A 72,089-nucleotide genomic window follows, 5' to 3' on the forward strand; every position below is an offset into this window, starting at 1 on the left:
TAAGCCTGCGAGCTACATTAAATGGCTCCTCTAGCCGAGACCTGGAAGTTGCTGGAAATAGTGTGGAGCCTCTTGAACCCTCTGTTTATCCTCCCTCTCTTTGCATCTGTCTGCCTCAGGCTGAGAATTCTTGTTGCAGAACCGTCACTGGTAGCCGATGCTGGCTCCTTTGCTGCATTGACCTCGGAGATGGGCACCATTATTCCCACTCCAGGCATTGTCCTATAAATCCGGCACAGGAACCCTCTATCCACAGCCTGTTCTCCTCCCCTACCTCGTGTCCTGCTGCTTTGCATGCAAATCTCGCTGATATGGTCCGGCACCGCATGAGGAGTCGCAGCGGAGGCACCCGTGGTGGCAGCACTCGCCCTACAGCTGCGCCGAGCCCTGTTCTAGACTCTTCCTCTCATTCTCATGAGATCTCGCCTCCTCCCAGGTCTCTGCCCAGATACTACCCCCATACGCGCAGTGGTCGGGGTCACGAGCAAGCCTCCATGGCCGCGCACAGTGACATCAGGCTCCACACTGCTATTTCTCCTCTGCTTTCTAGCTCTGTCCCTCACTCGACCCAGTTCAGGTTCCAGAGTAGCCTGAACAGGCCCATCATTACTGCGAATGTAACCATAGTTTTCTCCGAGGACAATGAGCAGAACAGTGCTCAGGCAAGAAATTCGGAAGCGCCTTCACAGGAGGAGAGAATTCAAGGAGAGGGTCGTGGTTGCAAGGGCGTTAGTCATGGCCGTCTGCATGGGGAAGGTGTTCAAGCTGGCGACATTCAGCATGAAGGTGGAAGAGCAGCAGGAGCTTCAATCAAGATGGAGTTTGATGGTAGTTCAAGCGGTACCCATCATGCAAGGGAGCCTCCAGGTGGCGTGGAGAAGGGTGACGTGGAGAAGGAGGAAGAAGACTGGGACCAGTATGTCTGCCCCATCATCGAGGAGCCACCAGACCAGGTTGACCACAATTGACGCCGCGTGGCATAGGAGGCCACCTAAGCGACAAATCAGCTGTTGACGGGTTTGGTCAATTCACGTGTTGTTTTTTCTGTCTATATGAACGATAAGTGGTTTTGTCATTTTGTTGTAGCTTCAGGTGGTGTTGTGCTGAATCCTCCTCTGGTTTTTTGCCTTAAACATGAATACTGGTCCTATGTACTGTTTTCCCTTTGGTTATGGTTTTGGGTTATATGTTTGGTCTCTCGCCATGTCAAACTGGTTTCCCCAAATCTGGGGTAGTTTAGACCTTTATGATGAACTTCAGTGACAACTGTTGAGGCAGGGCCTCGTTGTAAATAGTTTTGGTTTTTTAATAGAATTAGCTTTATGGAGAAAAAAAAAATATCAATCATGGTCAACCATGGTCTATCATAGCCAACCATGCTCAATCATAGTCAACCATGTTTATTTTAGTGTTTACAATATTTATCTTAGGTTTTATATACCTTGTGTTTATAATATTAATCCCTATGGTCCAACATCACATTGTGACAACCATGGTCAACCTTCATCCAACATTGAATTCTGACACAAATTGTCTCAATATGAAAATCAACCATCTCAAACCATCGTCAATGATGGTCAACCATGGTCCATATTCATAGGTTTTATTGATATAAGGGTTCATATTCCTAGGGTTTAATATTATTCCTTTAGGTTTATTATCAATCATGGTCAACTATGGTAAACCATAGTCAACCATGGTTAATCATGGTCAATCATGGTCAACCATGGCCAACCATTGTCTACCATGTTTTATAAATTCAATCATGGTCAACCATGGTCCAACATCGCACTGTGACAATATTGTCTCAATATGAGAATCAAACATGGTCGACCATGGACCGATGTCGCATTGTGGCAAAGATTCTCTCGATTTGAAAATCAATCATGGTCAAGCATGGTCTACCCTAGTCCAATGCCACATTATGAAAAGGATTGTCTCAATATGAAAATCAACCATGTTTATTTTAGTGTTTATAATATTTATCTTAGGGTTTATATACCTTGGCTTTATAATATTAGTCCCTTTGGTTTAATATTATTCAACGAAGGTCAACCATGTTTTATAAAATCAATTGTGTTGAACCTTGGTTAATCAGGGTCAACCATTGGCCAACATCACATTGTAAAAAAGATTGTTTCAATATGAAAATTGATCATTATCTCAACAATGGTCGAACGTCAAATCATGACAAATATTGTCTCAATATGATAATCATGGTCAGCTATGGTCAATCATGGTCAACCTTGTTCAAGCATGGTCAACCATGTTTTATAAAGTCAAACATGGTCAATCATGCTCAACCATGGTCGAACGTCACGTTGTGGCAAAAATTGTCTCAATACGAAAATCAACCATGGTTAAGCATGGTCAATTTTGGTCCATTGTTGCATTGTGAAAAGGATTGTCTCTATATGAAAATCAACCATAGTCAACCATGTTTATTTTAGTGTTTCTAATATTTATCTTAGGGTTTATATACCTTGGGTTTATAATATTAGCCCCTTGAGTTTAATGTTATTCCCTTGGGTTCATAATCCCTTTAATCCCTTGGGTTTATAGTAATAATCACTTTGGTTTATTATTCCCTTTGGTTTATAATATCTATCAAGGTCAACCATGGTAAATATTATCCAACCATGGTCAACCATGGTTAAATGTGACATTTCGACAAAGATTGCCTCAATATGAAAATCAACCTTGCTCAACCATGGTCACATTGTGTCAAAGATTGTCTCATGGTCCAATGTCACATTGTGACAATCATGGTCAACCTTGGTCCAACGTCACATTCTAATGCATATTGTCTCAATATGAAAATCAACCATCGTGAACCATCGTCAATCATGGTCAACTATGGTCCAATGTCGCATTGTGAGAAATATTCTCTCGATTTGGAAATTGATCAGGGTTAAGCACAGTAAACCATGGTACAACGTCACATTGTGACAAGGATTGTCTCAATAAGAAAATCAACCATGGTCAACCATATTTATTTTAGTGTTTATAATATTTATTTTAGGGTTTATATACCTTGGCTTTATAATATTAGTCCCTTTGGTTTAATATTATTCAAAGAAAGTTAACCATGTTTTAGAAAATCAATTGTGGTCAACCATGGTTAATCAAGGTCAATCACAGACCAACGTTGCATTGTGACAATGATTGCTTCAATATGAAAATCAATCATTGTCTCAAGCATGGTCCAACGTCGCATTATGACAGAGATTGCCTTAATATGATAATTATGGTCAGCGATTTCAATCATGGTCAACCCTGGTCAAGCATTGTCAAACATGTTTTATAAAGTCATCCATGGTCAATCATGCTCAACCATGGTTGATTGTTGCATTGTGACAAAAATTTTCTTAATATGAAAACCAATGATGGTTAAGCATGGTCAACCATGGTCCAGCATCGCATTGTTTCAAGGATTGTCTCTATGAAAATAAACCATGGTCAACCATGTTTATTTTAGTGTCTACAATATTTATCTTACGGTTTATATACCTTAGGTTTATAATATTAGTCCCTTAGGCTTAATAATATTCCCTTGGGTTAATAATCCCTTGGCGTTTTAGTATTAATCCCTTGGGTTTAGTATTCCCTTGGGTTTATAATTTCAATCATGATCAACCATGGTCAACCATGTTTACTTTAGTGTTTATAATATTTATCTTAGGGTTTATATACCTTTGGTTTATACTATTAGTCCCTATGGTCTAACGTCACATTGTGACAACCATGGTCAACCTTGGTCCAATGTCACATTCTCACATAGATTGTCTCAACATGAAAATCAGCCATTGTGAACCATTGTCAATCGTGGTCAACCATGGTCAACGAGGGTCCAATGTCACATTGTGAGAAAGATTCTCTTGATTTGATAATCAATGATGGTCAATCATGGTTAACCATGGTCCAACATCACATTGTGACAAGGATTGTCTCAATATGAAAATCAACCATGGTCAACCATGTTTATTTTAGTGTATAATATTTATCTTATGGTTTATATACCTTAGCCTTATAATATTAGTCTCTTTGGTTTAATATTATTCAATGAAGGTCAACCATGTTTTATAAAATCAATTGTGGTCAACCATTGGCCAATGTTGCATAGTGACAAAGATTGTTTCAATATGAAAATCAATCATTGTCTCAACCATGGTCCAATGTCACATTATGATAAAGATAGTCTCAACATGATAATCATGGTCAACAATGGTCCATCATGGTCAACCATGGTCAACCATGTTTTATAAAGTCAAACATGGTCACCCATGGTCAATCATGCTCAACCATGGTCGAACATCAAATTGTGACAAAAATTTCTTTGATATGAAAATCAACCATGGTCAACCATGTTTATTTTAGTGTTTACAATATTTATATTAGGGTGTATATACCTTGGGTTTATAATATTAGTCCCTTGGGTTTAATAATATTCCCTTGGGTTCATAATCTATTGGGGTTTTAATATTAATTCCTTGGGTTTATTATTCCCTTAGGTTCATAATAACAATCCCTTGGGTTTATAATATCAATCATAGCTAACCATGGTAAATCATAGCCAACCATGGTGAATCATGTTCAACTATTTTTATTTTAGTGTTTACAATATTTATCTTAGGGTTTATATACCCTCGGGTTATAATATTAGCCCCTTGGGCTTAATATTATTCTCTTGGGTTCATAATCCCTTGGGGTTTTAGTATTAATCCCTTGGGTTTATTATTCCCTTTGGCTTATAATATTGATCCCTTGGGTTTATTATTCCGTTTGGTTTATAATATCTATCATGGTCAATCATAACCAACCATGGTCAACCATGATCAAATATTGCATTTCAACAAAGATTGTCTCAATATGAAAACCAACCATGGTCAACCATGGTCAATAACCATAGTGACATTGTGTCAAAGATTGTCTCATGGTCCAATTTCACATTGTGACAACCATGGTCAAATTTGGTCCAACGTCACATCTGATACAAATTGTCTCAATATGAAAATCAACCATCGTGAATCATCATCAATCATGGTCAACCATGCTCAATCATAACCAACCATGGTCAATGATGGTCAACCATGATTATTTTGATGTTTAATTTTTAATAATTAATAAATTCTTTATTTATATTTAATTATTAATAATGAATGAATTAACTATTTAATAATTAAATGAATTATTTGTTATTCAAATAATTAATAATATTTATATTAATAAATATAGTTAACAATATTAATAGAAATATTTAATATATTAATTTAATATTAATATATTAACAATATTAATATTAATATTAATATATTAATTTAGCATATTAGATTTATAATATATCATATATTAAGTTGATGTCTACGGCTTATATCAACCACATTTATTAATGTGGTTGTACTAATTTAAAAAACATAAAAAAATTGGAAAACTTTCTAACTAGTTCATTTGATCATACATTAAATGAAAAAAAATTCGATTATTAAATCTCCACCATTTATAATTATTAAATCTCCACCTTTTATAATTTAAAATTTTAAAATTCACCGAACCCAATTTAAATGGGGAACACACCTTCAAAATAAAAATAAAAAACATAACCGTGTTACTATATTTCTACATGCAAATGATTGAATTAATATTTAGTCAAAGAGTCTAAGATTGTTGAGTCCCTAAATTCAAGGTATTATTATTCTTTTTATTGGATAATTGAACGGAGAGATCCTTAAATCAAGATATTATTGTTCTCCAATCAAAACTGTTATGTGAACTTTTCGATGTGAACGACTTGTATTTTCATTTTTCAATGGTAGTATTTTTTATTTTATTTTGAAAGAAGAAATGACATGTTTTTGTTGGGATAATTTTCTAATTCAATTTCCATTATCAAAATTTGTAATTTTAATAATATTTAAAAACTTTATTAATTTTAAATAAGCAAAATACTAAAATATATTATTATTAAATAAAATTATTATAATAGTTTTATCTAAATTTTGTTTATATGGGAAAATTTGTCTCTAAAGTAAAATAGGGTTAAATGATTTTATGATTGTTAATAATTTTTAAAATTATAAAATTTATTGATTTTTATAGTTTAAATTTGATTTAATAATTAGTATGTGATTTTAAAATATTTGAAAATATTTTAGATTTTCTATTGTAATGTGCTAGAACGAAGATAACAATACATAATTATTAATAAATGGTATAAGAGTTGAAAGAAGAGCCAAATTATGGACTAAAAAAGAGAAACTATTGTTTTGGTGAAGAAAAATGTAGTGTTTGGTTGAGCTGTGAAGCAGTTGAAAGTAGTACATGGACAATTCGCTTGTACATAAGGATGAAAACTTAAGAGAAACATTATAAAAAATTAGATCACTATGTTGGTAGTCAGTTGCTAGTAAACGACATAAGTGTTGTTGGAACTTACATTGGATATGGAATTTTTTGTTTAATATATATATATTGGTATATGACTCTAAGGCTTGGTTTGACATGCGAGTAAAGTCCAAGTTATAGGAGAGATTATTTTTGCTAATTAGTGGTGGTGGAATGGTGGCATAAGTGTTGGGACTTATTTTGGATTTGGAATCTTTTATTTATGTTACATGTTTATAGGCATACCATTGTAAGACTTAGGTAGACATGCTAGGAAATTCAAAGCTATAAGAGAGGCATACAGTTCTTTATATTTGATCCCAAGAACTTTTCAACTAAAATTAACTTGAATATAAAAAAATTGTTAGATTAATTATGACAATTTAGGAATCTAGTATTGAGAATATAATATTCATATACTTAAAAATCTTTAAAATACTTGAGCATTCTTCATTGTAATGTGTTAAGCTCCCTAAAATGTTAACTAATTTGATTACTTATAAAACAAAGATACCTTAAAGTCAAGGGTAATAATAGGTTATACTTGGATATTTTTCATTGTAATGTGCCAAACTTCCTGAAGTGTTGATAATTCGATATTTTTCATTGTAATGTGCAAAACTTCCTGAAGTGTTGACTGGTTTGATTACCTTTAAGTCCAAGATAATAATAAATATATTATTAATTAATTTTTAACGAAAAAGAACAGATAGCAAAGTTGTTTAGACAGTTAAATATAACCAATTGTTTACACAGATAAATTTAGCCAACTGTTTGATCTTGAAATTCCTATCAAGGAGGCAACACACCACTGATACCTGAGTCCTGAAAAATGGACACTCAATAAATAAGTATGAACTTCAAATGTACGAATGCCAGGAATAGAATAAATAAAACCATAATTGCAAGGAGTAAAGGAATAACATAAATACTAACCATTTTGAGGGGAGGAAATAGTTTAATGCAAACCAAACAAAAATAGATAATAGATAGACTTGTAAAACAACACAGCGGGGAATAACTAAACTTCAGAGTAACCTTTTTCTTATGACCGGTCGGTCCGACTCGATGTCGACCTAAGAGTCGGTGAGATAGTGAACCTGGCCATACTAGCTTTAACAGTAGTCACCGCGTCTCTGTAGCAGATCTTCTGGCCATCATAATCAAGGTTCCTTGAATTCAAGGTGTTATTACTGTTTTCTAATCAAATTTAAGCCTGAAAAGCGACATGCATACTCTGTATCGTATGAGTTCTTTTTTATTGAGCGAGTTAGCATGTCAATCATCGTGTTAAAAGGGAAAAGGGGAAAGGGAAGTAAGCCATCATAGTCACTTTTCACTGAAGAGGTTGCAAAGTGCAAGAGGATAAAACGTACGAATTATTTTGCTAGGTTCAAGGGTTTACTCCCACCCAAATAAAAATAGGTAAACCAGGGAAACAATACAACGTGACCTAACTGGAATACAGAGCAATCTTCACGTTCTTACCGGTCGTTCCGAATTCGATGGCGTTGTTGTAGGAGAGTCCATTTAGGTTAGTGGCCTTTAAAAAGTTAGCCATGGCGTTCTCGTAAAGCACAGCCCATCTTATCGAAGTATCACGGTGTTTCTTTGCCAGTAGAGTGAAATGGATGCCAAATACGTTATTGCCATCTTTCTCTGCGTTCTCGTATCATTTGTTCATGGTTTCCATGCAAGTGATCTGCCAACTCCAGTCGAGGGTCTTTCATGGACATTTTACGAGGAAAGCTGCCCCAACTTGAAGTCAATAGTGAAATCCATTCTTGATGAGGTGCTGAAACAAAATATTACTCAAGCACCAGGGTTGCTTAGACTCCTTTTCCACGACTGCTTCGTGCAGGTGATCTCTACTTTTTTATTCCAATAATGTTTAATTGAATCAGGATTCAGCAACTTTTGAGTTTTTTCAGCATAGATATATGGTTCCGCAGATCAGTAGGAAGTTGGAATTAGTCTCAGAGTTGTGATTAGAGTTAGAAGTAGGAATGAGGGTCAGATGACAAGTAGCAATTTTCTATAATTATATAAATGGGAATGTAATTTCTTTAATTGTAAACATCTGAGAGCTATATATGAATGTATTGGATTGTTTTATGCAGATGAGTAAAGAAGACTAGAACAAAGAATTTTAGGCATTAAGATTTTAAATGTTTTAGAAATTAAAATTTTAGAGGTTTTTGGGTTCAATGTTTGTATTGATTGTGTTTTTCTAATTATATTTTTCTATCAATAATTTTTTCACCTCTCTCTAGTTTCTCTCTCGTTTTTCTTTGTTTAGGTATTAAGATTTTAGATGTTTTCGGGTTCAATGTTTATATTGATTGTGTTTTTCTAACTATATTTTTTCCTCAATTTTTTCACACCTTTCTCTAGTTTTTGCTTGTTTTTCTTGAATATTTTTCACGGGATAATCCGGTTTCTCTGCGTAAAAATATTCATTCAAATCATTCAATTCCTTTCTTCTAAGAGAAATCATTCAAATCATGTATATTTACAGTGTTTAATCTTCTGGCAGGGTTGCGACGCCTCAATCTTGCTAAACGGAACGTCTAGTGAACCGAGCGAGCAGGAAGCTACTCCAAATCTCACACTCAGAGCAGCGGCGTTTGAGATCATCAACGAAATCAAAGAAGCTGTAGAAGCCAACTGCAGCGGAGTAGTTTCTTGCGCCGATATCTTGGCTCTAACAGCTTCCTACGCAGTATTTGTGGTGCGTATTTAAACTCGAAACGACATTAAACCTCTTGTGTATTTGATAAGCCAAACTGGATAATGATCATGGTCTCTATTCTTATTGGGAAAGATTCATTTTACCCTTCATCGTACCAAGAAAAGCCAAGTACTCTTTCAATTTGTTTTATTGAACTGAGAGTGGTTAAGTATTATTATAGTTTGCTGCAACAACCGGAAACGTAAGGTGATCTGACACGGAACGTACCATGATGTCTACAATTTCCCAAATTAGTTTTTTGGAGTTTGAGTGGTAGAGAGTGCAGATTCTTCTTCCTTATCCACCGATTTAATTTATGCAAAGAAACATGTTGGATGAGATTTGAAGCGTAAGGGCTTCACTCCAAAGAACTTCTCAATCATTACTTAATAAGTTTAGGTGAAGGGGTCTCGTATCGATAGGTCGATAAGACATTGCATAATGTTTTTAATCTCTCTAATATAATTTCCTTTTTTATATTTTTTTAATATGGGTTAAGAGTACAGTTTCTTCTCCTTTCCATCCTTCTTTAATTATTGCAAAATGACATATTAACTGAGATTAGAAGAAGAGAAGGGGCCCCCATTACGAATGACCTTTCAACCATTCCTAAATCATAAGTCAGAATGCCAACTGATCATAATTTTGTCTTTTTGTTGGCAAAAATAGGCCGGAGGACCGGAATTTTTAGTACCACTGGGCCGCAGAGACAGTCTAACCTTTGCTAGTCAAACCGTCACTGATGACAATATACCAAGTCCGACTTCAAATGTGACTGTATTGATGACCCTCTTCACTGAAAAGGGTTTCGAGAGTTTCACTGATCTTGTGGCGCTGTCAGGTCAGTTTTTTTATGCTTAGGCAAATGATTTAAAGTTTAAACAAAGTTATAACTTGAGTACATTTTCTTCATTCTCTTCCTATGGAAATGCTTAATGTATACGTTGACATTCAGGAGCTCACACCTTCGGTATCGGTCACTGCTCGGCATTCGTGGACAGGCTCTATCCAACGCAGGATCCCACCCTCAACGCTACATTCGCAAAGGAACTTGAGCAGACATGTCCCACAAACTCCACCGTCAACACCACACACCTAGACATTCTCACTCCATATGTATTCGACGAAAAGTATTACGTTGATCTGCAGAACGGAGAAGGACTCTTTACATCAGATGAGAGTCTCTACAACGATAAGCGCACGCAACATATTGTTAACGGTTTTGCGCTTAACCAGTCCTACTTCTTTGAACACTTTGCCCTCAGTATGCTTAAGATGGTTCAGCTCGATGTGCTCACTGGAAGCGAAGGAGAGATTCGTCAAAACTGCGCAGTTCCCAATACTAATACCTCCTCTTCATCATACTCCATCCTAGATATTCCAGTCACATCTCGTCGTCCTCCTCTTCATGCTACGAATGTGTAATGTTTAGCCATAGAATCCCCAGTAGTACTAATCGTCCTCCTCTTCAGAATCCTCAGTAGTAATAATCGTCCTCCTCTTCATGCTATGAATGTGTGATGGTTTAGCAGTAGAATCCTTAGTAGTAATAAAGGTGCAGCACTGACTCCTCTGTCAATAATTCTGTCATTTTGACAAATGTGCAATGCCTGATATGTTTTCTGGGCATTCAATTCTGTCGAATCGAGAGCTGAGAATTTGTGGCAGATGGTGTCCTGCATGTGGGCTGTAAGTAAAGCAGGTGTTCACTGATGTGTCGCCGTTTAAATGCAATTTCGTATAATGGTGTCATTTTAAACGTTTGGATTTTCTACACCAAGAGAGTCTAAATGTTTGGACTTTTTAATAATTTCAATGGATTTTGGTTATCAAAATTGGTTATAGTTACAATTTGCAGATATTTATTATTTATCTTGTAAAACATATTTCACCATCCTCACAAGTTTCCACAATTTAATAGATAATAAATTTTGTAATTTTTAATGGATTTATTATTATTATTATTATTATTTTTAATTGAAATGAGAGTTTATGAAGATATGGTAATTTCTATTGAATATAATTATTTCATATGAATCAATTATATAATATGTTTTTGGAGACATTGAGCTAGCTAAGACTTTTTGGAAAATGGATTTACTATTTTGGGAAGCTTTTGAAATTATTGGATTATGCAGATTACACACATTGAATTTATAATTTTAAGAAATTCCTACCAAAATTTAGGTAAAATTCACTAAAAATAGATGACCAAAAAAATTACAGTTTAAATGAACTTCATAGTTAAGAGGTCACATGTTCAATAACAAAGGGAGGTAAAGTTTGTGCTTGTTGATAAATTAATATTCATGCTCTTGGAGTAAGAGGTTACAAGTTCAATACTAAAGGGAGGTAGACTTTGCACACTCTTACAAATTAATTAAGCCTATAAGAGTCTTCTTATTAGAATACATTTTAATCATTTTCTTAATTACATATTTCAATCAAATCATTGAAAATGAAAAACGTTAACATGTAGGAGTCTCCTTATTAAAATATAATTTAATCATTTTCTTGATTACATATTTCAATTAAATAATTGAAAATGAAAAATCTTAACATATTCTGGTCATCACCACTACATCAATAGATGAAATAAAAAGAGATAAAATCCTTGCATATATAAGTAAAAAATTTAAAACCGAATTATGATTAAAATTTTTCTAAACCATAAATAATTGCTAACGTTTAAATTGTGGCTTTATATAATCTATTTTAAAACTTGGCTTCAATCTTAAAAGACCAATGAGTTAGGAAACGTGGATACTCCAGCCACATGTCCCCATTGCCCTACAACAATAAAATTGATATAACTTTTTCCACTGTATAAATTTATAATATAAGATTTTAAGTCTATAATATAATGTTTTTAACTTTAGCGTTTTTAGGTTTATAATAATATAAATGATTGATTATGTGGTTCTATTTCACTAGTTTCAATTTTTAAGTTTTTAAGTAATATTATCATATTATAGTTGATAATGGTATATGTTTGAATTTACTTAAGGTTGAATTGTAATATAAAGTTGTTAGGTTATTATTTTTAAGCTTTTATAATATAATATTATATTGATATAATTTAATTTTTTTTAAGGTTTGTAATATAAGGTTATATTAGTTTATAATTTATTTTTTTAAGTTTTATAATAATAATAATAATAGGTTTAAATATTAAATTTTCGTATAAGGTTTAATATTAGATTTAGATTAATATTAGGTTTAATAAAATATTTAATAATATTAAATTTAGGTTTAATAATTATAATACAATTTTCAGGTTTAAATATGGATAATATTATTAATATTAACACTTGTATCAAAATTATATAATATTAATATTAACATAATATTAATACTTGTATCAAAATTATATAATATTAATATTAATTATTAATTATTATTAAGAAAAATGTTGATAACATTAATATTAATATTATTAGTAATTATTAGTTTAGATCCATCTTAATTTCAGGTCTACCAAGTGTTGAGAGATCAAATCTATTTTCATTTTGAAAGTGGTTTGCATCTGAGGAGATTTGATCTCTTTATGGGCTTGGTAGATCCAGAGTTAAGATGGATCTACAATGGTTTACTTTCCCCCTTTAAATAGGCTATATTCCACATGAATACCATGGGTTCTCATATCATGGGTGAATACCATGAAGTTATTTTCATTTTTTATTTTTTATTTTTTTTAATTTTACGGAGTAAAAACGTTTTGAGGTTATTAATTTTAGTTTTTGTTTTTATGTAATTTGACTAGTTAAAATGGTTACAGGACATGAGAGGATGATACATTACAACATCTCTTCCATGATGGCCTAGAGAATGCTTCTATGAGAAATAATAATGTTGCATTAATAATATTATGTTTATTGCCATCTCATCCACCGAGGTTCAACTTCCTGAAGACATGGCCCATCATAGTAAGGATGGAAGGATATGCATCTCCTTGGACTCTGACTCCTGTTCCAATGGTCTCCAAACCTCTCAGTCCTATGATAAACTTTGAGTTATGATATATGTGGCTTGTGAGATGTTGCATATATTTGGGGAGGTTGCTAGTTCCTTGTAAAAAAAAATTTTAATAATATTAAATTTAAGTTTAATAATAATATAATAATATTAATTTAGGTTTATAATAATATTACTTCAACATAGTAATGATTAATAACATTAATATTGACTATTATTAATAATATTTTAGCATTAAATCTCATTAATGTTAATATTAACATGTATATAATATTAATAACAACTACATGACGCTAATATTAATTATTAGTCATATTTTCTTTATTAAAAATATTGATAAGATTAAGTTTAATATTAATAATGTTCGTAATAATAATAATTATTATAATAATAATGTTGTATAATTACTTTATTATATTAATTATAACATAAATATATTATTAATGTAGTAGTAATATTCTTGGTAAAAATTCATTTTTATATTGATAACAATAACAACAACAACAACAACAACAACACTAATATTAATACATATTAATAATAATAATCACAAAAACAATAACATTCACATTATCATTAAAAACATCCTAATAATAATCTGTTTCCAATACACGTTTTAATTACTTCCCGTACAGTTTTTAATGGTTTCCAATCTGTCTCAAATTGAGTTTTTAATGGTTTCCAATCTGTCTCAAATTGATACTATTTTTCGATTTCAAAACCTATTGCAAAGTTTTAACCATGAAGGCTTATACTAGATGGCCAAGGTTAACCATTGTTAAACCATGGTTAACCATCAACAATCACCATTACAATGAAAACTATACTCAAATCATTGTCAATACTAGTAAACCATTTCAAATTATCGTGAACAATAATAAAACCATATTTACACCATGGTCAAGTATAATCAATATTATTCAGCTATGGTTGAATATAGTCAAACCATGGTCGACCATATTCATACAATCGTTAAGCATAGCCATTCATAGTGAATACATAGTCAATGATGTCTAAACACGTTGAACATGGACAAATACAGTCAACTATGCTCAATCATAGTAAAAAAAAATATTAAACATAGCCATGTTCACCCATGCTTTAACCATGCTCACCCATAGTCAATGTTTAAACCTAAAAACTATATAAATATATTCAACGTTGCAATGTGACAAACATTGTTGCAATGTTACATTGGATTGCAATTTATCCAACATCGCAATGTGACCTTACAAAATTAGTCAACCACATCAGTAAATGTTGTTGACTATGTTGGACTATGTAAGACATTCAACACTCTTCAAGCTAGGTAAAATATAATCACCTATTAATATTGATAGTCAAACATAGTAGACCACATTAGTCATAGTGAAAAAAAATCAACCTTTATAGTCAATGTTTAAATAGTTGACCATGATCAAACTTGGTAAACCCTACATTTACCATATTTAGCAGTAGTCAACCTTATTCACTCATAGTTTTCTTCACTCAACATAACTCAACCATATTCAATTACAGTCAACCATGGTTGAATAAAGTCAAACATTGTCAACCTTAGTCAGCGAAGGTCATCCTTGGACAGTCACAATCATCCATGATCAACCATTATGGTTAACCAAGATCTCTATGGTTGGGATGGTCGAGTAGGTCAACTAGTCTCTATGGTTAAGAATAATGGTCAATCAATTTATCCATGGCCAACCATGATCAACCATGGTCAACCATGGTTTATCATGTTCAAGCATCTTCAACCATGCTCGACCATGTTCAACCATGGTAAGCCATGATCAACCATGGTTGAATATAGTTAGCGATGGTCCACCATGATCAACCATGGTTAAATTTTGTCAACCATGATCAAGGTCTCTTTGGTTGAATTTAGTCCACCGTGATCAACAGTGATGAACCATGGTTGAAAATGGTTAGCCATTGCCAACCATGGTAGACCATGACTCACCATGGTCAACCATGGTTAATTAATGTCAATTATCATCAACCAAGTTCAACCATGATAAACCATGGTCAACCATGATTAACCATGGTCGACCATGGTCATAATGGTCAATCAATGTCTATATGGTCAACCATGGTCACCCATGATCAACCATAGTCAACCATGATCAAGGTCTTTATGGTTGAATTTGTTCAACCATGATCAACCATGGCCAACCATGTTGAACTATGGTTAAATATCCTTGATCATGACCAAACATGGTTAATCAATGTCAATCATCATCAACCATGATTAACCATTAATGTAACTATTTCTATAACATTAACATTAACATTAATATAAGATTGACCATGGTAAACCTTGTTAACCTTGGTCAACCATGTTCAACCACGGTCAATCATGATCAATCATGGTTAACCGTAGTTAATGACGGTCAATCATGATCAACTACAGTCGAATTTTGTCAGCCATGATCAAGGTCTTTCTCGTTGAATTTGGTCAACCATGATCGACCATGGTCAACCATGTTGAACCATGGTTGAATTCAACCAATCATAGTTGAATATGGTCAACCATGGTTGATTATGGTCAACCATGATTAACCAGGTTGAATATCATAAACCATGATCAAGGTCTCTATGGTTGAATATGGTCAATAATGGTAACTCTGTTCAACCATGGGCAACCATATTTAGAATGGTTGAACATGGTCAACCAAGGTTTCTATGCTTGAATATGGTCAACAATAATGGTTAATCAAGATCTGTATGGTTGAATATGGTCAATAATAGTCAACCTTCTTCAATGCTCAACTCTATTGACCTTCTCAACCATTAATCTAACCATTTTTGTAAGATTAATGTAACCTTAACATTAACATTAATATAAGCTTGACCATGGCCAACCTCGATCAACCTCACCAACTATCGTCAATGATGGTCAATAAATCCACCCCACACATATCAATTATAACTAGCACAACCACAATTACTAATATGGTTGATATCCGACGGTATTTTCCACTTTTTATATGCCGATTGATATATGTAAATGTTATCGATTAAAATATATCAACCATATTAATAAATATAATTGTGATATAAATATAATTGTGATAATATTTATTGAATACTAAAGTCATAAATTATTGTTAATATTAACTTTTCAAAACCATAAATAATTGTGAGTATTGATTGCTCGCTGTCCAAAGATTTTAAAGTATTTTATTCTCTAACAATACTGAGACCATTTATACCATAGCCTTGCTGAGTCTTATTATTGTTAATATTGACTTCATAGCTGTCATCAAATTTCACGGTATTTTAGTCTATAAAATAATTGGCACCATTTATGCCATAGCCATCAAATTCGTCTTCGAGTGATTAAAAATCATACCATATTTAAACTACGGTCCTGCAAACATCGTACTATTAAACTTTATCGTATAGATGTGGCGTGGAGCAAGATTTTGAGGTATCTTTAAAGAGATTACGCCGTATCTGGCGATAGTGATGAAGGTCATCATTTTGGTATGTTTTGTGGTCCAGTTAACTCATCAGTTCTGAGTACGCAATGTGCTGTAAAGGTTTTATTTATTAATTTATATATAGTTTAAATAAGCTAAATAGCATTAATTTATATGGCCCAAGGTAAATAGCAAAGTTTTTTCCATTACTTTTATGGTCGAAACAAAGGTAAATAGTATTAATTTATATAGCGCAAACAACGAACATACCGGCAATTCTGCTTGTATCTGTATAAGGACAGCAAATTTATACATTTAAATGGCAAATAGATGTAAAAATCGAAATTAATTTTGTTTGTGACCATAGAGCGAGTCTTATAATAACATGGACGTGTTTCAAAAATCTGGGGTGATGATCAGGAAAGGTATCTCACTGACATAAACTTCACGACCATTTCGGCCCGTTTTCAGAAACACAAGTTAAAGAGCAGCAATCCTGCATGTACCTGTATAAGGCCAGAAAATGTAAATCACGCAATTATAGAGCAAGTACAGGCATGTGACGATGCTTAATAAAGGTATTTCATTTTCTTTTTTTAATAAAATGTAGTTCACTTACATAAACTCCGATAATTTCGGCCTTGTTTGAAATTAATATAACATTGCCTCAGAAAGAAATTGATGTCATGATTGTAAATGAATTATTAAAGTCGTTTGAAAGTAATCGATAGATAATCGTAGGAATGAATTATTAATAAATGGTTCGAAGGTTGGTAAGTTACTGAAGAAAGCAATTGATACACATAATTTTATAAATGAATTATTAAAGTTGTTTCAAAGTGATTGACAATTTTAGAAATGAATGATTAATAAATAGTTTAAATGTTGATAATTATAAAAAATAGTTATAAATGTCTTCGTTTTCATTTTATATATTTATTTATTTTTATGACAAATAGATCAGATGGTGAGACGGATTTCTCTTTTTGTCTGCTTTTATATCAAAGTGTAGGTAAGCAGGTGGCACGAGTACTGCGCAACTAATGCTGAAGATATATGCATTGTTCTCTTTTTGTCTGCTTTTATATCAAAGTGCAGATAAGGAGGTGGCACAAGTACTGCGCAACTAATGCTAAAGATATATGCATTGTTTTCAAGTGCTTGGATCTTGTTTTAAAGAATTTCAAATAAAATTTTTATTAGAAAACTAATTATATATATAATTAATTTTAAAGTTATCATTAAGGGAGATATCAAATTGGTGAATAAGATTTTTTTGTTTGTAAGATAAGGGACCCCATTTTTGGGTAGTAATTTGACTTTTAAATTTAATAAAACATATATAATCAATCTCTCGGATTTTGAACTTATAATTTTTTAGAAGTAAAAACATACTCTTAAGTATTAAAATTTTAATTTATCAAAAAAATAAATTAATATATTCGATATTAATAAATTATAAATAATATATTTCATATTAGTGAACTAAATATGTTTTAATTTAGTATATTTCATATCAGCCAACAATAAACTAATATTCGGTCATTCAGTGCGGATAGGAAACTCATGATTTGTAACACATAAGTTTCATATGAGGGGTTGTAAAATGTGTTAGGAAATATGAAAGGAATTTAATTAGCAATTGTACCAGATGTTACAAAGGAAACGTCAAGGTAGTAGCATAGAAAAGAGTAGCATTAAACTATTGCTCTTCCATGATATTGCTCTTCCATTATTATAGTGAAAGTGTCACCAAATGTTTCCAAAGGGTGTAAGTAGAATTTTGGATCTTAGTTAAAGAGGGGGTCTCAAAAATTGCATCATTGACATGACATGAGTATGGACATTATCTTTTAGGTTATTTAGTGTAGTTGCCAAAGAATGCACTGTAGACATAGCAAAGATGTCTATCCCTAGAAATTATTGACCAGAAGACCTTGATTTGGTGTTTTGGTTAAACATACATATGTATTTTCACTCGTAAGACTTGTGTTTGAAGTATTTTCTTGCTTGAATGGTTGGAATTTATCTAGACTCTATTTGAATATGCCAACTTTATTTGAGATTCAAGATTTCTTGCAATTGATATAGCTCTCTTACGTCATTCAAATCCATTTACATTGTTCCCCAAATTGAAACTCTAGCAAACATTTGTATCATTATGTTTTTAAGCATTCTGTGGATAGGATCATATGGCGTGCATCAAATTATTTTGGATAGATTATAAGAAGATCAAGTTGAGGTCAAAATATGCATCTTTTGAGAATATTTTGACTTCAAGGATGTTGAAAATCAATGAAACAATTATTTTATATAATAAAATTAATGATTTTCATTTTCCAAAATATCAAACAATATCCCATTTCTATCTTTGCGGAATTCTCTATATGGAAGGGTATAAATGTAAAATCATATGTTTGGAATCTTAATTTCCATGTTGGGTGTAACTATCTCTTGATTGATTAGAATTTATAATGAAATTAGAAAAATATACAACAATCACTATATATAGTAAATGATTGCAATAATATATGTGGAAGAAGGGTATAAATGTAAAATCATATGATTGAAATATTCATTTCCATATTGGGTGTAACTATCTCGACATTTATAATGAAATTTAAAAAAAAGTACAACAATCACTATTTATATTAAATGATTTTCAATTTCCAAAATATCAAACATCTCATATTACTCTATAATAGTGAATAGAATATTTATGCAATAAATTTATAAAATTATAATTACAATTAATAGTGTATTCATGCAATAAATTTATAGAATTATGATTACAGTGTTCTAACCATTAAAATCCAAAAAAATATTCATTGTACTCCATAAAAGACCATAAAACATCATCTTTAAATATTATGAGACAATTTATGTTGGAAATATTATAAAATCTCTCAATTTGGGATAATGTAAGTGATTTCTCGTTATCTTCTAGCTTTGAATGGCATTTTGTTTACTAATTTTGATCTTCAATGATTTTTTGTAATGATTCTTAATGAATAGAATATATATGCAATAAATATATAAAATTATGATAACAATTAATAGAATATTCTTGCAATAGATTTATTGATTGGTGTTTATAATGAAATTGAGAAAATGTGCTATAATCACTATATATAATAAAATTAATGATTTTCATTTTCCACAATATCAAACAATATCTCATTTCCATCTTGGGTAGAATTCTTTATGTGAAAGAAGGGTATAAATGTAAAATTATATGATTGGAATCATAATTTCCATATTGAGTGTAACTATCTCTTGATTGATTCGCATTTATAATGAAATTCAAAAAAATGTACAACAATCACTATATATAGTAAATAATTTTCACTTTCCAAAATATAAAAAATTTCAGATTACTCCGTAACAATGAATAGAATATTTATGAAATAAATTTATAAAATTATGATTACAATTAATACAATATTCTTATAATAAATTTATAGAATTATAATTACACTGTTACAATTTTTTATATGTTACAATTCTTCTCGAACCGATGTTTCTTTTGCAACATTTGGTGCAATTGATAGTTGTAGATAACATAAATATATCTAATTATAATGATGCTAACACTTAATTGACAATTATTCACAAAAAAATGTTTTCATATAATTTAAATATTTATTGTTTTAATTATAAGTAATTATCTTTTCACAGATGTATAAAATCATATTATATTTGACTATTCATTATATTTCTTCTAACTAAACTATGATACAATACTTATTATTTTTCAAAATCAATAAAAATATTAAACAAAATTTGAGAGATAGTATAACATTTAGATTAGATATTATTAAAATATCATGGTAAAAATGATTAGTCTCAAGATTTAATTGTTAATCAAGCTCTCTACTAGGAAGGTAGATGTTGAAATTGTTTAGGAGAATGTTTATGATGACATCTTCATTTCCATATTGGATGTAACTATCAATTTATAATGAAATTCAAAAACTGTGGAATATTCACTATATATAATAAAATTAATGATTTCATTTTCCAAAATATCAAACAATATCCCATTTACATGTTGGGTGCAATTATCTATGTGGAAGAAGGTTATAAATGTAAGCTCATACCATTGGAATCTTCATTTCCATATTGGGTGTAATTACTATCTCTTGATTGATTAGCATTTATAATGAAATTCATGAAAATGTATAATAATCACTATATATAGTAAATGATTTTCACTTTCCAAAATATCAAACATATCCGACTACTCTATAATAATGAGTAGAATATTTATGCAATAAATTTATAAAATTATTTTTACAATTAATAGAATATTTTTGCAATAAATTTATAGAATTATGATTATAGTGTTCTAACCATTAAAATCCAAAACAACATTCATTTTACACCATAAAAGACCATTTTTAAAGATTAAGAAGTAATCTAAATTGGAAAGCTTATACAATCTGTCAATTTGGCATAATGTAAGTGGTTTCTCTTTATCTTTTAGTTTTGAGTAGCATTTTGTTTACTAATTTAATTGATGATTATTCATATGGGCTTGTTTTTTATATAATTGAAATATTTTTTGTTTGAATTATAAGTATTGATCTTTTGATAAGTTGTACCTAATCATATTATATTGACTATTCATTATATTTCTTCTAACTAAATTACGACACAATACTTGTTATTTTTCAAAATCAATAAAAATATTAGACAGAAATTGAAACATACTAGTATAACATTTGGATTAGATATTATTAAAATCTCATGGTAAAAGTGATTAGTCTAGAGCTTTAATTTTAATCAAATTATATATTGGGTAGGGAGATGTTGAAATTTTTTAGGAAAATGGTTGCAATGGTTAATTTCCATATTGGGTGTAACTATCTTTTGATTGATTAACATTTATAATGAAATTCAGAGAAAAGGTACAACAATCATTATATATATAGTAAATGATTGCAATTATCTATGTGGAAGAAGGGTATAAATGTAAAATCATATGATTGAAATCTTCATTTATGTATTGGGTGTAACTATCTCTTGATTGATTGACATTTATAATGAAATTCACAAAAATGTACAACAATCACTATTTATAGTAAATGGTTTTCACTTTCCAAAATATCAAACATCTGATATTAGTCCCTTTTTTTTTTCGATAGGTTGGGTGTAACTATCTCTTGATTGATTGACATTTATAATGAAATTCACAAAAATGTACAACAATCACTATTTATAGTAAATGGTTTTCACTTTCCAAAATATCAAACATCTGATATTAGTCCCTTTTTTTTTTGGATAGGTAAGCACCCACGGGGATTTGAACCAGTGACCTATCGCAAGGAGTGCCTTAATAGTGCACCCATTCACCGTCAATCCAAAGACCCGTGGGCAATATTAGTCTATAATAATGAATAGAATATTTATACAATAACTTTTTAAGATTATGATTACAATTAATAGAATATTCTTGTAATAAATTTATAGAATTATGATTTCATTGTTCTAACCATTAAAATTCAAAATAATATTCATTTTACACCATAAAAGACCATATTTAAAGATTAAGAGACAATCTATATTGGAAAGCTTATAGAATCTCTCAATTTATCATAATGTAAGGATTTCTCCTTATCTTCTAGCTTTGAATGGAATTTTGTTTACTAATTTTTATCTTCAATGATTTTTTATATGCAACTATTCTTAATGAATAGAATATTTATGCAATAAATTTATAAAATTATGATGACAATTAATAGAATATTCTTGCAACAAATATATTGATTGACATTTATAACGAAATTCAGAAAATGTACAACAATCACTATATATAATAAAATTAATGATTTTCATTTTCCAAAATATCAAGCAATATCCTATTTACATCTTTGGTGGAATTCCCTATGATTTATTGGCATTGAAGATCATATGATTGGAATCATCATTTCCATATTGGGTGTCACTATCTCTTGATTGATTAACATTTAAAATGAAATTCAAAAAGAAAAAATACAACATCACTATATATAGTAAATGGTTTTCACTTTCGAAAATATCAAACATCTCCGATTACTCTAAAATAATGAATAGAATATTTATACAAAAAATTTATAAAATTATGATTACAATTAATAGAAAATTCTTGCAATAAATTTGTAGAATTATAATTACATAGTATAACATTTAGATTAGATATTATTAAAATCTCATGGTAAAATTGATTAGTCTAGAGTTTTAATTGTTAGTCAAGTTGTCTCATATGGTTATTGGGTAGGTTGATGTTGAAATTGTTTAAGAAAATGGTTGTAATGATTAAGGTTAATCTTAGTTACAAATAGAGGGGTTAAAAAATAACCATATGATGAAATCTTCATTTTCACATTTAAAAGTGATATTCATGTGTATTTAGATTTCACTCGTAAGCATCTTTTAAGATCCTCAAGCTACATGTATGATCCGATTGTTCCTAATTTTATATTCTTCTGTAATTTTTTTGAGTAATTAGATAATAATAAAAATTATAAAAAAGGACTCTCTGATTTTCGATTTTACGTGTCTATTATTCACCCCGCAATAAGGGAGGGTAATACAAGATTCAAACCCAAGATCTCCGGTTCGGTGAGACTTCGTATCGCAACAGGGGGGGTAATACAAGATTCAAACCCAAGATCTCCGGTTCAGTGAGACTTCATTCCCACTTGAGCTACCCGAGGAAGACTATAAAAACGTTATATTACTCCTTATAAAAATGTTATTAAATAATTGAAGAATTTATTTTTAATGTCAAATTCTTGGACTTCTTCTTTGGTTCTCATTTATTAAGCCGAGATGTTCATTCGACATCCCAATGTGAAGGCTATGTGTAAGTATGCATGTCCATCTTAATTGAGCTGAGAGGTTCATTCTACATCCCACTGTGAAGGCCATGTGTAAGCATTTGTGTCCATCCTAAAATAAAAATAAAATATTTTCTAAATAGAAAAACAATGTCCATTATAATAAAAAAGAAATAAAAAACATGCTATGCATATTTAATTAGTTGTTCATATGGCCTAATATAATTTCATGTAAAGCAATTAGAAGTAAAAAAAGAATATGTGAATTAGATGTTTAAACCTTATACTTTTCAAAAATATTTTAACACCTGATATCAACTTCATATATATATATATATATATATATATATAAATGTTAAAAGAAAACATTTAAATGTTGTATAGAATTAAATATCAATGTGGGTTAAGAATAAAATATTTAATATGAATTAAAATTAACGTATACTTAAAAATATAGGAATAACAACATAAACTAGTTTAATGTGCACTTATAAAATGACTCAATGCATATGTTATGTAATCTCTAAAAAATTTGAGAATACAATTTAAAAAATAAAAAATTACACATTGTTTTTCATACTTCAAATTAAGTTTGCACTTGAAAATTTTTGATGACTCTCTATTCATGTTAGATCTGTGGTTAAAATGAATCTATATTGGTAAATAGTGTTAAAATAATTATTTATCTTCCTATATTTTTTATTGTATATGTTGATATCTTTTTAAAATTCCTAATATATTTAACATTTATAAAAAATTAACAAATATTTTAAATTAAAACTAAAACATAGTTTAAAACCCAGGGGAATCTTCATGAAAGATTCATACCTGTGAGTGTCACTGCTGAGACAAATATCATGAGTAACAACAGCAGAAGGCGAGGCAAAGAGATTCATTACTGTACTCTTTGCCATGTGAGTGTTGTGATGTTGAGGATTCCCGATGGCTTCAATGGAGCTAGCTAAAATTTTACCAATTGGGTAGATGATTTTAATAGTATAATTGTGGAAGATGTCACAAAATCTGATGGTATCTCAAAATTGTTTAGCAAAAAATAATTAGTTTGATTATTTGTTAAAAATATCTATTAAATATTTTAACTATTATTTTTTTTATAATTATTAATATTATTATCTAAAACTCTTTCATCATCTAACATTCCATCCAATAATACAAACTAATACGCAATGGCGGCCAGGGAAATTGTTCTCAAAAACAAACTGAAGTTACGACGTAATTAAAAATTTTAGCTTGCTTAAAGGGACATAATATTGTTAAAGAAGATGCTCGTGGTCGCTGCTATTCTCAGGAGGTTGTTCTCTTTTATTCGCAATCTCTATAATAGTTAACCCTTGTAAACTTTTCACTAACCAAGCCCTTTAACATATTTAAAAGAGATATAACTATATCATAGAGAAGGTGCATAATTAGTTCTTGAGAATCATAACGCATTCAAATTCATTTGCTTAGTACTAATAATAAATAAAATAAAAACCACTAAATGACAAATCTGTATAAAAATTTGCAAATTGAATAGCATACAATTTCACAGCATTTCATTTTTTTCTTACAAACATTATTGACCAAAGCATTCATACCCCACCAATCTCCAACATCTTATTAAACAAATTGTGCCCAACCACATGTAGGTCCTAACTACTCCAACTGCTCCGAAACCATTTTATTTTAACTTTAAAGAATATTTCTTTTAAGTCGTCGTTATCACGTCATTTCAAACACAAGCTCGCAATGTCAGCCGCATAATAGATTTTCCTAGCTCAACTCACACATATTAAACACCAGTTTATCATTGATCATTTTAGTTGTTGGAACTTGGAAGAGACGGGCGCACAGTACTTTAGTCCATAGGTTGCCATGGATAAAGCTATGCGCGCGGACTAGGTGGTTGTAATGGTTGTCACGTCTAGACAATGGAGAAACCCCACACAACAAAAGTTGAGACATAGACCAGCTAGGGTTTATGCGGATATTCCATTGGCTTCTTAAGTTGAATATGGACTTCATGTACTGAACGCGTGACCGCGATACCATACCAACACTCGGCTATAATAATTCTGGATACGTTGAATATGGACTCCATGCAGTGAACGCGTGACCGCGATACCATACCAGCGCTTACCTATAATAATTCTCGATACGTTGGTTTTTTTTCCTAAGTTGAATCTTTCCTTGACATAATTTTTTTAGGTTATTTTATCTTCACGTTTGAAAAGGAAAAATGCAATATATGTACCGATATTTTCTTCTTTTTCTTTTTTTTTTTAATTTTCAAATGTAGTATTGTTTTATAAATTTTTTTGTAATTTTCTCAGAAACTAACCCATAATGACATCAATTGGCAATGGTTTTTTTAAGACCCTAAGTAAAAATAACGGAAAAACGATAGTTTTTTTTTTAATCTTTTTGAAATTCCATCAAATATGAATATATATTATCATTTCGAAACTTCAAAATTATAAATATTTTTCTTTTAACGGTCTTAAAAATGAAAAGTTCAAAAAATAAATGAACCAATACAATAAAATAATAATTATTTCATATGAACATCATTAAAGTGTTTCTCCGTGGATGGTCACAATTATAACTAATCACGAGTAATAAAAATATGCTTCATCCTAATTTGAAAATGTCTTCATGGTGATAAGCTACAATTATAACTAATAAGGAGTAATAAAAATATGCTTCATCCTTATTTGAAAATGTCTTCATGATGATAAGCTTTATTTATGAGCAAAAGATGAAATTAGTGATGTGTGATTCGCATGTGATAGGGAATTGTTTGTCTAGATTCCAAGCTACAAAGGACTTGGCCACTCAAAGTTGGTCTAAGTATCTAAGTTACCAGAAAACAAGAAATTACCGAGCTACAAAGGATTTGGCCATTCAAAGCCGGTCTAAGTGTCTAAATTACCAGAAAACAAGAAATTCCGTAACCCAGTGTTAAAATGCTATTATTTCCCTCCCATATATCATGTGGATTGATGTTTATGGAATAAAATCGTACTCACACCCCTCGTGGCCTACAATGCAATGACCAAATGCTCATCCCAAATCAAAGCCATAATCAAAGGAAATATTAGATGATTTTACTGTGCATAGATGCGATTAACAAAAATTGCAGAGGAACCACTTACTTGGATCACTTTCAGAGATGAGAGCTGCAGAATTGAAATAGCAGGAAGCCCCCTGATGCTCCCAGTAACTGTTAAACGCAATGGAGGCATGGGAGGCCAGATTTTCTCGCAAGAAGCACTCTGGATTAGGCTATATTTTAGTGCAGTCTACTCCTCCATAACCACGTACCCAATCTATTGCGCTCTGCAACATGTCATGAAGTGACTATGGATATGTTATACACCACTTTGCCACAGCTCCCTCTGCTCAACACTCAATATACCCAAATACTAATACATTATTCCAGTGGGGGAAATGACTGTGTAACTAATACAAGACATTTGCCTTCCTTCCTGAATTGACAGGTAACATCCATAGATTCTTTGGGGAAAAACAAGAGAATTCATGTCCACAGAAAAGACAAACTGAATATAATTCAAAACATATGGGAATCAAATTATTCATTCAATGCCGAAGAAGAGACGAAATTCAAAGATTCAGAGTTGTGAGGGTTGCTGCTAAAACACATATCATGAGTACCAGCAGCAGAGGGCGAGCCCAGAGACTCATTGCTGTACTCTTTTCCATGTGAGTGATGTGATGTTGACGATTCCCGTACATTCAGTGCTGAAGAAGAGAAATGTATTCTTGGACATAGTCAGTTCATTAATTATGCGTGAGTCTTATATTAGGATTTAGTTCCTACATTTTAAGAGTTTGTTCTAACTCTCCTATCTCATATTTACTTGTAAACTATATATTCCTGATGCTTAATGAGAAAAGTGTAGAGCATTCTGCCAAAGGCACTCTCCAGGTGAAGAGCTTTATCTGGGCTACTCAGTTTAATGAATATATCTTCTGTCTTCCATTTTTAACATAGTATCAGAGCTTTAATGTGGAGTGAGTCAAAGCCTGAGCTCTTTGGTGATTGAGAGTGCCTAAGTGGATGTATTGTGGCCCTGAGTTCTTTGGTGATTGAGAGTGCCTAAGTGGATGTATTGTGGCCCTGAGTGATATGAAGGAGGCCTGGTAGCGAAGAGGCAAAGTGTTGATGTATAGCATGAGGATTTTTTTATTTGAGGATAATTGTTGCAGCGCTTGGATTTATACAAGGAATTCGCGCTGCCCTAGCTTTGGAGTAGCGCGGTATTTCGCTTAAAAAAACGCGCTTATTAGTGTTTACTCTGAACGTTTCCCGTCAGCGTGCCCAATAAGCGCGGACCTGACACCAGGATTGCGCGTTGCGGCTGTTGAGCCGGTAGATCGCGTGAGATCGGGAGAGATCGGATTGCTTGAAAGGACCAATCTACATATTGACTGCCGAGCAGTTGAGTAGGCGGTGCAACGTGGTCGAGCCGGCGGAGTTGGTAAGTGTTGAGGCAAATCTGCTGGTTTCGTGGCTCCCATCTGCATCAGGAGACTGGTGGATCCTTGAGTTTAAGCCGGAGACATTGAGTCGTGGTCTATGGGGGAAACAGTGAAGTGTGGTGCCCTCGTTACAACTCCAACGTCGTTTGTTCAACACCACTACTACCATTATATTGGCCACTCTTTGTTTAAATTGCAGATGCTCCACCATTGTTGATAGAAAACCACACCGTGCAGTAGGAGATCTGCAGGCACTGTTGCAGTTCAAAGTCGACATTAGCGATGATCCCTCTGGTCGTTTACTGTCATGGAAGGGCGCCAAATGTTGCTAGTGGTCGGGGGTATCGTACAATAGACAAACCGGACACGTCGTGGGGCTTTTGCTGCCGAGGCTCATACTTAGTAATTCAACATATGCATATATGAAGGGCATAGTCTCGGAGTCATTGGGAGATCTTGATTTTCTTGAAATATTGGAACTGTCGGGCCTGCAAGGGCTAGCTAGATCCATTCTATCAGTGCTTGGCAATCTCACGAATTGTGAGCTGTTGGATTGAGTGGTGGTGCCTTCGCGTGTGAGGTGTGGGAGGTATTAGATTCTTGTGCACGGAGTGATCAAATTGATCAAATATTTGTTTACGCGTGGAGCCAGTTGAGAAAGCAGCGTGAGGAGGGCAGAGTTGGTGGAATAAAAAAAATGGATACCTGTGGGGAGGAGCGACTGCAAGTATTTCTGGTTTCCGTTAATACCCGTCTTTGAAATTGTTTCTTCTCCTTTGAATATTTTTAAACGGGTTGTAATATCTTTGAGAGGGAAAGTGTTTGGGGCGCATTTAAAAATGGGGTCGTTAATTTTGAAGAGGGTTTCTATATCCTTAAAAAGGATTTATTTTTTGAGCATCCATTGGAAGGAATTGTTTTTATAGAGAGAACACCCATTTCTTTTTGAGATCGCTCCTGGAGATACATCCGTTTTTAATTGATCGAGGTCCATTTTGTTTTTGAGGTAGCACTATCAAGATGAATAACTAGATGGCATAAACATATACTAGATGGCATAAACATATATGAACGAGAGTAATAAGCTCGACGGATCCAATTAGTCTAATTGAAAATTTAAGTTGCAGACCTTGCTTGAGGGGAAAATCACATGGGCAATTGCAAGCAGTGATGTGATGAGTTGAATCGACCATAGCTACAGGCGGAACAACAAAAACAATCGAGGACTGGGAAGAGAGGAAGAACAAAGAAAAAGTGTTGTTAAAATTGTAAGTGAAATATTGCATTATCCCTCACATCCGAGAATGTAAATCAACAAACGACATTTGGATAACTCTCAAGGACCCCTACGAGATCAAAAACACAAATCGCCTGTTGTTTCTAAAAAGAAAGATTCTCTCAATTAAAATGGAGGAGAATGAATCATTGGCTGTGTTCATCTCTCAAATCAAGGATTTAAAAGCTAAGTTGGGTGACATAGGGGACACAATGTCAAACACTGATCTTGTCACAATTACCATGAATGGTATGACTGGTATGACTGATTACTATCAAAAGTTTATCACATGTTTGAATGCCAGAGAGAAAGCCCCCAAATTTGAAGAATTGACAGGGACCCTGATGCAAGAGGAAGAAAGGTGGATGACTCTGAAACCCCAGAGTTCAGATCTTGCTTTAATGGTGAAGAATAAGCCCTTTAGAGGGAAGGCAAGTGCAGGACAAAAAGGTGGAAGTACACCAAAAGGAAAACCACCTCAAGGTATGTCTTCAAATAGAAGTGATCAGGGACCTAAACGTTTTTATTGCGGTAGAGTTGGTCACATTGCTAAAAATTGCCATAAGAAGAAGCTTGATGAAGGTCGACATAGACATGAGAAGTATGCAGGGAACTTTTCCGATGAAGATCAAAATAAGAATCTTATATTGTTTGTATCTCATTCTGCATTCTCTGCTGAGGATGATGAAGGAGAAACTTGGTTTGTGGATTGAGGATCTTCCACTCACATGACAAGTAACAGACATTGGTTTGAAAATTTCAAAGAAACCAGGAGTGGTGCTAATATCTACCTTGGTGATGATAGAGGGTACCAAATCAGAGGGTATGGTAATGTTCTTATCGTCTTTCCCGATGGAAATGTTAGGAATATTCAAAATGTAATGTATGTACCGTGAATAAAAAAGAATCTGATCTATGTTTCTATGATAACAGACCAGAATATTAAGGTAGAATTTTTTAAGTCTTATTATGTTATTAAAGATCTGCTAGATCATATGAAGCCAATTGCATAAGGTATTCTAGTAGGAGGATTGTATAAGCTGAATGTCAGAAGCCGACTACACTAAGCCTTGACTTCAAGAGTTATGACTGCAAAAGACTTATGGCATCAAAGATTTGGTCATATCAATTTCAATGACCCGCTGCTACTTCAAAAATGAGGTATGGTCGATGGTCTTCCTGTATTAAATAATGTTCATGTTGGTTGTGAAGCGTGTGCTCTTAGGAATATGCGCATAGATGATTTTCCTTTAAATTTAGATAGAAAGAAGAGAGATATAATATATCTTGTGCACACTGATTTATGTGGGCCAATGAAAATGAGGGCATTAGGAGGTGCCTATTATTTCTTATTATTTTTTGATAATTGCATGAGATTTACTTGGGTATATTTTATGAAAAAGAAGAGTCATACTTTTGAATATTTTAAGGAGTTTATAAGCATGATTGAAAAACAGACAAGGAAATTCATCAAAATTATCTTCTCAGATTAAGGGGGAGAATACAAGAATGGTGGTTTCATGAAATATTACAAGGACCATGGGATAGTTCAGTAGTTCATAGTACCCCACACTCCTCAACAAAATGGGGTTGCAGAGAGGAAGAGCAGATTCCTTGTGGAGTGTGCTCGAAGCATGTTAGAAGATAAGAACCTGTCTAATGACTCTTGGGTAGAAGCAATAAATACTACAGTATATTTGAAGAATAGGAGCGCAACAAAAAGCCTTGATTTTAAAACTTCATTCGAAGATTTATTAGGTTTTAAACCTACATTTAATCATTTAAGAGTCTTTTCCTCCAAAGCTTTTGCTCATGTTCCAAAAGAGGATAGAAAGAAACTGGATTCAAAGGCTATTAAATGCATTTTTATTGGGTAATGCACAAAGTTTCAAGCTTATAAATTGTTTAATCCCTCTACTCATAAAGTGTTTGCACGTAGAGATGTAGTATTCCATGAGAAATTTGATGATGGAAACCCTGATAGAAGCAATGAAGAATGGCACATGATTTTTCTAGTGGAAGATGGAAGTGATGAAAGGGACAACCATGAGCAACAGCAGCAACACCAACAACAAAAAAAGGAAGAAGTGGATGGTAAAAATGCAGGTAGTAGACCAGGTCTACCAAGCGATCATCAAAATAGATTTTAAGCCAGTTCACCATTCAGGAGATCAGGTAGGCAAATTCAGTTTTCAGCAAGATATAGGGATCATGCTCTTATAACTAGTATGTTAAATGTTGTTGATCCCTCTAATTATAAAGAAGCAAGTCAATATAGTGAATGGAGGGCAGCCATGGAAGAGGAATATGAGCCAATGCTTAAAAACAAAACCTGGGATCTAGTTGAACTACCCAAAGGAAAACAACCCATAGGTTTCAAATGGTTATACAAGCCTAAATCTAAAGTAGATTTGAACATAGGCAAACATAACCCTAGGATGGTTGCAAAGGGGTAGTCACATAAAGAAGGCATAGAATATGAGGAAACCTTTGCCCCTGTAGCTAATTTAAACAAAATTAGAATGTCACTTGCTTTAGCTACCAAACATCATTGGATGATACACCAACTAGAAGTGAAATTTGCATTCTTAAATCGGGAATTAAAAGAAGAAGTGTATTTAATGCAACCTGAAGGGTTTGTTAAATAGGGGAAGGAACAATTCGTCTGTGGATTGAAGAAAGCATTGTATGGACTAAAACAAGCACCCAGGTCATGGTATGATAAAAAGTGATCCATTTTTCCTACAACATAGTTATAAAAGAAGCAAGAATGACCCTAATTTGTATACCATGTTTGATGACAAGAGGAAAATTGTTTTGATTTCTTTATATGTAGATGATCTTATCATTATAGGAAATGTTGATGAACTCATTAAAGAAATCAAAGAGAAGATGTCATAAGTTTTTGAGATGAAAGACCTTGGAGAGTTACACTATTGTTTGGGTCTTGAAGTCTGGAGGGATTCTTGCCAGACTTTTCTGTCTCAAGGAAAGTATGTCAGAAGCTTATTGAAAAAGTTCAGAATGGATCAGTGCAAAGCCGCCTCAGTGCCTTTACAACAGAATACTAAACATGTGAACAATGATGGTTCTAAGGAGGTTGATGCAACACTGTATAGACAGCTGGTTGGGATTCTAATTTACTTGACTACAACTAGGCTGGATTTAGCTTTTGCAGTCATTGTATTGAGCCAATTCATGCCAAAGCCTCTTGAGAATCATTGGGTTACAATAAAAGGCGTCTTAAGGTATCTTCATGGAACCATAGACTTTGGTATTAAATATAATGATTCATTTGATGTTAGATTACAGGTTTCTTAGACTCAGATTGGGCCGAAAATCTAGATGACTGACGATCCATAACAAGTTATGGATTGAGCATTGGGTCTGGGGTCATTACATGGAACCACAAGAAGCAGAACATTGTATCCTTGTCTTCAGCAGAAGTAGAGTATCAAGCAATGTGTGAAGCAACGTGTGAGCCAGTTTGGTTGAGGAGACTTCTCCATGATGTTGGAGAAGAAAAAAAGATGCAACAATTATCAAATGTGCCAACCAGAGCTCAATCAAACTTGCAAATAATCCAGTGTTTCATAAAAACACAAAGAATATTGATACACAGTTTCACTTTGTTAGAGATAAGGTTCAGTCAAAGGAAATCCATATTGAATATTGTAGTACTTGTTACAATGCTGCAGATATTTTTACCAAGCCTCTTGGAAGAATTAAATTTGAGTTATTTAGGGAGATTTTAGGAGTACTAATGAACCCTTTTTCCATTAAGGGGGAGTGTTAAAGTTAATAGAGAAATGTATTCTTGGAGAGAGTGAGTTCAATAGTTATGCGTGAGCCTTAGATTAGGATTTAGTTCCTACATTTTAGGAGTTTGTTCTAACTCTCCTATTTGCTTGTAAAATATATATTCTTTATGCTTAACGAGAAAGGTGTAGAGCGTTCTTCTAGAGGTAGTCTCCAAGTGAAGCTCCTCACTTGAGAGCTCCTCAGTTTGATGAATATATCTTTTTTCTTCCATTTTTAACAAAGAAAATCAAAGATTCAGACCTGTGAAAGTTGTTGTTGAGACAAATATCATGAGTACCAGCAGCGGAGGGTGAGGCCATAAACTAATTTTTGTATTATTTACCATGTGAGTGATGTGATGTCGACGATTCCCAATGGCTTCCATGGAGCTAGCTACAATTTTACTAATTGGGTAGATGTTTTTAATAGTATAATTGTGGAAGATATCACAAAATCTAATGGTATCAAGAAATGGTTCAACAAGAAATAATTGTTTGATTATTTGTTGAAAGTGATTATTACTTGTTTTAACTATTAGTTTTTTCTTAACTATTAACTCTTAATCTGGTGATATAAAAATCTTCAATCATCTAACATTCTATGTAATTGTGTAGACTGGTATAGAGTAGTAGCTCGGGGAGTTATGCTCAGAAAGAAACACCTTACGCCATATATTTGTTTGGCATCTCTAATACAAAATGGAATATGGTTCAAAATAAAATATTTAAAAAATAACTTTGGTGATATAGATGAGAATATAGTAAGTATTAATTAGGTTATTAACGTTATTTTAAATGACATGTTACACAAATTTTAAATATTTATCATTTGTCTTATAGTAAAATGGAAAGCATTTTTATTTCATGATTTGAAAAGTCTCTAATGTGAGAATAAATAAGATGGAGTAAAAATTTGAATAACACTTTTGGAGATTGATCATTGAAATAAAAAAATCATACAAAGTAAAGGGATGGTAATGTTGGCGAAAGTTTAATGTAAACTACGTTAAGGTGGGGCATCACCACGGATAAATACACGTGTGAAGAAGAATAATTCATAACGATATTTGGGTAAATTTTAATCATTATGCTGAGGAAAAACTCCTCTCTTGATGCCTCCATTAAGAAAAGATTAATTCCTAACAATGCCATTATCCCTAGAATTTATGGAGTGCCTAAAATCCATAAATCTGGTATTCCATTAAGACCTATAGTAAACACTATAGGATCTCCCACTTACTGGTTAGCTAAATATCTAGCAAGCAAACTTAGACCTTTATCCGGTAACACTCCCTCTTACATCAAAGATTCCGCTTCCTTCATAGATTGGATCAAAAACCTAGAATTTAATGACAAGGACCTAATGGTTAGCTTTGACGTGGTGTCTCTCTACACTATGATTCCAGTAGATGAAGCATTAGAAGTCTTGAAGAAAATTACAGACCTTGAAACAGTGGAACTTATAAGCATTTGCCTTAAATCTTCATACTTCAGTTTTAAGGGAAAAATTTATGAGCAAACTCATGGTGTTGCAATGGGTTCTCCATTATCACCATTAATTGCCAATCTCTACATGGAACACTTTGAGCAAATGGCCCTCAGATCTTTCCCCTTTACCCCTGAAGAATGGAAACGATTTGTAGATGACATTTTTGCTAAATGGAGCCATGGTTTGGATAAGCTGAAAGAATTTTTATCTCATTTAAATAGCCTCTCCAAACACATAAAATTCACCATTGAGATTGAACAAGACAACCAGCTCCCCTTCTTAGATGTCCTCCTTACCAAGAAAAATGGCAAGCTTAGCCACCAGGTCTTCAGAAAGCAGACACACACTGACAGGTATCTTCATGCAAACTCCCACCACCATCCAAAACAGAAAATTGGTGTCATCAAAACCCTAACCACCAGAGCCTCCAGAATCTCTGACCCGGAACATTTAGAAGCAGAACTTGTCCATCTCCATGAAGTCTTTTTAAATAATGGCTATCAAAATCACACTATCCATAAAATAATTAAAGATTCCATAACCAATAAACAAAAAAGAAAATCTCTTGAAAACCCTAGAATCTCCTTACCCTATATTAAAGGAATCACTGATAAAATTGCCAGAGTTCTCGCTAAGCATAATATTATGGTTGCTTTCACGCCCCCTAACACCATAAAAAACATGCTTGAGTCTGCTAAAGACGCAATAGACCCAAAAAATCAGAAACGTGTTTATTCGATTCCCTGTTCTTGCGGTAAAGTTTATATAGGGGAAACAGGGAGATCCTTTGGAGTAAGATTAAAAGAACACATTAATGATATCACCAGAAATAGGTCAGATAAATCAGGTCTTGCAGAGCACGCATGTTCCTCTTCTCACTATATATGTATGGAACAATCTCAATTAATCCATAAAGAAGACCATTATTTAAAAAGAAGAATTAAAGAGGCAATAGAAATTGAGAAATCCTCCAACAATATGAATAGGGATGATGGTCTTAAGCTAAGTAGTACCTGGAAACCCTTAATAAATAAAATGAAAAAAGGTTAAACTAATCTAATTCGCCCTTATGACTGTATTTGTCAATTCATAATTTATTTCATTAATTAAATAAATAATTTAATTTAATTTAATTTAATTTAATTTTGAAATTTAAAAAATTAAATATAATAAATAAAGAATATATAAAGTATAATAATAATAAAAATAAAATTAATTGAAAATTAATTAATTAATTAATACATAGCATATCACATGATTTTTATTCAACAAAAAAATATTTATATATAAGTATTTTAAATAAAATTATTTATTAATTTAATTCAATTTAAAAGAATATTAAAATTAAAATATTTAAATTAATTAATTAATATATAGCATATCACACAATTTTAAATAAAAAAATATATATATTCATATATAAGTCTTTCAAAAAATTTATTTATTAACTTAATTTAATTGTGAAATCTAAAATAATAATAATAATAATAATTAATTAAATCATATTAATTAAAAATTAATTAATTAATTAATATATAACATATCTCTCAATTTTAGATAACATAATAAAATATTTATACATTTGTCTTTTAAATAAAATTCTTTTATTAATTTAATTTAATAAAGAATAATAAAATAATTAGTTAAAAATTAATAATAAAAATAAATTAATTAAAAAAATAATAATAAAAAATAATATAAAAAATAAATAAATAAATAATATATATATATATATATATATATATATATATATATATATATATATATATATATATATATATATTTAAATAGATCAAGAATTATTTAATTAATTAATTACTAAATGTAAATCAATCAAGCCGACATCATAAGCTAAAAAAGATGTCTTTCTATTCTTCTATTAATAGCTTCTTAATTTTCTCGACTCTCTCTTCTCAAAATTCAGATCTCATTACCCTGATGATGGACTCACCTAGCTAGTCCGAAACGTCGGTTTCATAATTTGCTCACAGGTTTTTCCATTAATTAAAATAAAGTTTCATAAACTCCAATATAAAAAACATATAGGAAATTTTGTTGATTGAGAGGTAACTTGTAAATTATAATTTCAAAAATAAAAGTTATTCACTGTGGATGTTTCTTTATCACTTAAAATAGATGAATGCAATTCATGGTTCATAAATTCATTCTTTTTGTTCATATTACATGTCATAGAGGCTTGTTTGAAACATATTATGAGAAAACTAATGGTGCTATAAAGTCTGTTTATGCGATGATAAATGCCATGAAATAAAAGGTTATGCTGATTTGTGCTACTTTCCTAAGTGGTCATGTGAAATAAATCAATAAAGTAGTATATATATATGAGGGATGAAGAAAAAAATGAATTCAATTTCAGAATTTATGAAGCTAGGTTTTCATGTGAAGGGCATACACGCCATTACAACAATATAGTAGAAGGAATAAACTAGCATTTGCACCTTATGTTGCAAAGGAAACGTCGTAAGGTATAGAGTGGAGAAGAATAGCATAGAGTGGGGAAGAATAGGTAATCAAATCCGTCAAAATTAAGATTAAATTGATCTATTAATTTTTCATTTACATACACTGAAATCGTATGCAGCGTGGGATAAGAATCTCAAGTTATCATTGAGATAAATAAATCTCTATAGTACATACTCGTTATATATATATATATATATATATATATATATATATATATATATATATATAGATATAGATATGATTGAAGATATCTGCTATGATTTATATTACTTTCTATAGTCCTTTGCTGCATTAACCTCGGAGATGGGCACCATTATTCCCACTCCAGGCATTGTCGTATAAATCCGGCACAGGAAGCCTCTATCCACAACCTATTCTCCTCCCCTACCTCATGTCCTGCTGCTTTTCATGCAAATCTCACTGATATGGTCTCGCACTGCATGAGGAGTCGCAGCGGAGGCACCCGCGATGGCAGCACTCACCCTACAGCTATGCTAAGCCCTGTTCTAGACTCTTCCTCTCATTCTCATGAGATCTCACCTCCTCCCAGGTCTCCACCCAGATACTACCCCCATACGTGTAGTGGTCGGGGTCACGAGCAAGCCTCCATGGCCGCACACAGTGACATTAGGCTCCACACTGCTATTTCTCCTCTGCTTTCCAGCTCTATCCCTCACTCAACCCAATTCAGGTTCCAGAGTAGCCTGAACAGGCCCATCATTACTGCGAATGTAACCATAGTTTTCTCCGAGGACAATGAGCAGAACATTGCTCAGGCAAGAAATTCGGAATCGCCTTCACAAGAGGAGAGAATTCAAGGAGAGGGTTGTGGTTGCAGGGGCGTTAGTCATGGCCGTCTACATGGGGAAGGTGTTCAAGCTGGCAACATTCAGCATGAAGGTGGCAGAGCAGTAGGAGCTTCAATCAAGATGGAGTTTGCTGGCAGTTCAAGCGGTACCCATCATGCAAGGGAGCCTCCAGGTGGCATGGAGAAGGGCGATGAGGAGTAGGAGGAAGAAGACTGGGACTAGTATGCCTGCCCCATTATCGAGGAGCCACTGGACTAGGTTGACCACAATTGACGCTGCGTGGCATAGGAGGCCACCTAAGCGACAACTCAGCTATTGACGGGTTTGGTCAATTCATCTATTGTTTTTGCTTTCTATATGAATGATAAGCGGTTTTGTCATTTTGCTGTAGCTTCGGGTGGTGCTGTTCTGAATCCTCCTCTGGTTTTTTGCCTTAAACATGAATACTGGTCCTATGTACGGTTTTCCATTTAGTTATGGTTTTGGGTTATATGTTTGGTCTCTTGCCATGTCAAACTGGTTTCCCCAAATCTGGGGCAGTTTAGACATTTATGATCAACTTCAATGACAACTGTTGAGGCAAGGCCTCGTTGTAAATAGTCTTGGTTTTTTAATAGAATTAGCTTTATGGAGAAAAAAAAATATCAATCATGGTCAACCATGGTCTATCATAGCCAACCATGCTCAATCATAGTCAACCATGTTTATTTTAGTGTTTACAATATTTATCTTAGGTTTTATATACCTTGCGTTTATAATATTAATCCCTATGGTCCAACGTCATATTGTGACAACCATGGTCAACCTTGGTCCAACATCGAATTCTGACACAAATTGTCTCAATATGAAAATCAACCATCGTGAACCATCGTCAATCATGGTCAACCATGGTCCATATTCATAGGGTTTATTGATATAAGGGTTCATATTCCTAGGGTTTAATATTATTCCTTTAGGTTTATTATCAATCATGGTAAACTATGGTAAACCATAGTCAACCATGGTTAATCATGGTCAACCATGGCCAACCATTGTCTACCATGTTTTATAAATTCAATCATGGTCAACCATGGTCCAACATCGCACTGTGACAAATATTGTCTCAATATGAGAATCAAACATGGTCAACCATGGTCCAATGTCGCATTGTGGCAAAGATTCTCTTGATTTGAAAATCAATCATGGTCAAGCATGGTCTACCCTAGTCCAATGTCACATTATGAAAAGGATTGTCTCAATATGAAAATCAACCATGTTTATTTTAGTGTTTATAATATTTATCTTAGGGTTTATATACCTTGGATTTATAATATTAGTCCCTTTGGTTTAATATTATTCAACGAAGGTCAACCACGTTTTATAAAATCAATTGTGTTGAACCTTGGTTAATCACGGTCAACCATTGGCCAACGTCACATTGTAACAAAGATTGTTTCAATATCAAAATTGATCATTAACATCAAATCATGACAAATATTGTCTCAATATGATAATCATGGTCAGCTATGGTCAATCATGGTCAACCTTGGTCAAGCATGATCAACCATGTTTTATAAAGTCAAACATGGTCATCCATGGTCAATCATGCTCAACCATGGTCAAATGTCACATTGTGGCAAAAATTGTTTCGATATGAAAATCAACCATGGTTAAGCATGGTCAATTTTGGTCCATTATTGCATTGTGAAAAGGATTGTCTCTATATGAAAATCAACCATAGTCAACCATGTTTATTTTAGTGTTTCCAATATTTATCTTAGGGTTTATATACCTTGGGTTTATAATATTAGCCCCTTGAGTTTAATGCTATTCCTTTGGGTTCATAATCCCTTTAATCCCTTGGGTTTATTATTCCCTTGGGCTTATAGTCATAATCCCTTCGGTTTATTATTCCCTTTGGTTTATAATATCTATCAAGGTCAACCATGGTAAATATTATCCAACCATGGTCAACCATGGTTAAATGTGACATTTCGACAAAGATTGTCTCAATATGAAAATCAACCTTGCTCAACCATGGTCACATTGTGTCAAAGATTGTCCCATGGTCCAATGTCACATTGTGACAACCATGGTCAACCTTAGTCCAACGTCACATTCTAACGCATATTGTCTCAATATGAAAATCAACCATCATGAACCATCGTCAATCATGGTCAACTATGGTCCAATGTCACATTGTGAGAAATATTCTCTCAATTTGGAAATTGATCAGGGTCAAGCACAGTAAACCATGGTACAACGTCACATTGTGACAAGGATTGTCTCAATAAGAAAATCAATCATGGTCAACCATATTTATTTTAGTGTTTATAATATTTATTTTAGGGTTTATATACCTTGGCTTTATAATATTAGTCCCTTTGGTTTAATATTATTCAAAGAAAGTTAACCATGTTTTATAAAATCAATTGTGGTCAACCATGGTTAATCAGGGTCAACCACACACCAATGTTGCATTGTGACAATGATTGCTTCAATATGAAAATCAATCATTGTCTCAAGCATGGTCCAACGTCGCATTATGACAAAGATTGCCTCAATATGATAATTATGGTCAACAATTTCAATCATGGTCAACCCTAGTCAAGAATTGTCAAAAATGTTTTATAAAGTCACCCATGGACATCCATGGTCAATAATGCTCAACCATGGTTGAATGTTGCATTGTGACAAAACTTTTCTTAATATGAAAACCAACGATGGTTAAGCATGGTCAACTGTGGTCCAGCATCGCATTGTTTCAAGGATTGTCTCTATGTGAAAATAAACCATGGTCAACCATGTTTATTTTAGTGTCTACAATATTTATCTTAGGGTTTATATACCTTAGGTTTATAATATTAGTCCCTTAGGTTTAATAATACTCCCTTAGGTTAATAATCCCTTGGCGTTTTAGTGTTAATCCCTTGGGTTTAGTATTCCCTTGGGTTTATAATTTCAATCATGATCAACCATGTTTACTTTAGTGTTTATAATATTTATCTTAGGGTTTATATACCTTCGGTTTATACTATTAGTCCCTACGGTCTAACGTCACATTGTGACAACCATGGTCAACCTTGGTCCAACGTCACATTCTCACATAGATTGTCTCAACATGAAAATCAACCATTGTGAACCATTGTCAATCATGGTCAACCATGGTCAACGAGGGTCCAATGTCACGTTGTGAGAAATATTCTCTCGATTTGATAATCAATGATGGTCAATCATGGTTAACCATGGTCCAACATCACATTGTGACAAGGATTGTCTCAATATGAAAATCAACCATGGTCAACCATGTTTATTTTAGTGTATAATATTTATCTTATGGTTTATATACCTTAGCCTTATAATATTAGTCCCTTTGGTTTAATATTATTCAATGAAGGTCAACCATGTTTTATAAAATCAATTTTGGTCAACCATTGAACAATGTTGCATAGTGACAAAGATTGTTTCAATATGAAAATCAATCATTGTCTCAACCATGGTCCAATGTCACATTATGATAAAGATAGTCTCAACATGATAATCATGGTCAACAATGGTCCATCATGGTCAACCATGGTCAACCATGTTTTATAAAGTCAAACATGGTCACCCATGGTCAATCATGCTCAACCATAGTCAAACATCAAATTGTGACAAAAATTTCTTTGATATGAAAATCAACCATGGTTAAGCATGGTCAATCATGGTCTAGCGTTGCATTGTCACAAGGATTGTCTTTATATGAAAATCAACCATGGTTAACCATGTTTATTTTAGTGTTTAAAATATTTATATTAGGGTGTATATACCTTGGGTTTATAATATTAGTCCCTTGGGTTTAATAATATTCCCTTGGGTTCATAATCTATTAGGGTTTTAATATTAATTCCTTGGGTTTATTATTCCCTTGGGTTCATAATAACAATCCCTTGGGTTTATAATATCAATCATAGCTAACCATGGTAAATCATATCCAACCATGGTGAATCATGTTCAACTATTTTTATTTTAGTGTTTACAATATTTATCTTAGGGTTTATATACCCTCGGGTTATAATATTAGCCCCTTGGGCTTAATATTATTCTCTTGGGTTCATAATCCCTTGGGGTTTTAGTATTAATCCCTTGGGTTTATTATTCCCCTTGGTTTATAATATCTATCATGGTCAATCATGGTCAATCATAACCAACCATGGTCAACCATGATCAAATATTGCATTTCAACAAAGATTGTCTCAATATGAAAACCAGCCATGGTCAACCATGGTCAATAACCATGGTGACATTGTGTCAAAGATTGTCTCATAGTCCAATTTCACATTGTGACAACCATGGTCAAATTTGGTCCAACGTCACATCTGATACAAATTGTCTCAATATGAAAATCAACCATTGTGAACCATCATCAATCATGGTCAACCATAGTCAATGAGGGTCCAATCGCTTGGGTTTATAATAACAATCCCTTGGGTTTATAATATCAATCATGGTCAACCATGCTCAATCATAGCCAATCATGGTCAATGATGGTCAACCATGATTATTTTGATGTTTAATTTTTAATAATTAATAAATTCTTTATTTATATTTAATTATTAATAATGAATGAATTAACTATTTAATAATTAAATGAATTATTTATTATTCAAATAATTAATAATATTTATATTAATAAATATAGTTAACAATATTAATAGAAATATTTAATATATTAATTTAATATTAATATATTAACAATATTAATATTAATATATCAATTTAGCATATTAGATTTATAATATATCATATATTAAGTTGATGTTTACGGTCTATATCAACCACATTTATTAATGTGGTTGTGCTAATTTAAAAAACATAAAAAAATTTGGAAAGCTTTCTAACTAGTTCATTTCATCATGCATTAAATGAAAAAAAAATAGATTATTAAATCTCCACCATTTATAATTTAAATATTTAAAATTAAATATTTAAAATTCTTGTAGAAGAAAAATAAATTATTAAATCTCCAGCTTTTATAATTTAAAATTTTAAAATTCATCAAACCCAATTTAAATGGGGAACACACCTTCAAAATAATAAAAAAAACATAACCGTGTTACTATATTTCTACATGCAAATGATTGAATTAATATTTAGCCAAAGAGTCTAAGATTGTTGAGTCCCTAAATTCAAGGTATTATTATTCTTTTTATTGGATAATTGAACGGAGAGATCCTTAAATCAAGATATTATTGTTCTCCAATCAAAACTGTTATGTGAACTTTTCGATGTGAACGACTTGTATTTTCATTTTTCAATGGTAGTATTTTTTATTTTATTTTGAAAGAAGAAATGACATGTTTTTGTTGGGATAATTTTCTAATTCAATTTCCATTAACAAAATTGGTAATTTTAATAATATATAAAAACTTTATTAATTTTAAATAAGCAAAATACCAAAATATATTATTATTAAATGAAATTATTATAATATCTTTATCTAAATTTTGTTTATATGGGAAAATTTGTCTCTAAATTAAAATAGGGTTAAATGATTTTATGATTGTTAATAATTTTTAAAATTATAAAATTTATGGATTTTTATAGTTTAAATTTGATTTAATAATTAGTATAAGATTTTAATCTTAGAATATTTTATGTAGTTAAAATATTTGAAAAGTCCAAAATATTTGAAAATATTTTAGATTTTCTATTGTAATATGCTAGAACGAAGATAACAATACATAATTATTAATAAATGGTATGAGAATTGAAAGAAGAGCCAAATTATGGACTGAAAAAGAAAAGCTATTGTTTTGGTGAAGAAAAATGTAGTGTTTGGTTGAGCTGTGAAGCGGTTGAAAGTAGTACATGGACAACTCGCTTGTACATAAGGATGAAAACCTAAGAGAAGCATTATAAAAAATTAGATCACTATGTTGGTAGTCAGTTGCTACTAAATAACATAAGTGTTGGAACTTACATTGGATATGGAATTTTTTGTTTAATATATATATATTGGTATATGACTCTAAGGCTTGGTTTGACATGGGAGTAAAGTCCAAGTTATAGGAGAGATTATTTTTGCTAATTAGTGGTGGTGGAATGGTGGCATAAGTGTTGGGACTTATTTTGGATTTGGAATCTTTTATTTATATTACATGTTTATAGGCATACCATTGTAAGACTTAGGTAGACATGCTAGGAAATTCAAAGTTACAAGAAAGGCATACAGTTCTTTATATTTGATCCCAAGAACTTTTCCACTAAAATTAACTTGAATATTAAAAAAAATGTTAAATTAATTAATAATTTAGGAATCTAGTATTAAGACTATAATATTCATATACTTAAAAATCTTTAAAATAATTGAGCATTCTTCATTGTAATGTGTTAATTGTAATGTGTTAAGCTCCCTAAAATGTTAACTAATTTGATTACTTATAAAACAAAGATACCTTTAAGTCAAGGGTAATAATAGACATGTTGTTATACTTGGATGCTGGGATATTTTTCATTGTAATGTGCCAAACTTCCTGAAGTGTTGATACTTGGATATTTTTCATTGTAATGTGCCGAACTTCCTGAAGTGTTGACTGGTTTGATTAACTTTAAGTCAAAGACAATAATAAACATATTATTAATTAATTTTTAACGAAAAAGAATAGATAGCAAAGCTGTTTAGACAGTTAAATATAACCAATGGTTTACACAGATAAATTTAGCCAAACTGTTTGATCTTGAAATTCCCATCAAGGAGGCAACACACCTCTGATAGCTGAGTCCTGAATAATGGACACTCAATGAATAAGTATGAACTTCGAATGTACGAATGCCAGGAATAGAATAAATAAAACCATAATTGCAAGGAGTAGAGGAATAACATAAATACTAACCATTTTGAGGGGAGGAAAAAGTTTAATGCAAACTAAACAAAAATAGATAATAGATAGAGTTGTAAAAGAACACAGCGGGGAATAACTAAACTTCAGAGTAACCTTTTTCTTATGACCGGTCGGTCCGACTCGATGTCGGCCTAAGAGTCGGTGAGATAATCAACCTGGCCATACTAGCTTTAACAGTAGTCACCGCGTCTCTGTAGCAGATCTTCTGGCTATCATAATCAAGGTTCCTTGAATTCAAGGTGTTATTACGGTTTTTTTTATCAAATTTAAGCCTGAAAAGCGACATGCATACTCTGTAGGGTAGGTGCACCGTTGCAGAAAGGCTTATTTTACTGGAAATTATTATGAGTTCTTTTTTATTGAGCGAGTTAGCATGTGAATCATAGTGTTAAAAGGGAAAGGGGGAAAGGGAAGTAAGCCATCATAGTCACTTTTCACTGAAGAGGTTGCAAAGTGCAAGAGGATAAAACGTACGAATTATTTTGCTAGGTTCAAGGGTTTACTCCCACCCAAATAAAAATAGGTAAACCAGTGAAACAATACAACGTGACCTAACTGGAATCCAGAGCAATCTTCACGTTCTTACCGGTCGTTCCGAATTCGATGGCGTTGTTGTAGGAGAGTCAATTTAGGTTAGTGGCCTTTAAAAGTTAGCCATGGCGTTCTCGTAAAGCACAGCCCATTTTATCGAAGTATCACGGTGTTTCTTTGCCATTAGAGTGAAATGGATGCCAAATACGTTATTGCCATCTTTCTCTGCGTTCTCGTATCATTTGTTCATGGTTTCCATGCAAGTGATCTGCCAACTCCAGTGGAGGGGCTTTCATGGACATTTTACGAGGAAAGCTGCCCCAACTTGAAGTCAATAGTGAAATCCATTCTTGATGAGGTGCTGAAACAAAATATTACTCAAGCACCAGGGTTGCTTAGACTCCTTTTCCACGACTGCTTCGTGCAGGTGATCTCTATTTTTTTATTCCAATAATGTCTAATTGAATCAGGATTCAGCAACTTTTGAGTTTTTTCCGCATAGATTATGGTTCGTCAGATCAGTAGGAAGTTGGAATTAGTCTCAGAGTTGTGATTAGAGTTAGAAGTAGGAATGAGGGTCAGTTGACAAGTAACAATTTTCTATAATTGTATAAATGGGAATGTAATTTCTTTGATTGTAAACATCTGAGAGCTATATATGAGTGTATTTGATTGTTTTATGCAGATGAGTAAAGAAGACTAGAACAAAGAATTTTAGGCATTAAGATTTTAAATGTTTTAGAAATTAAAGTTTTAGAGGTTTTTAGGTTCAATGTTTGTATTGATTGTGTTTTCCTAATTATATTTTTCTATCAATAATTTTTTCACCTCTCTCTAGTTTCTCTCTCGTTTTTCTTTGTTTAGGCATTAAGATTTTAGATGTTTTCGGGTTCAATGTTTATATTGATTGTGTTTTTCTAACTATATTTTTTCCTCATAATTTTTTCACACCTTTCTTTAGTTTTTCCTTGTTTTTCTTGAATATTTTTCACTGGCTGATCCGGTTTCTCTGCGTAAAATTATTCATTCAAATCATTCACTTCCTTTCTTCTAAGAGAAATCATTCAAATCATGTATATTTACAGTGTTTAATCTTCTGGCAGGGTTGCGACGCCTCAATCTTGCTAAACGGAACGTCTAGTGAACCGAGCGAGCAGGAAGCTACTCCAAATCTCACACTCAGAGCAGCGGCGTTTGAGATCATCAACGAAATCAAAGAAGCTGTAGAAGCCAACTGCAGCGGAGTAGTTTCTTGCGCCGATATCTTGGCTCTAGCAGCTTCCTACGCAGTATTTGTGGTGCGTATTTAAACTCGAAACACCATTAAACCTCCTGTGTATTGATAAGCCAAAATGGATCATGATCATGGTCTCTAATCTTATTGGGAAAGATTCATTTTACCCTTCATCGTACCGAGAAAAGCCAAGTACTCTTTCAATTTGTTTTATTGAACTGAGAGTGGTTAAGTATTATTATAGTTTGCTGCAACAGCCGGAAACGTAAGGTGGTCTGACACGGAACGTACCATGATGTCTTTAATTTCCCAAATTAGTTTTTTTCTACATCTGTTGGAGCTTGAGTGGTAGAGAGTGCACATTCTTCTCCCTTATCCACCGATTTAATTTATGCAAAGAAACATGTTGGATGAGGTTTGAAGAGTAAGGGCTCCACTCCAAAGAACTTCTCAATCATTACTTAATAAGTTTAGGTGAAGGGGTCTCGTATCGATAGGTCGATAAGACATCGCATAATGTTTTTAAGTTCTCTAATATAATTTCCTTTTTTATATTTTTTTAATATGGGTTAAGAGTACAGTTTCTTCTCCTTTCCATCCTTCTTTAATTATTGCAAAATGACATATTAACTGAGATTAGAAGAAGAGTAGGGCCCCCATTACGAATGATTTCTCAACCATTCCTAAATCATAAGTCAGAATGCCAACTGATCATAATTTTGTCTTTTTGTTGGCACAAATAGGCCGGAGGACCGGAATTTTTAGTACCACTGGGCCGCAGAGACAGTCTAACCTTTGCAAGTCAAACCGTCACTGATGACAATATACCAAGTCCGACATCAAATGTGACTGTATTGATGACCCTCTTCACTGAAAAGGGTTTCGAGAGTTTCACTGATCTTGTGGCGCTGTCAGGTCAGTTTTTCTATGCTTAGGCCAATGATCTAAAGTTTAAACAAAGTTATAACTTGAGTACATTTTCTTCATTCTCTTCCTATGGAAATGCTTAATGTATACGTTGACATTCAGGAGCTCACACCTTCGGTATCGGTCACTGCTCGGCATTCGTGGACAGGCTCTATCCAACGCAGGATCCCACCCTCAACGCTACATTCGCAAAGGAACTTGAGCAGACATGTCCCACAAACTCCACCGTCAACACCACACACCTAGACATTCTCACTCCATATGTATTCGACGAAAAGTATTACGTTGATCTGCAGAACGGAGAAGGACTTTTTACATCAGATGAGAGTCTCTACAACGATAAGCGCACGCAACATATTGTTAACGGTTTTGCGCTTAACCAGTCCTACTTCTTTGAACACTTTGCCCTCAGTATGCTTAAGATGGTTCAGCTCGATGTGCTCACTGGAAGCGAAGGAGAGATTCGTCAAAACTGCGCAGTTCCCAATACTAATACCTCATCTTCATCATACTCCATCCTAGATATTCCAGTGACATCTCGTCGTCGTCCTCTTCGTGCTACGAATGTGTAATGTTTAGCCATAGAATCCCCAGTAGTAATAATCGTCCTCCTCTTCAGAATCCTCAGTAGTAATAATCGTCCTCCTCTTCATGCTATGAATGTGTGATGGTTTAGCAGTAGAATCCTTAGTAGTAATAAAGGTGCAGCACTGACTCCTCTGTCAATAATTCTGTCATTTTGACAAATGTGCAATGCCTGATATGTTTTCTGGGCATTCAATTCTGTCGAATCGAGAGCTGAGAATTTGTGGCAGATGGTGTCCTGCATGTGGGCTGTAAGTAAAGCAGGTGTTCACTGATGTACCGCCGTTTAAATGCAATTTCGTATAATGGTGCCATTTTAAACGTTTGGATTTTCTACACCAAGAGAGTCTAAATGTTTGGACTTTTTAATAATTTCAATGGATTTTGGTTATCAAAATTGGTTATAGTTACAATTTGCAGATATTTATTATTTATCTTGTAAAACATATTTCACCATCCTCACAAGTTTCAACAATTTAATAGATAATAAATTTTGTAATTTTTAATGGATTTATTATTATTATTATTATTATTTTAAATTGAAATGAGAATTTATGAAGATACGGTAATTTCTATTGAATATAATTATTTCATATGAATCAATTATAATATGTTTTTGGAAACTTTGAGCTAGCTAAGACTTTTTGGAAAATGGATTTACTATTTTGGGAAACTTTTGAAATTATTGGATTATGCAGATTACACACATTGAATTTATAATTTTAAGAAATTCCTACCAAAATTTAGGTAAAATTTACTAAAAATAGATGACAAAAAAATTACAGTTTAAATGAACTTCATAGTTAAGAGGTCACTCGTTCAATAACAAAGGGAGGTAAAGTTTGTTCTTGTTGATAAATTAATATTCATGCTCTTGGAGTAAGAGGTTACAAGTTCAATACAGGGAGGTAGACTTTGTACATGCTTATAAATTAATTAAGCCTAAAAGAGTCTTCTTATTGGAATACAATTTAATCATTTTCTTGATTACATATTTCAATCAAATCATTGAAAAACATTAACATGTAGGAGTCTCCTTATTAGAATATAATTTAATCATTTTCTTGATTACATATTTCAACTAAATAATTGAAAATGAAAAATATTAACATATTCTGGTCATCCCCACTACATCAATAGATGAAATAAAAAGAGATAAAATCCTTGCATATATAAGTCAAAAATTTAAAACCGAATTATGATTAAAAATTTTCTAAACCATAAATAATTGCTAACGTTTATTTTGTGGCTTTATATAACCTATTTTAAAACTTGTCTTCAATCTTAAAAGACCAATGAGTTAGGAAACTAGATACTCCAGCCACATGTCCCCATTGCCCTATGTCACGCCCCCAATTCTTTTTTTGTTTAATTGAGCGGGTGCGGCACCGCCTAAGTTAATAACTTGTTCACCGTTAGTTAACTTTACGAACTACGCCTTAACAATTCATAATAAACATGAATTCATATTATTAATGTGCGGAAACCATTAACAATATAACAATAATAAATCAACTCGGCAATAAACAATATTTTATTATACATGCGAATTTTACATGACCGGGAGCCGCGCTCAACCGGCGTTCCATAAACGAAGGGCGCCCGCCCGTGCTAGAGCGCACGGCGGTCTGCCAAGACTCCACCAAAATACAATATACAATATCACGTTTACACTGTTCGGCGTTGGGCGGGTGGGCACACCCGTGCACGGCCCTTACCCGAACCACAACCCAAATCTGCGTAACCTTTGTGCAGTGGGCGCCCGTGCGCACCACTCCACACCACCGCGCACACCCAATGATCATGCCCGGCTCGACGGGCTCATACCCGAGCTGTGGTAGTGTATAACTTGTGCCTCCACACTTGTGCGCACACCTTGTGCGATGAAGAGCGAAGAGCGTTGGTTATTCGATGGTTGAAATGAACCGCAGTCCACTCTAATATATACGCTGCCAAGGTCGCCATCCTAACTCCAAGCCAACCTTCCAATTGTTAACATGAACGCCCACGTATGCTTGCCTCCAACGTCGGCTCGCCCAAGTGTGGGTGCGTTCATATGTGCTGCCCGCCCATCATATATATACTTCGCAAACTCTCCAATACTCGTGCGCACACACATGACGACGGACCTTCGCACGCATACTTAGTTGATTTTCCATGACGGAGGGAGCGCGCGCCCGTGCCCAAGAACGCAGGGCGTTACATTCTCCCCCACTGGAAATCGTTGTCGTCCTCGATAACATACCATCTCGGTAGCCATCCACCAAGATCATCACTCATCTGTGATGTGAACTCTTCTTCGCAAGGCAAACATCCTTGCAACACATGTAGAGACTCCTCTCCACTATGTCCCGGCTTAATGACCACTGCCACCAAGCTCATCATACCAAGGCATGCACCTCCACGGTATGCTCTCCATAAGATGTCATCTCGATCCATGATTGCTGACCTCTTGTCTTCATCATGTGTCCCTTCTCCATGTAGTCTCCCTGTCAGATGGCAACACATATGTGTCACCATGTCTCGACTAATGCCAACATATCTCTGCACATTGGTACCCCTCATGACTCGAACTAGTCGGGTGATCAGTCCAACCATACGCCCAAACCATAAGAATGTACATCCTTATGCCATCACAAGTCTTCCCCTGACTTCTGCTACATCTCAGACTCATCAAGAATCTATCAATCATCCCATGCTCAGGTCCATGGAAACTCCATCCCATCTGCAACATGCTTCATATAATCAACCTGATGTCCATGACTCTAGCTGCCCATGATGTCCAACCCATGTAGACTCCATCTCAACCTCTGGCCATCTTCATCCAAGTCTTCATCTGTCATAGAGAAGCCTCCTCCAAGGCCCCTTGTAAAGTTGATGTGGTTCCTCCCTACCAAGGCCTCCACACCAACCTCCCTCCAAGGTTGTTCATCGAGAAAGAAAAGCCAGGAAGCTCCCTCCCTGACTCTCATCCACCCATGTATCGGATTGATGTTGTGTCCTTAAGTATCTGTGCACAGCCTCAATCTCCTCACATGTACATCCAAGCTCACCTAGCTTGTCCTTTGTCAGCTGGAAATCATATATGCCCATGGCATACCTGCAGAAGTCCACTATCCCAGCAGGATCTCTACCTTCATAATCCTCATCAACCACTGCCTCTGAAGTAGCACTCGGGCTCCCTTCATTTGCAACTCCATTGTGAAGATCCTTAGTAGAAGATGCTCCCATCAAGTGTCTCCAAGTTCATGAGGCCTTCTTCTCACTTCCTTCATTCTTCCTCCCAGCCTTTGCTATGAAGTCCACCAACTTCTTCTCCTTCATTTGTACAATACTCCCAAGTCCTCTTTGCTCCACATCCTCATGCTTCACATTAGGATCTTTGGGATACAAGATCATAGAATTCATCCTTGGTCTATAACCCAAGCAACTCCTTCTATTCATGGGCACCATCATGGTTTCTCCTCCAGCTGTGATCAAGAGAATGTCTCGGTCCACCATTGGCATGGCTTGTGCTAGCTCCATGAAGTCCAGCCCCAACACCATAGAATGATCATCCATGTCCACCACTCTCAAGTCCAACTTCCCGAACCACGATCCTACTTTCACCTGTGTGTCCTTCAATACACCATCAACTGCTCTAATGGTAGAGTTGATAGCTTTGAAAGCACTCCATTCCTTTTCCATCTTTGTCTTCTTTCCAAAGGACTTTGTTGCTTTCCTGCTCAAGAAGCTATGAGTAGCTCTCGTATCAACCAAAGCTGCAAACTTCTTCCCTTTCACGGTCACCTGCACAAAACTTAGCTTCAAGGAGTCACCTCCTTCTGTTGGCTTTGTCTTGTGTCTCACCTCAGCAACCTTCTTCAAGAATTCGGCCTCAGAAGTGTCAATAGGCTCATGCTCCTTCTTGACATTCCTCTTAAGGTACTTCACCTCCTTGCTTGGCTCTTCTAGGGAACTCGGCCCCGGCCTAGCTTGACTTGCTTCAAGCTTTCCTTCCACCGTGTTCTGCTCAAGTGCACCAACCAAGTGTCCATTGACCAAGTTCATGGAACTTAACTTCCGAAAGTCCTCTGGATGTTCTCGGTAGTGAGTTCCCAACCTGTCAATGTAGTCGAGCTCTTCCTGCTCAATCACAACAACCTTCTTACCAAGAAGCTTCTTCTTCATCTCTCCCTCAATTTGCTTGATTTCGGCTTCCATCTTGGCACTTTCCTTCCTCAACCGGGCCCTTTCATCAAAGAGCTCTTGAAGATCAAGTCCACTATGTTGGATCCCCTCATCAAGTTCATTGAGTTCAACATCGCACGATCCTGGTCCAACTTGATCAATTTCAAGTTCACCCTCCATCGTTGTCGCATCTGCAGCTTCTTCAACCATCACGACTTCCTCTTCCTTGTTAGCACAATCTGCAACTTCACCTTGCTCCATTGTCCATCCAAGTTGAAGAAGTTCGCCTTCAACATTCTTCTCCAAGGCTTCAAGCTCCTTCCGGATCCGGGGCTTTCCTTCTTTCAACACCCTTAACCTGTGTAAGGTATGCAAAAGCTTCCTTCCACCTTCTCCCAAACTTGCCATGCCTTGTTGTCCACTGTCATGAGCAACCCAGCTCATCAGCTTCAAACCTGTACTTCGTCACGAGCAACCTTTGCTCACCAGCTCCGACCGAGCTCTGATACCAACTGTCACGCCCCCAATTCTTTTTTCGTTTAATTGAGCGGGTGCGGCACCGCCTAAGTTAATAACTTGTTCACCGTTAGTTAACTTTACGAACTACGCCTTAACAATTCATAATAAACATGAATTCATATTATTAATGTGCGGAAACCATTAACAATATAACAATAATAAATCAACTCGGCAATAATAATAATAAACGATCTTTTATTATACATGCGAATTTTACATGACCGGGAGCCGCGCTCAACCGGCGTTCCATAAACGGAGGGCGCCCGCCCGTGCAAGAGCGCACGGCGGTCTGCCAAGACTCCACCAAGAATACAATATACAATATCACATTTACACTATTCGGCGTTGGGCGGGTGGGCGCACCCGTGCACGGCCCTTACCCGAACCACAACCCAAACCTGCGTAACCTTCGTGCGGTGGGCGCCCATGCGCACCACTCCACACCACCGCGCACACCCAATATCACGCCCGGCTCGGCGGGCTCATACCCAAGCTGCGGTAGTGTATAACCTGTGCCTCCACACTTGTGCGCACACCTTGTGCGATGAAGAGCGAAGAGCGTTGGTTGTTCGATGGTTGAAATGCACCGCAGTCCATTGTAATATATACGCTGCCAAGGTCGCCATCTAACTCCAAGCTGACCTTCCAATTGTTAACATGAACGCCCACGTATGCTTGCCTCCAACGTCGGCTCGCCCAAGTGTGGGTGCGTTCATATGTGCTGCCCGCCCATCATATATATACTTCGCAAACTCTCCAATACTCGCGCGCACACACATGACGACGGACCTTTGCACGCATACTTAGTTGATTTTCCATGACGGAGGGAGCACGCGCCCGTGCCCAAGAACATAGGGCGTTACACCCTACAACAATAAAATTGATATAACTTTTCCCATTGTATAAATTTATAATATAAGATTTTAAGTTTATAATATAATGTTTTTAACTTTAGCGTTTTGAGGTTTATAATATAATATAAAGTTGTTAGGTTATTAACATTTTTAAGTTGTTATAATATAATATTATATTGATATAATGTAATCTTTTTTAAGGTTCGTAATATAAGGTTATATTAGTTTATAATTTAATTTTTTAAGTTTTATAATAATAATAATAATAGGTTTAAATATTAAATTTTCGTATAAGGTTGAATATTAGATTTAGATTAATATTAGGTTTAATAAAACATTTAATAATATTAAATTTAGGTATAATAATTATAATACAATTTTCAGTTTTAAATATTGATAATATTATTAATATTAACACTTGTATCAAAATTATATAATATTAATATTAACATAATATTAATATTGGTATCAAAATTATATAATATTAATATTAATTATTAATTATTATTAAGAAAAATGTTGATAATATTAATATTAATATTATTGGTAATTATTAGTTTAGACCCATCTTAATTTCGGATCTACCAAGTGTCGAGAGATCAAATCTATTTTCACTTTGAAAGTGGTTTGCATCTGAGGAGATTTGATCTCTTTATGGGCTTGGTAGATCTAGAGTTGAGATGAATCTACAATGGTTTACTTTCCCCCTTTAAATAGGCTATATTCCACATGAATAACATGGGTTCTCATATCATGGGTCAATACCATGAAGTTATTTTCATTTTAATGTTTTTTTATTTTTATTTTACAGAGTAAAAACGTTTTGAGGTTATTAATTTTAGTTTTTGTTTTTATGTAATTTGACTAGTTAAAATGGTTACAGGACATGAGAGGATGATACATTACAACATCTTTTCGATAATGGGCTAGAGAATGCTTCTACGAGAAATAATAATGTTGCATTAATAATATTATGTTTATTGCCATCCCATCCACCATGTTGCATTAATAATATTATGTTTATTGCCATCTCATCCACCGAGGTTCAACTTCCTGAAGACATGGCCCATCATAGTAAGGATGGAAGGATATGCATCTCGTTAGACTCTGACTCTAGTTCCAATGGTCTCCAAACCTCTCAGTCCTATGATAAACTATGAGTTATGATATATGTGGCTTGTGAGATGTTGCATATATTTGGGGAGGTTGCTAGTTCCCTATAAAAAGAAACGTTAATAATATTAGATTTAAGTTTACAATATTAAATTTAAGTTTAATAATAATATAATAATATTAATTTAGGTTTATAATAATATTAGTTCAATATAGTGATGATTAATAATATTAATATTGACTATTATTAATAATATTTTAGCATTAAATCTCATTAATGTTAATATTAACATGTATATAACATTAATAACAACTACATGACACTAATATTAACTATTAGTCATATTTTATTTATTAAAAATATTGATAATATTAAATTTAATATTAATAATGTTCGTAATAATAATAATTATTATAATAATAATGTTGTATAATTACTTTATTATATTAATTATAACATAAATATATTATTAATGTAGTAGTAATATTCTAGGTAAAAATTCATTTTTATATTGATGATAACAACAACAACAACAACAACAACAACAACAACATTAATATTAATGCATATTAATAATAATAATCACGAAAACAATAACTTTCACATTATCATTAAAAACATCCTAATAATAATCTGTTTCCAATACACATTTTAATTATTTCCCGTACAGTTTTTAATGGTTTCCAATCTATCTCAAATTGATACTATTTTTCGATTTCAAAACCTATTGCAAAGTTTTAACCATGAAGGCTTATACTAGATGGCTAAGGTTAACCATTGTTAAACCATGGTTAACCATCAACAATCACCATTGCAATGAAAACTATACTCAAATCACTGTCAACACTAGTAAACCATTTCAAATTATCGTCAACAATAATAAAACCATATTTACGCCATGGTCAAGTATAATCAATATTATTCAACTATGGTTGAATATAGCCAAACCATGGTCGACCATATTCATACAATTGTTAAGCATAGCCATTCATAGTGAATACATAGTCAATGATGTCTAAACATGCTGAACATGGACAAATACAGTCAACTGTGCTCAATCACAGTAAAAAAAAAATTAAACACAGCCATGTTCACCTATGCTTTACCCATGCTCACCCATAGTCAATGTTTAAACCTAAAAACTATATAAATATATTCAACGTTGCAATGTGACAAACATTGTTGCAATGTTACATTGGATTGCAATTTATCCAACATCGCAATGTGACCTTACAAAATTAGTCAACCACATCAGTAAATGTTGTTGACTATGTTGGATTATATTAGACATTCAACACTCTTCAAGCTCGGTAAAATATAATCACCTATTAATATTGATAGTCAAACATAGTAGACCACATTAGTCATAGTGAAACAAAATCAACCTTTATAGTCAATGTTTAAATAGTTGACCATGATCAAACTTGGTAAACCCTATATTTACCATATTTAGCAGTAGTCAACCTTATTCACTCATAGTTTTCTTCACTCAACATAACTCAACCATATTCAATTATAGTCAACCATGGTTGAATAAAGTCAAACATTGTCAACCTTAGTCAGCTAAGGTCATCCTTGGTCAGTCACAATCAACCATGATCAACCATTATGGTCAACCAAGATCTCTATGGTTGGGATGGTCGAACAAGTCAACTAAGGTCTCTATGGTTGAATATGGTTAAGAATAATGGTCAATCAATTTATCCATGGCCAACCATGATCAACCATGGTCAACCATGGTTTATCATGTTTAAGCATCTTCAACCATGCTCGACCATGTTCAACCATGGTAAACCATGATCAACTATGGTTGAATATAGTTAGCGATGGTCCACCATGATCAACCATGGTTAAATTTTGTCAACCATGATCAAGATCTCTTTGGTTGAATTTAGTCCACCATGATCAACAGTGATGAACCATGGTTGAAAATGGTTAGCCATTGCCAACCATGGTAGACCATGAATCCCCATGGTCAACCATGGTTAATTAATGTCAATTATCATCAACCATGATCAACCAAGTTCAACCATGATAAACCATGGTCAACCATGGTTAACCAGGGTCGAAGATGGTCATAATGGTCAATCAATGTCTATATGGTTAACCATGGTCACCCATGATCAACCATAGTCAACCATGATCAAGGTCTTTATGGTTGAATTTGTTCAACCATGATCAACCATGGCCAACCATGATGAACTATGGTTAAATATCCTCGATCATGACCAACCATGGTTAATCATGTCAATCATCATCAACCATGATTAACCATTAATGTAACTATTTCTATAACATTAACATTAACATTAATATAAGATTGACCATGGTCAACCTTGTTAACCTTGGTCAACCATGTTCAACCATGGTCAATCACGATCAATCATGGTCAACCATAGTTAATGATGGTCAATCATGATCAACTATGGTTGAATTTTGTCAGCCATGATCAAGGTCATTCTCGTTGAATTTAGTCAACCATGATCGACCATGGCCAACCATGTTGAACCATGGTTGAATTTAACCAATCATAGTTGAATATGGTCAACCATGGTTGATTATGGTCAACCATGATTAACCAGGTTGAATATCATAAACCATGATCAAGGTCTTTATGGTTGAATATGGCCAACCATGATCAACCATGGTCAATCAAGATCTCTATGGTTGAATATGGTCAATAATGGTAACTCTGTTCAACCATGGGCAACCATATTTAGAATGGTTGAACATGGTCAACCAAGGTTTCTATGCTTGAATATGGTCAACAATAATGGTTAATCAAGATCTGTATGGTTGAATATGGTCAATAATAGTCAACCTTCTTCAATGCTCAACTCTATTGACCTTCTCAACCATTAATCTAACCATTTTTGTAAGATTAATGTAACCTTAACATTAACATTAATATAAGCTTGACCATGGCCAACCTTGATCAACCTTACCAACTATCGTCAATGATGGTCAATAAATCCACCCCACACATATCAATTATAACTAGCACAACCACAATTACTAATATGGTTGATATTCGTCGATCCACGATATTTTCCACTTTTTATACCCCAATTGATATATGTAAATGTTATCGATTAAAATATATCAACCATATTAAATAAATATAATTGTGATAATCTTTATTGAGTACTAAAGTCATAAATTATTGTTAATATTAACTTTTCAAAACCATAAATTATTGTGAGTATTGATTGCTGGCTGTCCAAAGATTTAAAGTATTTTATTCTATAACAATACTGAGACCATTTATACCATAGCCTTGCTGAGTCTTATTATTGTTAATATTGACTTCATAGCTGTCATCAAATTTCACGGTATTTTAGTCTATAAAATAATTGGCACCATTTATGCCATAGCCATCAAATTCGTCTTCGGGTGATTAAAAATCATACCATATTTAAACTACGGGCCTGCAAACATCGTACTATTAAACTTTATCGTATAGATGTGGCGTGGAGCAAGATTTTGAGGTATCTTTAAAGAGATTACGCCGTATCTGGCGATAGTGATGAAGGTCATCATTTTGGTATGTTTTGTGGTCCAGTTAACTCATCAGTTCTGAGTACGCAATGTGCTGTAAAGGTTTTATTTATTAATTTATATATAGTTTAAATAAGCTAAATAGCATTAATTTATATGGCCCAAGGTAAATAGCAAAGTTTTTTCCATTACTTTTATGGTCGAAACAAAGGTAAATAGTATTAATTTATATAGCGCAAACAACGAACATACCGGCAATTCTGCTTGTATCTGTATAAGGACAGCAAATTTATACATTTAAATGGCAAATAGATGTAAAAATCGAAATTAATTTTGTTTGTGACCATAGAGCGAGTCTTATAATAACATGGACGTGTTTCAAAAATCTGGGGTGATGATCAGGAAAGGTATCTCACTGACATAAACTTCACGACCATTTCGGCCCGTTTTCAGAAACACAAGTTAAAGAGCAGCAATCCTGCATGTACCTGTATAAGGCCAGAAAATGTAAATCACGCAATTATAGAGCAAGTACAGGCATGTGACGATGCTTAATAAAGGTATTTCATTTTCTTTTTTTAATAAAATGTAGTTCACTTACATAAACTCCGATAATTTCGGCCTTGTTTGAAATTAATATAACATTGCCTCAGAAAGAAATTGATGTCATGATTGTAAATGAATTATTAAAGTCGTTTGAAAGTAATCGATAGATAATCGTAGGAATGAATTATTAATAAATGGTTCGAAGGTTGGTAAGTTACTGAAGAAAGCAATTGATACACATAATTTTATAAATGAATTATTAAAGTTGTTTCAAAGTGATTGACAATTTTAGAAATGAATGATTAATAAATAGTTTAAATGTTGATAATTATAAAAAATAGTTATAAATGTCTTCGTTTTCATTTTATATATTTATTTATTTTTATGACAAATAGATCAGATGGTGAGACGGATTTCTCTTTTTGTCTGCTTTTATATCAAAGTGTAGGTAAGCAGGTGGCACGAGTACTGCGCAACTAATGCTGAAGATATATGCATTGTTCTCTTTTTGTCTGCTTTTATATCAAAGTGCAGATAAGGAGGTGGCACAAGTACTGCGCAACTAATGCTAAAGATATATGCATTGTTTTCAAGTGCTTGGATCTTGTTTTAAAGAATTTCAAATAAAATTTTTATTAGAAAACTAATTATATATATAATTAATTTTAAAGTTATCATTAAGGGAGATATCAAATTGGTGAATAAGATTTTTTTGTTTGTAAGATAAGGGACCCCATTTTTGCGTAGTAATTTGACTTTTAAATTTAATAAAACATATATAATCAATCTCTCAGATTTTGAACTTATAATTTTTTAGAAGTAAAAACATACTCTTAAGTATTAAAATTTTAATTTATCAACAAAATAAATTAATATATTCGATATTAATAAATTATAAATAATATATTTCATATTAGTGAACTAAATATGTTTTAATTTAGTATATTTCATATCAGCCAACAATAAACTAATATTCGGTCATTCAGTGCGGACAGGAAACTCATGATCGTTGTAAAATCGATTTGCGATATAGCCATCGCTAGTTTTTGTAACACATAAGTTTCATACGAGGGGTTGTAAAATGTGTTAGGAAATATGAAATGAATTTAATTAGCAATTGTACCAGATGTTACAAAGGAAACGTCAAGGTAGTAGCATAGAAAAGAGTAGCATTAAACTATTGCTCTTCCATGATTATAGTGAAAGTGTCACCAAATGTTTCCAAAGGGTGTAAGTAGAATTTTGGATCTTAGTTAAAGAGGGGGTCTCAAAAATTGCATCATTGACATGACAAGAGTATCGACATGACATGAGTATCGACATTATCTTTTAGGTTATTTAGTGTAGAAAAATGCACTGTAGACATAGCAAAGATGTCTATCCCTAGAAATTATTGACCAGAAGACCTTGATTCGGTGTTTTGGTTAAACATACATATGTATTTTCACTCGTAAGACTTGTGTTTGAAGTATTTTCTTGCTTGAATGGTTGGAATTTATCTACACTCTATTTGAATATGCCAAATTTATTTGAGATTCAAGATTTCTTGCAATTGATATAGCTCTCTTACGTTTCATTCAAATCCATTTACATTGTTCCCCTACTTGAAACTCTAGCAAACATTTGTATCATTATGTTTTTAAGCATTCTGTGGATCGGATCATATGGCGTGCATCAAATTATTTTGGATAGATTATAAGAAGATCAAGTTGAGGTCAAAATATGCATCTTTTGAGAATATTTTGACTTCAAGGATGTTGAAAATCAATGAAACAATTATTTTATATAATAAAATTAATGATTTTCATTTTCCAAAATATCAAACAATATCCAATTTCTATCTTTGGCGGAATTCTCTATATGGAAGGGTATAAGTGTAAAATCATATGTTTGGAATCTTAATTTCCATGTTGGGTGTAACTATCTCTTGATTGATTAGAATTTATAATGAAATTAGAAAAATATACAACAATCACTATATATAGTAAATGATTGCAATAATATATGTGGAAGAAGGGTATAAATGTAAAATCATATGATTGAAATATTCATTTCCATATTGGGTGTAACTATCTCGACATTTATAATGAAATTAAAAAAAAGTACAACAATCACTATTTATAGTAAATGATTTTCAATTTCCAACATCTCAGATTACTCTATAATAGTGAATAGAATATTTATGCAATAAATTTATAAAATTATAATCACAATTAATAGTGTATTCATGCAATAAATTTATAGAATTATGATTACAGTGTTCTAACCATTAAAATCCAAAAAAATATTCATTGTACTCCATAAAAGACCATAAAACATCATCTTTAAATATTATGAGACAATCTATGTTGGAAATATTATAAAATCTCTCAATTTGGGATAATGTAAGTGATTTCTCCTTATCTTCTAGCTTTGAATGGCATTTTGTTTACTAATTTTGATCTTCAATGATTTTTTGTAATGATTCTTAATGAATAGAATATATATGCAATAAATATATAAAATTATGATAACAATTAATAGAATATTCTTGCAATAGATTTATTGATTGGTGTTTATAATGAAATTGAGAAAATGTGCTATAATCACTATATATAATAAAATTAATGATTTTCATTTTCCACAATATCAAACAATATCTCATTTCCATCTTGGGTAGAATTCTTTATGTGAAAGAAGGGTATAAATGTAAAATTATATGATTGGAATCATAATTTCCATATTGAGTGTAACTATCTCTTGATTGATTCGCATTTATAATGAAATTCAAAAAAATGTACAACAATCACTATATATAGTAAATAATTTTCACTTTCCAAAATATAAAAAAATTCAGATTACTCTGTAACAATGAATAGAATATTTATGCAATAAATTTATAAAATTATGATTACAATTAATACAATATTCTTATAATAAATTTATAGAATTATAATTACACTGTTACAATTTTTTATATGTTACAATTCTTCTCCAACCGATGTTTCTTTTGCAACATTTGGTGCAATTGATAGTTGTAGATAACATAAATATATCTAATTATAATGATGCTAACACTTAATTGACAATTATTCACAAAAAAATGTTTTCATATAATTTAAATATTTATTGTTTTAATTATAAGTAATTATCTTTTCACAGATGTATAAAATCATATTTTATTTGACTATTCATTATATTTCTTCTAACTAAACTATGATATAATACTTATTATTTTTCAAAATCAATAAAAATATTAAACAAAATTTGATAGATAGTATAACATTTAGATTAGATATTATTAAAATATCATGGTAAAAATGATTAGTCTCAAGATTTAATTGTTAATCAAGCTGTCTACTAGGAAGGTAGATGTTGAAATTGTTTAGGAAAATGTTTATGATGACATCTTCATTTCCATATTGGGTGCAACCCTGAATGTGGAAGAAAGGGTATACATGAAAAATCATATTGGAATCTTCATTTCCATATTGGATGTAACTATCAATTTATAATGAAATTTAGACACTGTGGAATATTCACTATATATAATAAAATTAATGATTTCATTTTCCAAAATATCAAACAATATCCCATTTATATGTTGGGTGCAATTATCTATGTGGAAGAAGGTTATAAATATAGGATCATACCATTGGAATCTTCATTTCCATATTGGGTGTAATTACTGTCTCTTGATTGATTAGCATTTATAATGAAATTCATGAAAATGTACAATAATCACTATATATAGTAAATGATTTTCACTTTCCAAAATATCAAACATATCAGACTACTCTATAATAATGAGTAGAATATTTATGCAATAAATTTATAAAATTATTTTTACAATTAATAGAATATTTTTGCAATAAATTTATAGAATTATGATTACAGTGTTCTAACCATTAAAATCCAAAACAACATTCATTTTACACCATAAAAGACCATTTTTAAAGATTAAGAGGTAATCTAAATTGGAAAGCTTATACAATCTGTCAATTTGGCATAATATAAGTGGTTTCTCTTTATCTTTTAGCTTTGAGTAGCATTTTGTTTACTAATTTAAATGATGATTATTCATATGGGCTTGTTTTTTATATAATTGAAATATGTACAACAATCACTATTTATAGTAAATGATTTTCACTTTCCAAAATATCAAACATCTGATATTAGTCCTTTTTTTTTTTGTATAGGTAAGCACCCACGGGGGATTTGAACCAGTGACCTATCGCAAGGAGTGCCTTAATAGTGCACCCATTCACCGTCAATCCAAAGACCCGTGGGCAATATTAGTCTATAATAATGAATAGAATATTTATACAATAAATTTTTAAGATTATGATTACAATTAATAGAATATTCTTGCAATAAATTTATAAAATTATGATTACATTGTTCTAACCATTAAAATTCAAAATAATATTCATTTTACACCATAAAAGACCATATTTAAAGATTAAGAGACAATCTATATTGGAAAGCTTATAGAATCTCTCAATTTATCATAATGTAAGGATTTCTCCTTATCTTCTAGCTTTGAATGAAATTTTGTTTACTAATTTTTATCTTCAATGATTTTTTATATGCAACTATTCTTAATGAATAGAATATTTATGCAATAAATTTATAAAATTATGATGACAATTAATAGAATATTCTTGCAACAAATTTATTGATTGACATTTATAATGAAATTCAGAAAATGTACAACAATCACTATATATATAATAAAATTAATGATTTTCATTTTCCAAAATATCAAGCAATATCCTATTTACATCTTTGGTGGAATTCCCTATGATTTATTGGCATTGAAGATCATATGATTGGAATCATCATTTCCATATTGGGTGTCACTATCTCTTGATTGATTAACATTTAAAATGAAATTCAAAAAGAAAAAATACAACATCACTATATATAGTAAATGGTTTTCACTTTCGAAAATATCAAACATCTCCGATTACTCTAAAATAATGAATAGAATATTTATACAAAAAATTTATAAAATTATGATTACAATTAATAGAAAATTCTTGCAATAAATTTGTAGAATTATAATTACATAGTATAACATTTAGATTAGATATTATTAAAATCTCATGGTAAAATTGATTAGTCTAGAGTTTTAATTGTTAGTCAAGTTGTCTCATATGGTTATTGGGTAGGTTGATGTTGAAATTGTTTAAGAAAATGGTTGTAATGATTAAGGTTAATCTTAGTTACAAATAGAGGGGTTAAAAAATAACCATATGATGAAATCTTCATTTTCACATTTAAAAGTGATATTCATGTGTATTTAGATTTCACTCGTAAGCATCTTTTAAGATCCTCAGCTACATGTATGATCCGATTGTTCCTAATTTTATATTCTTCTGTAATTTTTTTGAGTAATTAGATGATAATAAAAATTATAAAAAAGGACTCTCTCGTTTTTTATTTTACGTGTCCATTATTCACCCCGCAATAGGGGAGGGTAATACAAGATTCAAACCCAAGATCTCTGGTTCGGTGAGACTTCATACCGCAACAGGGGGGGTAATACAAGATTCAAACCCAAGATCTCCCATTCAGTGAGACTTCATTCCAACAATCGCCACTTGAGCTACCCGAGGAAGACTATTAAAAGGTTATATTACTCATAAAAATGTTATTAAATAATTGAAGAATTTATTTTTAATATCAAATTCTTGGACTTCTTCTTTGGTTCTCATTTATTAAGCCGAGATGTTCATTCTACATCCCAATGTGAAGGCTATGTGTAAGTATGCATGTCCATCTTAATTGAGCTGAGAGGTTCATTCTACATCCCAGTGTGAAGGCCATGTGTAAGCATTTGTGTCCATCCTAAAATAAAAATAAAATATTTTCTAAATAGAAAAACAATGTCCGTTATAATAAAAAAGAAATAAAAAACATGCTATGCATATTTAATTAGTTGTTCATATGGCCTAATATAATTTCATGTAAAGCAATTAGAAGTAAAAAAAGAATATGTGAGTTAGATGTTTAAACCTTATACTTTTCAAAAATATTTTAACACCTGATATCAACTTCATATATATATATATATATATATATATATATATATATATATATATATATAAATGTTAAAAGAAAACATTTAAATGTTGTATAGAATTAAATATCAATGTGGGTTAAGAATAAAATATTTAATATGAATTAAAATTAACGTATACTTAAAAATATAGGAATAACAACATAAACTAGTTTAATGTGCACTTATAAAATGACTCAATGCATATGTTATGTAATCTCTAAAAAATTTGAGAATACAATTTAAAAAATAAAAAATTACACATTGTTTTTTATACTTCAAATTAAGTTTGCACTTGAAAATTTTTGATGACTCTCTATTCATGTTAGATCTGTGGTTAAAATGAATCTATATTGGTAAATAGTGTTAAAATAATTATTTATCTTCCTATATTTTTTATTGTATATGTTGATATCTTTTTAAAATTCCTAATATATTTAACATTTATAAAAAATTAACAAATATTTTAAATTAAAACTAAAACATTAAATTTATTAGTTTAAAACCCAGGGGAATCTTCATGAAAGATTCATACCTGTGAGTGTCACTGCTGAGACAAATATCATGAGTAACAACAGCAGAAAGCGAGGCAAAGAGATTCATTGCTGTACTCTTTGCCATGTGAGTGTTGTGATGTTGAGGATTCCCGATGGCTTCAATGGAGCTAGCTAAAATTTTACCAATTGGGTAGATGATTTTAATAGTATAATTGTGGAAGATGTCACAAAATCTGATGGTATCTCAAAATTGTTTAGCAAAAAATAGTGAGTTTGATTATTTGTTAAAAATATCTATTAAATATTTTAACTATTATTTTTTTTTATAATTATTAATATTATTATCTAAAACTCTTTCATCATCTAACATTCCATCCAATAATACAAACTAATACGCAATGGCGGCCAGGGAAATTGTTCTCAAAAACAAACTGAAGTTACGACGTAATTAAAAATTTTAGCTTGCTTAAAGGGATTGTCGTACGACGAGGGTTAACAAGATTGCACATAATATTGTTAAAGAAGATGCTCGTGGTCGCTGCTATTCTCAGGAGGTTGTTCTCTTTTATTCGCAATCTCTATAATAGTTAACCCTTGTAAACTTTTCACTAACCAAGCCCTTTAACATATTTAAAAGAGATATAACTATATCATAGAGAAGGTGCATAATTAGTTCTTGAGAATCATAACGCATTCAAATTCATTTGCTTAGTACTAATAATAAATAAAATAAAAACCACTAAATGACAAATCTGTATAAAAATTTGCAAATTGAATAGCATACAATTTCACAGCATTTCATTTTTTTCTTACAAACATTATTGACCAAAGCATTCATACCCCACCAATGTCCAACATCTTATTAAACAAATTGTGCCCAACCACATGTAGGTCCTAACTACTCCAACTGCTCCGAAACCATTTTATTTTAACTTTAAAGAATATTTCTTTTAAGTCGTCGTTATCACGTCATTTCAAACACAAGCTCGCAATGTCAGCCGCATAATAGATTTTCCTAGCTCAACTCACACATATTAAACACCAGTTTATCATTGATCATTTTAGTTGTTGGAACTTGGAAGAGACGGGCGCACAGTACTTTAGTCCATAGGTTGCCATGGATAAAGCTATGCGCGCGGACTAGGTGGTTGTAATGGTTGTCACGTCTAGACAATGGAGAAACCCCACACAACAAAAGTTGAGACATAGACCAGCTAGGGTTTATGCGGATATTCCATTGGCTTCTTAAGTTGAATATGGACTTCATGTAGTGAACGCGTGACCGCGATACCATACCAACACTCGGCTATAATAATTCTGGATACGTTGAATATGGACTCCATGCAGTGAACGCGTGACCGCGATACCATACCAGCGCTTACCTATAATAATTCTGGATACGTTGGTTTTTTTTCCTAAGTTGAATCTTTCCTTGACATAATTTTTTTAGGTTATTTTATCTTCACGTTTGAAAAGGAAAAATGCAATATATGTACCGATATTTTCTTCTTTTTCTTTTTTTTTTAATTTTCAAATGTAGTATTGTTTTATAAATTTTTTTGTAATTTTCTCAGAAACTAACCCATAATGACATCAATTGGCAATGGTTTTTTTAAGACCCTAAGTAAAAATAACGGAAAAACGATAGTTTTTTTTTTAATCTTTTTGAAATTCCATCAAATATGAATATATATTATCATTTCGAAACTTCAAAATTATAAATATTTTTCTTTTAACGGTCTTAAAAATGAAAAGTTCAAAAAATAAATGAACCAATACAATAAAATAATAATTATTTCATATGAACATCATTAAAGTGTTTCTCCGTGGATGGTCACAATTATAACTAATCACGAGTAATAAAAATATGCTTCATCCTAATTTGAAAATGTCTTCATGGTGATAAGCTACAATTATAACTAATAAGGAGTAATAAAAATATGCTTCATCCTTATTTGAAAATGTCTTCATGATGATAAGCTTTATTTATGAGCAAAAGATGAAATTAGTGATGTGTGATTCGCATGTGATAGGGAATTGTTTGTCTAGATTCCAAGCTACAAAGGACTTGGCCACTCAAAGTTGGTCTAAGTATCTAAGTTACCAGAAAACAAGAAATTACCGAGCTACAAAGGATTTGGCCATTCAAAGCCGGTCTAAGTGTCTAAATTACCAGAAAACAAGAAATTCCGTAACCCAGTGTTAAAATGCTATTATTTCCCTCCCATATATCATGTGGATTGATGTTTATGGAATAAAATCGTACTCACACCCCTCGTGGCCTACAATGCAATGACCAAATGCTCATCCCAAATCAAAGCCATAATCAAAGGAAATATTAGATGATTTTACTGTGCATAGATGCGATTAACAAAAATTGCAGAGGAACCACTTACTTGGATCACTTTCAGAGATGAGAGCTGCAGAATTGAAATAGCAGGAAGCCCCCTGATGCTCCCAGTAACTGTTAAACGCAATGGAGGCATGGGAGGCCAGATTTTCTCGCAAGAAGCACTCTGGATTAGGCTATATTTTAGTGCAGTCTACTCCTCCATAACCACGTACCCAATCTATTGCGCTCTGCAACATGTCATGAAGTGACTATGGATATGTTATACACCACTTTGCCACAGCTCCCTCTGCTCAACACTCAATATACCCAAATACTAATACATTATTCCAGTGGGGGAAATGACTGTGTAACTAATACAAGACATTTGCCTTCCTTCCTGAATTGACAGGTAACATCCATAGATTCTTTGGGGAAAAACAAGAGAATTCATGTCCACAGAAAAGACAAACTGAATATAATTCAAAACATATGGGAATCAAATTATTCATTCAATGCCGAAGAAGAGACGAAATTCAAAGATTCAGAGTTGTGAGGGTTGCTGCTAAAACACATATCATGAGTACCAGCAGCAGAGGGGCGAGCCCAGAGACTCATTGCTGTACTCTTTTCCATGTGAGTGATGTGATGTTGACGATTCCCGTACATTCAGTGCTGAAGAAGAGAAATGTATTCTTGGACATAGTCAGTTCATTAATTATGCGTGAGTCTTATATTAGGATTTAGTTCCTACATTTTAAGAGTTTGTTCTAACTCTCCTATCTCATATTTACATATTTACTTGTAAACTATATATTCTTGATGCTTAATGAGAAAAGTGTAGAGCATTCTGCCAAAGGCACTCTCCAGGTGAAGAGCTTTATCTGGGCTGCTCAGTTTAATGAATATATCTTCTGTCTTCCATTTTTAACATAGTATCAGAGCTTTAATGTGGAGTGAGTCAAAGCCTGAGTTCTTTGGTGATTGAGAGTGCCTAAGTGGATGTATTGTGGCCCTGAGTGATATGAAGGAGGCCTGGTAGCGAAGAGGCAAAGTGTTGATGTATAGCATGAGGATTTTTTTTCTTTGAGGATAATTGTTGCAGCGCTTGGATTTATACAAGGAATTCGCGCTTTAAAAAACGCGCTTATTAGTGTTTACTCTGAACGTTTCCCGTCAGCGTGCCCAATAAGCGCGGACCTGACACCAGGATTGCGCGTTGCGGCTGTTGAGCTGGTAGATCGCGTGAGATCGGGAGAGATCGGATTGCTTGAAAGGACCAATCTACATATTGACTGCCGAGCAGTTGAGTAGGCGGTGCAACGTGGTCGAGCCGGCGGAGTTGGTAAGTGTTGAGGCAAATCTGCTGGTTTCGTGGCTCCCATCTGCATCAGGAGACTGGTGGATCCTTGAGTTTAAGCCGGAGACATTGAGTCGTGGTCTATGGGGGAAACAGTGAAGTGTGGTGCCCTCGTTACAACTCCAACGTCGTTTGTTCAACACCACTACTACCATTATATTGGCCACTCTTTGTTTAAATTGCAGATGCTCCACCATTGTTGATAGAAAACCACACCGTGCAGTAGGAGATCTGCAGGCACTGTTGCAGTTCAAAGTCGACATTAGCGATGATCCCTCTGGTCGTTTACTGTCATGGAAGGGCGCCAAATGTTGCTAGTGGTCGGGGGTATCGTACAATAGACAAACCGGACACGTCGTGGGGCTTTTGCTGCCGAGGCTCATACTTAGTAATTCAACAAATGCATATATGAAGGGCATAGTCTCGGAGTCATTGGGAGATCTTGATTTTCTTGAAATATTGGAACTGTCGGGCCTGCAAGGGCTAGCTAGATCCATTCTATCAGTGCTTGGCAATCTCACGAATTGTGAGCTGTTGGATTGAGTGGTGGTGCCTTCGCGTGTGAGGTGTGGGAGGTATTAGATTCTTGTGCACGGAGTGATCAAATTGATCAAATATTTGTTTGCGCGTGGAGCCAGTTGAGAAAGCAGCGTGAGGAGGGCAGAGTTGGTGCAATAAAAAAAATGGATACCTGTGGGGAGGAGCGACTGCAAGTATTTCTGGTTTCCGTTAATACCCGTCTTTGAAATTGTTTCTTCTCCTTTGAATATTTTTTAAGGGGTTGTAATATCTTTGAGAGGGAAAGTGTTTGGGGCGCATTTAAAAATGGGGTCGTTTATTTTGAAGAGGGTTTCTATATCCTTAAAAAGGATTTATTTTTTGAGCATCCATTGGAAGGAATTGTTTTTATAGAGAGAACACCCATTTCTTTTTGAGATCGCTCGTGGAGATACATCCGTTTTTAATTGATCGAGGTCCATTTTGTTTTTGAGGTAGCACTGTCAAGATGAATAACTAGATGGCATAAACATATATGAACGAGAGTAATAAGCTCGACGGATCCAATTAGTCTAATTGAAAATTTAAGTTGCAGACCTTGCTTGAGGGGAAAAAAACATGGGCAATTGCAAGCAGTGATGAGTTGAATCGACCATAGCTACAGGGCGGAACAACAAAAACAATCGAGGACTGGGAAGAGAGGAAGAACAAAGAAAAAGTGTTGTTAAAATTGTAAGTGAAATATTGCATTATCCCTCACATCCGAGAATGTAAATCAACAAACGACATTTGGATAACTCTCAAGGACCCCTACGAGATCAAAAACACAAATCACCTGTTGTTTCTAAAAAGAAAGATTCTCTCAATTAAAATGGAGGAGAATGAATCATTGGCTGTGTTCATCTCTCAAATCAAGGATTTCAAAGCTAAGTTGGGTGACATAGGGGACACAATGTCAAACACTGATCTTGTCACAATTACCATGAATGGTATGACTGATGACTATCAAAAGTTTATCACATGTTTGAATGCCAGAGAGAAAGCCCCCAAATTTGAAGAATTGACAGGGATCCTGATGCAAGAGGAAGAAAGGTGGATGACTCTGAAACCCCAGAGTTCAGATCTTGCTTTAATGGTGAAGAATAAGCCCTTTAGAGGGAAGGCAAGTGCAGGACAAAAAGGTGGAAGTACACCAAAAGGAAAACCACCTCAAGGTATGTCTTCAAATAGAAGTGATCAGGGACCTAAACGTTTTTATTGCGGTAGAGTTGGTCACATTGCTAAAAATTGCCATAAGAAGAAGCTTGATGAAGGTCGACATAGACATGAGAAGTATGCAGGGAACTTTTCCGATGAAGATCAAAATAAGAATCTTATATTGTTTGTATCTCATTCTGCATTCTCTGCTGAGGATGATGAAGGAGAAACTTGGTTTGTGGATTGAGGATCTTCCACTCACATGACAAGTAACAGACATTGGTTTGAAAATTTCAAAGAAACCAGGAGTGGTGCTAATATCTACCTTGGTGATGATAGAGGGTACCAAATCAGAGGGTATGGTAATGTTCTTGTCGTCTTTCCCGATGGAAATATTAGGAATATTCAAAATGTAATGTATGTACCGTGAATAAAAAGAATCTGATCTATGTTTCTATGATAACAGACCAGAATATTAAGGTAGAATTTTTTAAGTCTTATTATGTTATTAAAGATCTGCTAGATCATATGAAGCCAATTGCATAAGGTATTCTAGTAGGAGGATTGTATAAGCTGAATGTCAGAAGCCGACTACACTAAGCCTTGACTTCAAGAGTTATGACTGCAAAAGACTTATGGCATCAAAGATTTGGTCATATCAATTTCAATGACCCGCTGCTACTTCAAAAATGAGGTATGGTCGATGGTCTTCCTGTATTAAATAATGTTCATGTTGGTTGTGAAGCGTGTGCTCTTAGGAATATGCGCATAGATGATTTTCCTTTAAATTTAAATAGAAAGAAGAGAGATATAATATATCTTGTGCACACTGATTTATGTGGGCCAATGAAAATGAGGGCATTAGGAGGTGCCTATTATTTCTTATTATTTTTTGATAATTGCATGAGATTTACTTGGGTATATTTTATCAAAAAGAAGAGTCATACTTTTGAATATTTTAAGGAGTTTATAAGCATGATTGAAAAACAGACAAGGAAATTCATCAAAATTATCTTCTCAGATTAAGGGGGAGAATACAAGAATGGTGGTTTCATGAAATATTACAAGGACCATGGGATAGTTCAGTAGTTCATAGTACCCCACACTCCTCAACAAAATGGGGTTGCAGAGAGGAAGAGCAGATTCCTTGTGGAGTGTGCTTGAAGCATGTTAGAAGATAAGAACCTGTCTAATGACTCTTGGGTAGAAGCAATAAATACTACAGTATATTTGAAGAATAGGAGCGCAACAAAAAGCCTTGATTTTAAAACTTCATTTGAAGATTTATTAGGTTTTAAGCCTACATTTAATCATTTAAGAGTCTTTTCCTCCAAACCTTTTGCTCATGTTCCAAAAGAGGATAGAAAGAAACTGGATTCAAAGGCCATTAAATGCATTTTTATTGGGTAATGCACAAAGTTTCAAGCTTATAAATTGTTTAATCCCTCTACTCATAAAGTGTTTGTACGTAGAGATGTAGTATTCCATGAGAAATTTGATGATGGAAACCCTGATAGAAGCAATGAAGAATGGCACATGATTTTTCTAGTGGAAGATGGAAGTGATGAAAGGGACAACCATGAGCAACAGCAGCAACACCAACAACAAAAAAAGGAAGAAGTGGATGGTAAAAATG

General features: G+C 33.0%; 2 protein-coding genes and 2 pseudogenes across 2 annotated transcripts; 2 read left to right on the top strand and 2 right to left on the bottom strand.

Moving 5' to 3' along the window:
* The first annotated feature begins 8,008 nt into the window (after positions 1-8,008).
* LOC149248495 (peroxidase 12-like) lies at positions 8,009-10,938 on the top strand. The gene is made up of 4 exons (XM_089450234.1): positions 8,009-8,242; positions 8,918-9,112; positions 9,782-9,953; positions 10,068-10,938. The coding sequence occupies exons 1-4, from the start codon at positions 8,009-8,011 to the stop codon at positions 10,535-10,537; spliced, it is 1,071 nt and encodes a 356-aa protein (XP_089306360.1). The 3' UTR covers positions 10,538-10,938.
* Positions 10,939-26,333: 15,395 nt separating this feature from the next.
* On the bottom strand, positions 26,334-33,253 carry LOC149248496 (glucan endo-1,3-beta-glucosidase 12-like; annotated as a pseudogene).
* Positions 33,254-45,246: 11,993 nt separating this feature from the next.
* On the top strand, positions 45,247-48,197 carry LOC149248497 (peroxidase 12-like). The gene is made up of 4 exons (XM_089456063.1): positions 45,247-45,509; positions 46,186-46,380; positions 47,060-47,231; positions 47,346-48,197. The coding sequence occupies exons 1-4, from the start codon at positions 45,276-45,278 to the stop codon at positions 47,813-47,815; spliced, it is 1,071 nt and encodes a 356-aa protein (XP_089312189.1). The 5' UTR covers positions 45,247-45,275; the 3' UTR covers positions 47,816-48,197.
* Positions 48,198-67,316: 19,119 nt separating this feature from the next.
* Positions 67,317-72,089, bottom strand: part of LOC149248498 (glucan endo-1,3-beta-glucosidase 12-like) — a 6,817-nt pseudogene continuing 2,044 nt past the window's right edge.

Source organism: Pinus tabuliformis, chromosome 7 (assembly GCF_031772625.1).
Source record: "Pinus tabuliformis cultivar Carrire ecotype Pingquan chromosome 7, CPIR1, whole genome shotgun sequence".
Classification (NCBI taxonomy): Eukaryota; Viridiplantae; Streptophyta; class Pinopsida; order Pinales; family Pinaceae; genus Pinus; species Pinus tabuliformis.

Bases quoted from the DNA above. Each gene is read 5' to 3' on its own strand.
- LOC149248495 (XM_089450234.1), top strand. From the start codon at position 8,009: ATGGATGCCAAATACGTTATTGCCATCTTTCTCTGCGTTCTCGTATCA. The intron at 9,113-9,781 runs GTGCGTATTTAA...TGGCAAAAATAG, and splicing joins CTTCCTACGCAGTATTTGTG to GCCGGAGGACCGGAATTTTT. The intron at 9,954-10,067 runs GTCAGTTTTTTT...GTTGACATTCAG, and splicing joins TGATCTTGTGGCGCTGTCAG to GAGCTCACACCTTCGGTATC.
- LOC149248497 (XM_089456063.1), top strand. From the start codon at position 45,276: ATGGATGCCAAATACGTTATTGCCATCTTTCTCTGCGTTCTCGTATCA. The intron at 46,381-47,059 runs GTGCGTATTTAA...TGGCACAAATAG, and splicing joins CTTCCTACGCAGTATTTGTG to GCCGGAGGACCGGAATTTTT. The intron at 47,232-47,345 runs GTCAGTTTTTCT...GTTGACATTCAG, and splicing joins TGATCTTGTGGCGCTGTCAG to GAGCTCACACCTTCGGTATC.